Source organism: Glycine soja, chromosome 11 (assembly GCF_004193775.1).
Source record: "Glycine soja cultivar W05 chromosome 11, ASM419377v2, whole genome shotgun sequence".
NCBI classification, from domain to species: domain Eukaryota; kingdom Viridiplantae; phylum Streptophyta; class Magnoliopsida; order Fabales; family Fabaceae; genus Glycine; species Glycine soja.
In genome coordinates, this window is record NC_041012.1 from 35,934,899 (window position 1) to 36,004,277 (window position 69,379).

At 31.7% G+C, this 69,379-nt stretch overlaps 9 protein-coding genes and 2 long non-coding RNA genes across 18 annotated transcripts in view; 5 read left to right on the top strand and 6 right to left on the bottom strand.

Annotated features, from left to right (window-relative positions):
• Window positions 1-2,833: 2,833 nt before the first annotated feature.
• On the bottom strand, window positions 2,834-6,308 carry LOC114373671 (CASP-like protein N24). Its single transcript, XM_028331182.1, has 3 exons — window positions 5,549-6,308; window positions 4,537-4,672; window positions 2,834-3,258 (listed from the first exon to the last, which is right to left on the bottom strand). Exons 1-3 carry the CDS (start codon window positions 6,115-6,117, stop codon window positions 3,067-3,069), a joined length of 897 nt encoding a protein of 298 aa, XP_028186983.1. The 5' UTR covers window positions 6,118-6,308; the 3' UTR covers window positions 2,834-3,066.
• A 3,303-nt stretch (window positions 6,309-9,611) lies between these two features.
• Window positions 9,612-15,456, bottom strand: LOC114373502 (protein farnesyltransferase subunit beta-like). The gene is made up of 14 exons (XM_028330976.1): window positions 15,229-15,456; window positions 15,047-15,133; window positions 14,795-14,900; window positions 13,884-13,919; window positions 13,245-13,327; window positions 13,069-13,122; window positions 12,600-12,651; window positions 12,264-12,328; window positions 11,359-11,415; window positions 11,173-11,245; window positions 10,979-11,065; window positions 10,752-10,905; window positions 10,505-10,629; window positions 9,612-10,113 (listed from the first exon to the last, which is right to left on the bottom strand). Exons 1-14 carry the CDS (start codon window positions 15,375-15,377, stop codon window positions 9,874-9,876), a joined length of 1,368 nt encoding a protein of 455 aa, XP_028186777.1. The 5' UTR covers window positions 15,378-15,456; the 3' UTR covers window positions 9,612-9,873.
• A 1,002-nt stretch (window positions 15,457-16,458) lies between these two features.
• On the top strand, window positions 16,459-20,981 carry LOC114376174 (formate dehydrogenase 1, mitochondrial-like). 3 transcript variants are annotated; one of them, XM_028334140.1, is made up of 7 exons: window positions 16,459-16,591; window positions 16,728-16,835; window positions 18,604-18,775; window positions 19,246-19,786; window positions 19,976-20,100; window positions 20,467-20,579; window positions 20,676-20,981. In XM_028334140.1, exons 2-7 carry the CDS (start codon window positions 16,755-16,757, stop codon window positions 20,787-20,789), a joined length of 1,146 nt encoding a protein of 381 aa, XP_028189941.1. In that variant the 5' UTR covers window positions 16,459-16,591; window positions 16,728-16,754; the 3' UTR covers window positions 20,790-20,981. The 3 variants fall into 3 exon arrangements, with proteins under 3 accessions (XP_028189941.1, XP_028189940.1, XP_028189939.1); XM_028334139.1 differs by having other exon boundaries at window positions 16,486-16,607; XM_028334138.1 differs by lacking the exons at window positions 16,459-16,591; window positions 16,728-16,835 and adding an exon at window positions 18,278-18,485.
• On the bottom strand, window positions 20,867-25,774 carry LOC114376175. The gene is made up of 2 exons (XR_003658919.1): window positions 25,600-25,774; window positions 20,867-21,835 (listed from the first exon to the last, which is right to left on the bottom strand). It is a non-coding gene; the product is annotated as an uncharacterized LOC114376175 (long non-coding RNA).
• Window positions 25,775-28,264: 2,490 nt separating this feature from the next.
• Window positions 28,265-29,147, top strand: LOC114374467 (basic blue protein-like). Its single transcript, XM_028332107.1, has 2 exons — window positions 28,265-28,464; window positions 28,753-29,147. Exons 1-2 carry the CDS (start codon window positions 28,284-28,286, stop codon window positions 28,956-28,958), a joined length of 387 nt encoding a protein of 128 aa, XP_028187908.1. The 5' UTR covers window positions 28,265-28,283; the 3' UTR covers window positions 28,959-29,147.
• Window positions 29,148-34,757: 5,610 nt separating this feature from the next.
• Window positions 34,758-37,754, bottom strand: LOC114373424 (photosystem I assembly factor PSA3, chloroplastic-like). Its single transcript, XM_028330884.1, has 3 exons — window positions 37,294-37,754; window positions 36,343-36,507; window positions 34,758-35,361 (listed from the first exon to the last, which is right to left on the bottom strand). The coding sequence occupies exons 1-3, from the start codon at window positions 37,672-37,674 to the stop codon at window positions 35,041-35,043; spliced, it is 867 nt and encodes a 288-aa protein (XP_028186685.1). The 5' UTR covers window positions 37,675-37,754; the 3' UTR covers window positions 34,758-35,040.
• A 1,512-nt stretch (window positions 37,755-39,266) lies between these two features.
• LOC114374384 (pre-rRNA-processing protein TSR2 homolog) lies at window positions 39,267-41,879 on the top strand. Its single transcript, XM_028332028.1, has 5 exons — window positions 39,267-39,424; window positions 39,759-40,009; window positions 40,096-40,184; window positions 40,356-40,469; window positions 41,389-41,879. Exons 2-5 carry the CDS (start codon window positions 39,826-39,828, stop codon window positions 41,605-41,607), a joined length of 606 nt encoding a protein of 201 aa, XP_028187829.1. The 5' UTR covers window positions 39,267-39,424; window positions 39,759-39,825; the 3' UTR covers window positions 41,608-41,879.
• A 1,156-nt stretch (window positions 41,880-43,035) lies between these two features.
• LOC114373631 (deoxynucleoside triphosphate triphosphohydrolase SAMHD1 homolog) lies at window positions 43,036-50,858 on the top strand. 6 transcript variants are annotated; one of them, XM_028331135.1, is made up of 21 exons: window positions 43,036-43,152; window positions 44,665-44,850; window positions 44,980-45,017; window positions 45,110-45,132; window positions 45,402-45,506; window positions 46,695-46,801; window positions 46,886-46,937; window positions 47,074-47,158; window positions 47,374-47,464; window positions 47,982-48,020; window positions 48,175-48,242; window positions 48,379-48,441; window positions 48,572-48,627; window positions 48,730-48,803; window positions 48,958-49,050; window positions 49,146-49,247; window positions 49,479-49,559; window positions 49,661-49,752; window positions 49,870-49,885; window positions 50,213-50,323; window positions 50,419-50,858. In XM_028331135.1, the coding sequence occupies exons 2-21, from the start codon at window positions 44,728-44,730 to the stop codon at window positions 50,527-50,529; spliced, it is 1,530 nt and encodes a 509-aa protein (XP_028186936.1). In that variant the 5' UTR covers window positions 43,036-43,152; window positions 44,665-44,727; the 3' UTR covers window positions 50,530-50,858. The 6 variants fall into 6 exon arrangements, with proteins under 6 accessions (XP_028186936.1, XP_028186938.1, XP_028186939.1 ...); XM_028331137.1 differs by having other exon boundaries at window positions 49,664-49,752; XM_028331138.1 differs by having other exon boundaries at window positions 45,408-45,506.
• Window positions 50,859-54,358: 3,500 nt separating this feature from the next.
• Window positions 54,359-59,039, top strand: LOC114377050 (serine/threonine-protein kinase STY13-like). Its single transcript, XM_028335427.1, has 6 exons — window positions 54,359-55,213; window positions 56,303-56,424; window positions 57,196-57,392; window positions 57,483-57,657; window positions 58,115-58,249; window positions 58,409-59,039. Exons 1-6 carry the CDS (start codon window positions 54,949-54,951, stop codon window positions 58,613-58,615), a joined length of 1,101 nt encoding a protein of 366 aa, XP_028191228.1. The 5' UTR covers window positions 54,359-54,948; the 3' UTR covers window positions 58,616-59,039.
• Window positions 59,040-59,459: 420 nt separating this feature from the next.
• LOC114377051 lies at window positions 59,460-60,343 on the bottom strand. Its single transcript, XR_003659036.1, has 2 exons — window positions 59,911-60,343; window positions 59,460-59,834 (listed from the first exon to the last, which is right to left on the bottom strand). It is a non-coding gene; the product is annotated as an uncharacterized LOC114377051 (long non-coding RNA).
• Window positions 60,344-61,099: 756 nt separating this feature from the next.
• The window catches only part of LOC114376658 (peptidyl-prolyl cis-trans isomerase CYP38, chloroplastic-like), a 10,349-nt gene continuing 2,069 nt past the window's right edge, over window positions 61,100-69,379 (bottom strand). The window contains exons 4-7 of the mRNA XM_028334866.1: window positions 64,085-64,320; window positions 63,537-63,679; window positions 61,774-61,845; window positions 61,100-61,679 (exon numbers count right to left, since the gene is read on the bottom strand). Coding sequence (XP_028190667.1) covers window positions 61,452-61,679; window positions 61,774-61,845; window positions 63,537-63,679; window positions 64,085-64,320 — 679 coding nt within the window. The 3' untranslated portion in view covers window positions 61,100-61,451. The remainder of the gene's footprint in view (window positions 61,680-61,773; window positions 61,846-63,536; window positions 63,680-64,084; window positions 64,321-69,379) is intronic.

Here is a 69,379-nt window from a genome sequence, read left to right on the forward strand (position 1 = left end):
GTTATTTGAATTGTAATTTTGAAAAGATTATTGACAGTGTGACACGTCTAAAAAGTTGCCCTAACAATGAGCTCCAATATATAGATAATAGATGACTAAAATTATTTATAATAAATAAATATTTTTAAATGTATAAATTTTATTTGATTAATTCATAGTAAATATATATTTGAAAATATAAATTATATTTTATATTGGTGATAAATAATTTATGTTGTGACATATGTTATTTTTTTAACAATTTGAAAATTCATTTTAATGCTAAAATTCATTTAATTTATAAATAAAGATAAAATTCAAATGATAGATTGAAAGAAATAAACCATTAAAAATCAAACATATGGGACTGATGACATTTCCTAAAAATGATTTCAATATTAAAAATTTCTATATTTAAATTTTTTTACAAAAAATGATTTCAAAGTCAAAATATACTTAATCTAATTTTGAAATTTGTGAAGTAAAGATGAAGATAAAAATGAATAACAAAACTGGCAAAAGTTATTACTTAAATACTATTTCCTTAAGAATTTTGTTGTATTTTTAAAATAAAAATTTAAAACATATATAAATACAAATGGTTGTAAAACTCCAAATTCCTTACCAATTCATCACCAAAAAAATATTTTCATCAATAAAAATTTTATATTTTAGGAACTGCAGCAAAAAGAAAAAAGGATATAACTTTTTGTTTATTTTACAAAAACATTTGTACATCATAAATTTTGTTTGTTAGGAAATGTATATCGTTTGCTGATGAATTTTTTTTATAACAATTACACTTTTAATTGATTATAAATTTAAGTTAAAAACATAGAAAATAGACTATTGATTATAGCATTTTAATTTAAATATTAAAATAATCAAAATTATAACATATGTGTGAGTAAGTGTGTGCATCAATGGATCTAGAGGAAGACAGAGAGCCTTGTATATATATTTTGTTAATCTAAAATTATGTAAAACTAATTTATGTGTGTTAGTATTACAATAATGATTAAGGATAATTAATGTAAAATTGGGTAAAATTCATTGTGTTTGTTGTTATTATTATAATGTTAGGTACATTAAACTTAATTATTATCATTTAAAATAAAAATTAGATTGAATTTATGAGTTAAAATAGTAAATATTTTTTTAAATTACTATTTATCAAAAAATAGAAATTTAATTTTTTTAAAAAAGTCTCCAATAATACATTTCTGGATTCAGCCGTGAGTGTGGATTAAGATTGTCGGAAAATGACAATTTAAAAAGTTTTTGAAATTTTAGGAACTCCATTAAAAAATTTACACGATATATTAAAAACTCAATTAAAAATTATTAATTTAAAAACTTATTTAAACATAGAAGTTTAACCTTAATTGAATTTTCCGTCCTCGAACTAAACTGTTACTGGATTGAATAGATCAACTCCATGAATAGATATATAAATATATATTTCATCAAGAAAATTCTATCAAAACAATATTATTTTTAACTTTAAGGTTGAGTCTTTTATCGACGCCATACTTTTGCACGTCATGCATGATGTGTTTTCTTGATGCTGTGTCCTTTTTTTCATTCAACTTTTAATTATTTTTTTTCCCGAATTATTCATCCTCGTAATCCAGTCAACGAGGGATCTTGGTGGATTTTAATTTCTATAATAATTTTAATTGCTCGTATTTAGGTTTTTAGTTTTAAATGTTTAGAGTGTCTTATAATAATTTTTTTATAAAATGTAATTAGGGTGTAATGTATTATTAAATTATATAAATTAGAAAAAATTTATATAAAAAATAAAATGTAACAGGTTTTTTATTTTTATTCTTATTGAATTATTTTATATATATCTTTTCATATGTAAATCTTCACAAATAAATAACAAATGATACTTCTTATGTTTATGTTAATTATTAGATTAAATTTTAAAACGAGAGACTTAATTTGAACAATTAAAAAAATATGATGATTAAATGTTGGCAATTAAAACTACAGGAATCAAAATAACACATCAAATAAAATAGGGAGATATAGTGTCTTTTTCTTATTAGCCAATGTTTTGTTAGTTTGAGGAAGATTAAGAGTATAATCAAGTCATTTTGAGGATACTAGTTTAAACTTTTAAAATGTGAATAAAAATTAACATAGCTAGGAAGATTAAGAGCCCTTTTCCATTTTCTCAGACCATGGAGACATTTTCCTATCTCACGACTAATAGAGCCACTGGGAAAGTAGTCATATATCCCATTCCATAATATGCATGCCAATTTCTATGGCCTTAAGTTCTTCTTTAACAATTTACTATTTGAGTGTTTGTTGTAATGAATCTCCTAGCTAGAGATATGGTTGTTATTTGTTTTGTAAATTTATAATTACCTTCATATGGTTTGTGTGCTATCAACACTATGCAATAATAATATAGTATGTTGTTGAATAGCTTATGAGTAACTAGTGTATGTTCCAATTTGTATAATATATATAATTGAAATGTAGGTGTAAAATTTCGTTTTCTGCATAAGCTAGAATGTAGAACACTATCTCATGAAAAAACGAATCTTTTCTGAAGCTTTGGGCACTTGATAACTCGAAAATGCTAAAATTTCATCAATCCTCACACAATTTTTTTTTTATTAAGTACAAATATTATTAATACCCAACTCGGCATAAGATGTGCACAAATTATTAAAATGAAGCCTCTATGATAATACATATATATGAAAAGAAACTGCCCCAAAATTAAAGCATGCAGCCATAACAGAATGTTACATAAACTTACTTATTAATGTATCATCGCTACGCTAATTAGAATCACATACTAAGACAAATCTACCTTCAAAGGCAAACCATATCAGCAATGTCGAACTAAAATTCATTGTAAAATCCACACATGCAGTTTGTGTACTTGACACATACAATAATAGATAGCTAATTAGAATCACATACTAAGACAAATCTAACTTCAACTGCAAACCATATCAGCAACGTCCGACTAAAATTCATTGTAAAATCCACACATACAGTTTGTGTCCTTGACACATACAATAATAGATATAATGTTACTATATAGACCAATTGCAGACACTAGTTGACTCTACAAAAAATGAAAGCAGAAACAACAGAGGAAGAGGCAAAGGCCACAAATGCAACGAAGGATAAAGCAACACATGCGTTCGCCATTTGCACGTGCTTGTCTGCAGCCAAAACACTGTTTGTCCAACTACAGACTATGGTGGCAGCTGATGATGATGCTGACATTAGAAGATATGCTAAGGCCTGCAGTTTAATTGAAGCCATGAAACACACTACTTAGAGCTTAGTAAGCATATATAATCATATAACTAAATGAGAATTTATACAACAAATTATATATTTGAGTGTAGACTTTCAAGCTAAAAGATAAGGTGTATGCATATTGAAAATTAATTTTTTATCACTAAGGTTTAGATGATTTAAATGCAAAGTAAAAGATTATATTTTACAATATGAAACTTATTTGAATGAATGCATTTAAAGTTGTTTTTGATTCAATTTTCAAGAAAACTTATTTATTATAATTAGTGAAAATCTTTCCTATAAATAGAGAAGATAATTAATGAAAAAACAACACATCAAAAGAGAGTGTGTGAGAAGAGAGATTGTGAAATAAAGTCACTCTATTAAGAGAAAAATATCTTTATGTGAGAGTGTTATAATTTTTTATAATCATTGAGTGAAATACTTGAGTTTGTAAAATGATACATTATTTAGAGTGTATTACAATCTTATAATCATTTGTAATAATAAAATACTTTTTGAGAAAATTTCGTGAACGTAAGTAAAAGGTGTTAAATCACATTAAAATTCTTGTATATGTTATTTTTTCTATGGTGTAATTTTTATTGTGTTTTTATGATATTTTATGAATGTAAATAATTTTATTTGTGAAAAAGTTAATTATCCAACCTTTAGAGAGTGTGAAATATGACATGTAATAAATGATGTGACAAAAAGAGATAGAGATTGTGGCAAGCTGATCCATGGAACTAGGAATTAAACATGTGTAGAAATTTCCCGTTCGAGAGATATACATACAAAGAGATTAAATGGTAAATAAGAAAACTTTTACACACCCATCACCTCTTTGTGTGTATCTCTCCTACCAGAAAGGTCAATAGCAGTCGGTAACATCATGCATGCATTACCTCAATCAACATTAAAACTTCTATGACAACGACAACGATAGGGGATTTATTTAACAACTCAAGACATAAATAATTAATAACTAATCATTTTATGTTCTAAATTTATTTTTAATATTATCATAATAACAAAACATATATATATATATATATATATATATATATATATATATATATATATATTATTTGAAATATAGAATTGGTGGGATGGTTAAGAAAAGAAAAAGGAAATATTGCAAAATTAACCATCAACATTTGTCAATAAAAGAGACTAATTAATGTTACAAAATTCAGAGTAGCTTAAACCAAAAGCCAAGTAGTGCTACATTCAGTAGTGTCTAATATAATGAATATCCCTGAAGAGTGGCTTTACCTGATCCATAGCAAAGTCGAAGTAACCCCGCAGCTTGGGGTCCATTGTGTGTCTTTTAGTAATCATGTACTTCACTATATCATATATTTGCAATCCAGAATACACGAACCCAATTATATTTACTGATAGGAAGTACCTGCATAATCACATACCCAAATCAAAACCGCGCATATTGCAACGCCTTAACAAATTAAGCCCACTACAAATATTTTTGCAGTTGCACCATACAGAAGCAATAATAATAAAGTGATAAGGTAGAAATAAAGTGAGTTTGGTTTTGAGTTTTTTCTATTTTTATTGTTAATTATAAAAATGTTAATATGTTTTTACTTTATTTTTATTTTAAAAAGTGTATATATAAACAACAAATAAAGTGAAAAGGTTTCCTCTTTGCAGCACTTTTCTATGTGTGGCTTGAGTTAATTCTCTGAATCAGTTCTATTGCATAGAGTTAACTAATAATATAGATTCTTTTAGTCGGTTTTTACAGGTTTTTTGGGATCTATCCTCACATTCAAGAGTGAAGAGTGCTTTTTATTTTTTCGCTTTTCTCTTCATGGGTTTCGGCCATGCATACTTGTGTTTCTATGTTCATTTTAATATATTCCTGGTATGCTACATGTACCACATGTGTATGCCAGCTTCGCTTAAAAAAAGTGAAAATTAAAGGTAGACATGCAACAATAAAATTTTATTTCACTAAATAAAATCAGCTACACAAATCACATATTATTTTAATTCGATTAAAGACCAAAGTTTTAGCAATATTATTTACAATTACGAACAAAAAAACTGTTTTTTTCAAAAGGTTGTTAAGTAAGGAGATGATTCTAAACTTTTTTTATAACTCAAACAAAGTAAAGTTATGTATGAGGAGCAGGAAGATAGAGGAAGGAGAAAAATATCACATATTCAATCTCTCCTGTATGCTAACAAAAATTAATAAACTAATAATTAATATCTATGCATAAAAAATGAAAGAAAGGAGATATAGATTATAAGAGCAACTTACTTGAATGCCTCGTAGTCATACCAATGTGTTTGAGAATATTCAGACGACGATGATGAATCATAGTATGAAAGATACAAATTGTTTGTTGATGACCCTCGACGCAATTTCTTTCTTCTATCACCAGCCAGCACAGAGAAAGCTATTTGGCATAACACAAAAGCAGCAATCCTTAGTGCCAAAAGAACAACGTACCACTTACCCTCTTTCTTGTTCACTCCATCAGCATCTTCAGCATCTTCTTCAACATCCATCACTGCCACCACCAAACTCTTATCATTCTTTTCATCCTTAACAACCTTAATGGCGCCGTCGCTGAGCGAAGAAAGAGAGTAGCTAGCCGCCACCATCTGAAGGTCCCCTTCGCTGAAAGAGTGGTGGCTGTGAGAGATATTGAATGAGTCTTGTAGTGTTGGGGCTGAAGGTGGTTTTGAAACTGGATAATAGTGTTGTTCCTTCTTCTTTGAGGGTTTTAGTTCTACTTCTTCTTCTTTTTTGTTCTCTGCTGAGTTTTTCATTTTTTCACCTTTCTTTTCTTGATGAGCTGGGCTTTCACTTTTAGTGGTAGTCATGGAGAGTAGTGTGTTCAAGAGTTTTGGAACTAACTAGAAATATATCACTTCATGCATGCTATTGAGGGGTGATAAATATATCACTTCATGCTATTGAGGGGTATATAAATATATCACTTCATGCTATTGAGGGGTGATGCACTCACCGGCAGTTTTTCCACTAAAAATGCATGCTATTGAGGGGTGATTAGTATATCACTTCATGCATGCTAATTGATAACCATTTAACTAATCAATTTACATTTTACAATGATATATATCCTTGGGAGGAGGGCGAGCCTAAAGTTGTGCCTTGGTGACTTGTTGGTCATGGGTTCGAATCCGGAAACAGCCTCTTTGTTTTTTTTATATATCCTTGGGAGCTTGAGTTTAGTATATATTTTTTCGTATAAATTACATGTATCTTTCGATGAAAAAACGATGTGAGTTAGTGTTAGCTAGCTAGAGGTTTTTAACTGTTATTGTAATATTTATTTTAGTTTGATGACAATAATAATTAGTGAATAGAAAGAAATTAAAATTATATTGATAAAAAGAAGTGTTCCTATTTTAATTAATATCTAGTGCATCAACTTTTAAAAATTTAAAGATTTAATTAAAATATGAAAGAAAATGGGATGAAAGGTATTTTCCTTCGAACTCACATGACCGATTTTCTTTAAGAGGTTCCAATTATAAAAAACAAACAAACTAAGTTTGATTACTTTTTGGTCGGACATTAATATATAAATTAAATATTATGAATCAATCCTTTTATGGAAGTATTTAAATGTAACTCTTTGAGATATAACTAAGTGTAACTTATTTGTTAATTTTAGTTTTTTGATATTTTTTCTAGTGAAACTAAAAGAATAAAATGTATTATTATTGGTGGATAAATAATCATTTTAATCCTTAAATATGTAGATTGTTGTGACTACTTCATGAGTTGAATAAAATAAAAAAATTCTAAAAGTGCAAAATAGATAAATATATTAATCCAAAATTTCAAAAAATGAGTGAATAAAATAATAATATTAACATATATTTAAGCACTAAAATAATAATAAATAATAAAATTTAGAGACATATCTAATATTCTAATTACTTATTTGACATTACGTGATATTGTCTGTGTATCACTTAGAGGAACCAAAGTCATAATATATTGAAAATATAATGTATTCTTTTAAATGAATAGAAAAGATTTAAACTCTACGTGGGAGATGTTATAAACCTTTTATGCAATGGGTTACTTGGCAAATAAAGGCATGAATCAATAGCGGGTATTACTAATCACTAACAGCAATTAACAAGTCTTCTGACCTTTAGAATAAGTGAAATTATATAAAAGCAATGCATGACTTTTTTGTCTTTTTTTTCATAGAATAGATCCATTGAGCTTCATATGTAGCAAGCACCACCGAATTATCACTTATCGCACTGCTTATTATTGATTAAACTGAAGCCGCCGGCCATGATTAAATCGTTGATGCGCCTTTTTTTCTGAATTTGATGCGACCTTTTCTACCTATAAAACACGGATATTATCAGGGTAAAGATGTTATACTATTATTACTAAATTAGAAATCAAAGTTAAATAATTTTTACAAAATTTGTTACAAAAGCCAACTATATGTGACATAATTAATAGATAAAAAAATATGATGTGATATATGATTGATAAATAACTGTATCACTTAAATATGTGATCATAAATTTGATAATTAGTGAGTATAAAAAAATATATCTCGAAAGAAATCAATCATTTAAATGGATCTTATTAAATTGTCATAAGTCAAATAACAATATAGTTCAAACACAAATTAAAAAAAGTTAACTGTTTTTTTTAGAGAAAAAAACCAACTATCTTATTATACATTAATTCATGATTAAATGAGGACATAAAAAATCTATTATACTATCATTACATTTTAATCAAGTTGTTATTAGATTCTTGCTTAAATGAAAATGCTGACAGCTACTATTTTTATGCGTAACTGTATAATTCGAGAGATAAGTCTCTCACTTAATGCTGGGAATACTATAAAAAAAAATTAACGTATTTAATTGAACTTGTTTCACCTCTTGTCTGAACCTTTGCCGCCCGTTTGGTGTATTTTAAATTGTAGTCAAAAACACTTTTGTCTTTTGTTTTACTTAACAGAACAACAGAAGATGCCTTCTAAACATTTTGTTTTATGAAGAAGATACCTTTTATTTCAGCTGAAAAGAAATCAACACTCGACTATCACGAGGAGTGACTTGATACAAAAGATAAAAAAAATAACTTGCGAGATGAAAATGATGTTTACTCCCTATAATTTTTGCTTTGCAATATGTAAGTGTCTTTTGGATATATTCGTTTTTTCTTTCAGCTACAAATGTCTTTTGGATATTGACTGTTCTTTTACTTCAAATCTTAAAACTTTCAATTTAAAAAGGGGCATAAAATAATAAATAATCTCTTTTGGTTTGAGGAAATTGATTATTGTTTTACATCAAATTTTATATAAGTAAAAAAGAGGAGATTACTTTAACACTTCATAAAGGTGCATTCGGCACAGGAAATTATAATTATAGTTTAAAAATGATATTGGTTTAAAATAATAATTCTTATATTTAGATTGTACAAAGAATTAGAATATAGAGATGTGATTTTAAATTAAATTCTAATTCAATTTCAATATTTCTAATTAAGAATAATCATGGACGAGCTTATGTAAAAAGTTTGATTCATAAGTGATGATTTTAAATAATAATATCAGTGGTCTTGACAACAATGAAGGTAACAAGAATGGTGGTAGCAATAAATTTAGGATTTGTGATTTATAGAATAAAGGTTAGGACTTGAGATTTAAGAATAAGAGTTAGCTTTTTCTGTGTGTATGATAGTGACAATGACAATCCAACCTAAATTCTTATGTATCTATCTCACACTCACTATTAGGCCTACCTAGTGGGTACAATAATTAGAGTTAGTTTTTTTTTATTAAAAATAATAAGTATGGTTATATGAATTTGGGTCCTGAGGTTCTTAAAAAAAAGCCCTTCAAACATCATATTTGATTTTGATTTCCAATTTCAAGTCTTAATTTCATGTCCAATTCGTTGTGCTAAAGGTGCACTATTTTTTACAACAGTTTCTAGCATAACTATCGGTCACAGGGAAGGGCCCAAATCAGTTGTTTATGCCATGAAGTCTGTAAAATTAACTCAATTGGCTAACTACCTGTCTAAGACAACTGTATTATTTAGGTTAGAATTTTGGAAAATTTGCAAGTATAAACAATCTTTGATCTCATTGTAAGTCTTCATTGGCACTAAACTTTTTTTATTATCAAAGTTGTCTTTACCATGCTCTGCTGTAAGTTGCAAACTGAATTATTTAAGCCTCAAGAAATCTTGAATCCCCGTGATTCAAGGAACTTGGAATGTATTTGTTCATCCAAGTGAGCTCAATAAGGCAAGGCAGCAGAAGTTTATAATGATTTCTCTGAATGCAGACAACACAATAGACATAAACTTCTATTTTAAGAAACTACATATTCATATCAACAACAATAATAACAGCAAAGGCTTATCTCACTAGGTGAGGTCGGTTACATGATCTCACGTCAACCCTTCAACACAATACATATCCATATCAAGTTATCAATAATCATCAAAACCCAGAGACATAAAACCCGAGCAATCCAATGCTGTTTTACATTTATATGTTCCAATGAATTTATTTTACATTATACAAATAAAGTTGTTGGTAGCTAAAACCAGTGGTCACGACTCAGTAAAGAAGAATTCATGAGCTTCACGATATCGTCCCAAGACAACATTAAAGAGGGGGTGGATTGGTTCTAAGAGATTAGAGTAGGGGCCTAATACTAGATTAGGCAGTGGTGGAGAATCTGGGTGCTTTGACCAACTATACTGGCACAATGAGAGTCCACTTAAACAGTAACATGTGTGATAATGATCTCTACGTTTACCCGGTTTGTCTCTCAGTCCACCCTCTTGCTCCTGCATCAAGCAAATTAATAATGCAAATTTCAACAAATTGAAGCTAGCAATGGAAGTACATAGATAGAATTGGTTAAAAGAAATTAATTACCAAAAGGTTAAACTTTGTTTTTAATTTGTCTGAAAATGAAGTCAACTGATAATGCCTTTTTGTTTTAGCAAAGAGTCAAATGATTCAACTAACATTTTGATTATGTCAAAGTTCATACAGAAATTTAAAATTTCTAACTTGTCATCCATCTTTATGTTTACAAAACATGTCAGATGGATCGAGATGCAATCAATAAAGCTAAACTTTCCTTTCAAGCTTCCAAAGAATCAATAAGGCATCTTAAGAAATAAATTAGAAATACTAGGATCATGACATGAAACAAGTAGACAAAATGCAGACCTGTGCACATAAGAGAATATATTGCTGTAAAGCAATACTGTGAAAAAGTGGTTCTTGTGCTCTCCACTCATTAATAAATTTATAGGCAATATTTTTAAAATCAGATGAACTGGATTCACTGGTGCCTGCGAGAATTAGAATTTAAATAAGTATTAATATCATGATAAATGAAATTAGAAAGAAATATAGATTAAAGGGGAAACTTATTGTAGAAATTTTTAAAACATGTACTTCAAAGTTAACCTACCTTCATGCTCACCACGGCATGTTGCATGACTAGAGGTTCCATCCAAACTTTCTTTTGCTTCAGATACATAAGATACCGCAAAAATCTGTGATGTCTCTTCCATCTGTTTGTTGATAATAGAAGATAATCTTTGCAATAGAGCAACAGCACCTCCCTGATTACATTCAAGTTTCAATCAAACTATATCACAAAGAAGATTGAAGAAGAAAATACCAAATTTTAATCACCTGCCAAAAGGAATAGCATCCATCCACCAGTTTATTTGTTCTCCCCTGGAATCCACATTCCTTACCTTGTCGGAATACCACCCAGTCCTAATGCAACACCTCAGATAATTAAATCATTCATATAACTTCAAGTCGACAACTTAAAAATTCATCCGAATAACTGGAAGCCAGTGGGAAAGGAACAATTCTCTTACAACTAATCGAGGCAGATCCAAGTGATTAACCTCACCAATCAGAATCATTGTAGCTAATCCACAAAAGGTGTACCTGATAAACAAAGAGTCAAGAATAAGAACACTTCTTGTAACTTACGTTTTTAATTCCACTTTTCTAGTAAAGAGGTATAATAAGAGGGATGGCGATAGTATGATGATACATACCCACCATGAGCCTCAGAACCAGGCTCACCAGCAATGCCACCCTCATATGTTTGACAGCTGCAGAGAAAGCACAAGCAGCAGATAATAAAGCAAGTATTACATAACTACACAAAAAAAAAAAAAAATTATGGAGAATGTAAACCTTGAGAGTTAAGTCAAAGAATCGAAAGTAAAAAGATTTAGTGTATAGGTGTTATCCGTGTGCTACTATGATTCCAAATGCAACCCATCATGATTTTGAATTTAAAAAAATATTTTTTGATATTTTAACAGCACCTTAAGGCACTCATTAGCAGAACCCATTAATTATTTCATTTTTAGTCAACTATGAAAATGATGTTAATACCAAGGAATGCCAAGTTCTGAAGTGCAAAGCCATCAAATAGCTGAAACAATAATTAGCCATCTAAACCATGTCTAATATAAAAACTGCCCCAAAGGCATTTTGCAGCACCAACAAATGGAGAATTCACTTTCAAATAACATAAGTCCTAATCCCATTTAAGGCAAGTTAATGAAGGGATCATAAAATAGTTTTCCTTAATGCCAAAAAACCATTTAGAGCACCGAGAAAATGAAAATAAAAATAAAAATGTAGAAAATCAGTAATAGCATTGCAACTAATGCAGCTTTCAATTATTACCAGAGGCTATACTTAAAGGTCACATGTGAGGCCACACATGGTTAATTAAGAGATAACAAAACAGATTGATTTGATGTTGTGAGCATATTTTGAATGCTTGCAAATTGAGCTTAAGGAAAACCAATCAACAATCAAAGCAATAGAAACAAAAATAATGAGTTTAAGTTGTATGAAGTTTCTATTCTAAACAATGCTCTCTGAGCCAGAAAACATACAGTAAGATTTAGTGCCAAAATTAAAGTTATTCCTTATTGAAACTAACCTTATAATGTAGTCTCCAACATTCTGGATCAGCTCATCATCCAAAATGTTCAAAACACTTGCAACCTGGTTCCAACAAGATTCTCTATGTTAAGCAATAGATACTGTTTTATACCAGCCATAGCATTAAAAAGCCCCCCTCCGACAAACAATATATGTAAATGTCATGATGACAGCAAAACGGTCTCATTTAGTCCAAAGCTTTTTTTTTTTAAGCACCCTGTCATTTTAATAAGAATATGCATGATGCTGAATGCTGATACACAAAGTAAAACTGTCTGATCATTCACACACACACACATAAGCATGTGTGAAATAAAGACAGATAACAACTTACAGAAATGGCAGTGTAGCAAGCTCGAACATCAATTTCACCTTCATCATGCATCCTGAATAAAAGTAGTTGATGATGGAAAAAGAAAGAATGGATTAGAAAAAGATGGTTTCCCAAATCAATTCTACATGTGTCAACAACAATGAGAATAAATCACATTTAGAAATGCTTTTAACACAGCACTTGAAGTCACACCCTTCAGATTTGTGTATGGTGGTGGATTAATTTCTGTCCAACTGGCTCAACAAACACAAGCAAATCAAAACCCGTCATGCTTCATTGGTGTGATTGATGCATGCGCAACCAGTGTGCAAATAGATGGACTTGTAAGCATTACCACAACAAAGTTATCCATTATTTATAAAAAATTAATGAATATTTATATTTATCAAATACAAATAAAATGGATATGTGATATTGGTATAATTTCTTAATGTTAATTGAAGTCACAGAGATGTATAGGATATCAAACCTGAATCCACCATTTGGTTGCTTCATCCGCCGCAGAAACCCATACAGTTTATCTCTGAGAATAATATGTTCAAAGTACTAAACCAATCAATTCCACACAAATGAAGACTAACTCTACCAAATAAGTAATGCAACATAATATCAAAAAAACTTGATTTGGGTGCATAAACTGACCACCTATTAATTGATGCCAGGGATTTCTCACCACCCAAAGTAATAAGTGAATTAACAGCAGCATAAGTTGTGGCAATATGAGGCATCTGTAGAGAACATTTCAAGGACATTAATCATTAATTCATTATGCTTCTCCAACATGGAAAGACAAGCAACCTATATTTTGAGAAGTTTCATATTCCTTCCAAGATTACAGTTACATCAAAAAGAAAGTAGCCTTAAAAAATATAAAGCATATATATCACATGCGCGCACGCGCACACACATAAAAAGATTAAAACTATTAGAAAGAAATCAATCAACAACATAATAAATAAAATAAAAACTGAATAACAAATACAGCCTAAACTTATTCAACTGAATTTATTCCAACTAAAACAGTACAACATAATCTCCCTATGACATGTTCTTTAGTGTTTGTAAAAGCAACAGGTATATATAAAACATAATTATAGAAGCATATTTTACTCCATAAGTAACCACAGTATTGGCCAGTTTTCTATCCATATACGTTAGAGTTGGTAGCAAGAAATAATAAATGAAGTTTTAGAAATGGAGAAGGTAAGATTAAGAATCAAACTGAATTAAACCATAGCTCAGTAATCAAATAGAAATTGGCAAAAGATTATAATAGTTGCTTGCCTGGCCTGGTCCCCCGGCATATCCACCATTCGGATCCTGTTGACATACAAAGAACAAGAAATTTATGAGAGGATGGAAATGGGAAGAGAAAAAAAGAGGGCAGCCAAGAAATCTAGTCTTAAATCAAAAGATTATAAAATTTGATAAATAAAGGATCAGCTAGGCAATGTTTGGCGCACACAATCAGAAAAACTCAGTACATCGTAAATGTCCAAAATATTTCTGGGTTACCAAAGAAAAGGTCAACACTTAGTAATACACTACATGCATACGTAATTGTAACTTTTCATCCAGAAGTATACCATTATCCAACATAAGCATGCAATGAAATGGACAGACAATAGGAGAGGATGCATGGCATGACAAACAATATTAATTACATATTTCAAGCTCAATGCTCAACTATCTAATATCAAGGTTTTATTGTTCTAGGAATTGAATACTAAATTCCATCGTAAATTTGTAATTATTAGCAAAAACATAACAGAAAAATAAAAACAAAGAATAAACCAAACACCAGCTCAAATTTTATGTCACTGATCTACTCTGATAGTATAAGTTGGAGGGTGAGGTTCTCAACTCTCTATTAAACATTCTCTCTACTCTCCTTTGAAAGTGCATTTCACACACTATTCCCGCAACTAGAAGAAAATTACACTCTCAACCATCTGAAACTACTCTAAACTGCTTGCTGTCTATTTTTATATGTATACTTGATAGTTGATACTCTTAACTGCTTGTGCCTTTTAATCTATTATTTTCTATCTCTCTAGATTGAATTGAATTGCCACAATTATTTTGAAGAAATTTTCAATAATTAAAAAGATTCTTTCATCGCAATTTAAAATGTTAAATTCAAAATACAATTCATATCAACAAGGAGAAATAGAAATAGAGTTAGAGGCAGATACCTGGCAACGGTTAAGAAAATCGATAGCGTTATCTTCGAGTTCATCATCGACGGATTCTCCCAACAAAGCAATGGAGTGGAAGATCCAGTAGCAGAGCCAGGGTCGACTGTGTTAAACCACAACATTTCAATTCAATCCAAAAAAAAAAACAATAACAGAAAATTGCGATCGATTCAAACAACAGAAACACAGTGTGTGTGTGTGTGTGTGTGTGAGAGAGAGAGAGAGAGAGAGAGAGAGAGAGAGACTCACTTAGCGTCCAAAACGGAAAATGCGGAACTGAGATGGCGAAGGCCTTTGGAGACATACTGCATGTGATTATCGCGTTGAAGCTCCAACCTGAGAAGAGAAGAAGAAGAAGAAAAAAAAAACTTTGAGAAAACGAAATCATACGAAACGAAAAATGAAGAAGAAGAAATGTTACAATGCGATACATGAGGGTTTGGGCGTTGCGAGGAATGGTGGCGAAGAGTTGGTAAATCTGAAACACCTGCGACTCTACCATCCATTGCTCACGTTGACTCACCGTCGGACACGGCGGCGGCGGCGGCGGATTTGTCTCTCTCTCGCTCTCTTCACTCATGGTATCGCCAGAAACTGCGAGAAGCTAGGCTACGCAACGCAACGCTCCTTCGTTTTGCGTTTGGCAAATGATAATTATACCTCCCCTATTTAATACATATACCTCCCTTTTCCTTATTTTCCATAAATACCCTTGTGTAATAAGAACCTAAATTAAGACAATATGGACACCGAAGACTTTGAAGCCCTCTTGACTCTAGTGATACTCGACAGCAATAAAAATAAAAAATCACATTTCAAGTTTCCACACCCTTCCAAAGAGGATTGCTATTGCTACTATCCTAAATTGTTATTGGCACTGCCATTTTTGAAAATGGCAGTGAAAAGTCGAAACTCCCCCTAGGATAGTTTCTCCCTACCCCCCACCCCTTTTCCTTTCGTTTTTCCCCCTCACCATCCGTGAACCCTATTCCCCACCCCCCCATCCCCTACCCTTTCCCTCTTCAATCTTTCTATGTTGTAACTCGATATCTTCTACAACTCTTGTATATTTGACAGGTACCTCTAGTACCCGTGTGATTATTAATATATTTAGCCTTTGTTAATAAAAAAAGATTAATATCATAGTCAGATCCATTAGAAAGTTCCACAACTCTAATTACAATAGTTATAAGAAAAAATTGGCATATAGCAATTCGACTATATTTTTCGTTCATTTAGGACGTGTATGATTTAGATGAGAAAAATAACGTAGATAGAAATAAAAAATAAATAATTTTAAAAAGAGAAATAAAATAATATATTGTGTTAACGAACTTATGTTAATATGGTTTTGATTCCTCATATATTAATTATGTGATTTTAATTTTTCAAGTTCTAATTCTAATTATACTAATTGAATCCCTCAAATGCCAAATGTGTAAATTCAATCTCCCAAAATATTGTAATCGTTAACAGAAGGGCAATATACATGAGTTGTTTGTGGTAAACTTCCTTACTTGATAACAAAAAATATATAACCACAGACAAACTCAAAATATGAAATTCTACCGGAACCATAAATTAAACTTGAAATTAGGAAGCGGATAAGATCCTGGCAGATTGAATTGAACGCATAAAGCCAAATAAACAAAGAAAAGTCAAATAAGAGAGTGGCACGTAAGAATTGAAAGGCACATGAGTATAATACTAACAGTGGACAAATTGAAAAAGCAACACACACAGAACAGACACAACTGCGAATTAGTTCATCCTTTCCCAAGCCAGCCAAGCGAGGCATGCTCTCAATTTTGTACTCTTCCGTCTCCCAATATTTTCTTCTTCTTCTTCTTCTTATTATCATTTTTGTGTATAAACCTCACCTTAATTACTCTACTCTTCTCTCTAATTACAGTTTTCAATTTTGTTTCAGTGAAATTACTTGCATAGATAGAGCATCATGGCCATGATGAAACGTGCTGCTTCCTCTTCGGTTCGCTCGCTGCTTTCCTCATCCTCCACCTTCACCAGAAACCTTCATGTAAGCCCAATCAAATGTTACAAATTAATTGCATGTTTATCTTTTAAAAATGTGTTTCTTGAAACCAATATTAATTTTCTCAAATTCATGATTTTGTATCAATTAATGTTAATTTAATTTAGCATTTCTTCTGGGATGTTTTGTTTTTTCTTTTAATCATCGGTGGCGTGATTTGGTCCTGTGAAGATGTTGTTGTTGTTGTTCTTTCTCTCTCTTGCATGCGTGATCCATCACGATCACGGGATGCCAAAGTTTTTCTCTCTTTGCGTTGTGATGTGCGTTTCTGATTCGTTTTACTTTACATTGTCATCAAACTTGTCACTAAGTTGTGTTCCTATGGATTTTCCAGAGTAACTTTACTGCAGTTCTGTACATATGTTTTAAATTAAATTTAGGATAAATCGTGAAATTTGTCCATTTAAGGCGTGAGGAGTTGAAAAATTGATTTGTGAAAGCTGAAAATTTAAATTTAGTCTCTACATATCTTGAAAGTGACAAATTAATCTATAGATAATTTGATGATTAATTGGTTTCTAAATTTTTGTTGAAAAATATAATTTATTGTTAAATTGATTTTTAAATATTATAATTTAATGAGAAAATAATTTAACACATTTAACTGTATACTTTGTTCACATTTACCGATTAAATTTAAATTTTTCATATTTCAGTAATTAATTTATCATTGTAACACAATTTTGAGGACAAATTTATCCTTACTTTTATTAATGTGATATATTTTATTTTAATATTGACTTTTTATAATAATGATGGAAATTTAGAGGAATAAATAGTGGGCATCAATGTAACATTAGATATGGTCAACTTATATACCACCGCATGTCAAATGTTTAAGGTCTCACTTTTTAAAATGATCTTTGACTATCTTTATTTTAAATTTATAAAACTGTTACTTTGTTTTTAATTTCTTTTTTAATTTTAAGGATTTATACAGAGAGGAAGTAGTGAAAACATTCTCTCTCTCTGTCTATTTTTTGTGTACAAAGTGTTAAAAAAAAAAAAAAAACAGATTAGAAAGTATTTTATTTTCAATGCCTCAACGAGAACCATGCCGCCTAGGACCCCTATAATATCGAAAGGCACAAAAATGGACTCTATTATTCTCATTTGTTCAGGGAAGGCTGCAGGCACCAAACCAAGGGATTTAAAATTTATTAAATTATAAACAGGAAATTATTAAATAAAGAGTTGAATTCTCATAATTTTATACGTTTTATTAAATTTCACTCAGAAAAAATGTATTAAAAAATATATTATTCTCATTAGTCTGTCTTTATTTATGTCAGCTATTTTAGTTTTTCTGATGTATTTAACTGAGGCCAAACTGAAACATGTTGATCATGCAAAGGCCTACTCACCATTTCACATGTACGTGTCATCACTCAGCAACCTCACTTTTCTATATAACACACACTCCCTCTCTAACACTCACACTCCAATAACAAATCCTTCACTTGTTGCTCGTCTTAGTTTCTGTGTTGTGTCATTTTTATTGCTATATCCTAATTAAACTTCACCCTCAAAATGAGTGATCCCACACTAGCACAACCACACCTAGTCGAAGTCCACACAACAACACTCGAAACCGTTGTTACCACACACAACCATAACCATAGACCCTCAATAAATGTGTGTTACTGAATATTTAATTATTTGTACACCTGACCATGATTAATATTTAATTCTTCAACTTTGTTTATGCATGACCGTGACTAATTTTTATTTCTTTCCCTATGATTGAGAATAGGCCTCAGGTGAAAAGAAGAAAATTGTGGGGGTGTTCTACAAAGGGAATGAGTATGCTAAATTGAACCCCAATTTCGTGGGGTGTGTTGAAGGAGCATTGGGTATACGTGAGTGGCTGGAATCACAGGGTCATCAGTACATTGTCACTGATGACAAAGAAGGACCAGATTCTGGTTAGTATATTGCTTACTTAATTCAAGTTTGAGTAAACTATTATTTTGGTCTCTAAAAGTGTACAATGCAACAAGTTCTTGAAACTAGGAAAATTTCATTTGACATGTTATTAACTCTTTTTCGTACCGCAAATTGAAAAATGTGGTTACGTGTTATGTGGAATAGGAAAACTTCATTTGACATGTCATTGACTCTTTCTCGTACAGTAAATTGAAAAATGTGGTTATGTGTTACGTGGAATAGGAAAATTTCATTTGACATCTTATTAACTCTTTTTCATACCGTAAATTGAAAAATGTGGTTACATGTTATGTGAAAATTGGTTGAAACCTGGTCTTGGACCATGTAATAATTTCTCTCAAACAAGGTATCAGAGTAATCAACACCATAATATCATGGAAAGTAAATATGTTTGTCCCTTCAAGATTTTAATTGCCTGAACTTAAGAGAATTTGATGTTCTGCTGCAGAACTTGAGAAACACATTCCAGATGCCCATGTCATCATATCTACTCCATTTCACCCCGCCTATGTCACCGCGGAAAGAATAAAGAAAGCGCAAAAATTGGAGCTGCTTTTGACTGCTGGCATTGGTTCTGATCACGTTGATCTCAAAGCTGCAGCTGCTGCTGGTTTAACTGTGGCAGAGGTCACGGGAAGCAATGTCGTGTCGGTTGCGGAGGATGAACTCATGAGAATCCTCATTCTAATGAGGAATTTCTTGCCTGGGTACCATCAGGCTGTTAAGGGTGAATGGAATGTTGCTGGCATTGCACATAGAGCTTATGATCTTGAAGGCAAGACAGTAGGAACCGTTGGCGCGGGACGAATTGGGAAGCTTTTACTCCAGAGGTTGAAACCTTTTAACTGTAATCTTCTGTATTTTGATCGACTTAGGATCGATCCTGAATTGGAGAAAGAGATTGGAGCAAAATTTGAGGAGGACCTTGATGCAATGCTTCCAAAGTGTGATGTAATTGTTATCAACACCCCTCTCACTGAGCAGACAAGGTATACTTTTAAATTTAATATCTCAGTAGATCAAAAAAGTCACTATTTTACACTTGAAATCTCAAGCCACTTTAATTTTCAAAACTATTATTATGAGAAGTGCATTATCAGTGTTATTCATATCCGAAGGAATAAATTCTTTGATCATCTTCCAGAGATGAGTAGTAACCAAAGATTTCTGTGATTCAGGGGATTGTTTGACAAAAATAGAATTGCGAAGTGCAAGAAAGGTGTCTTGATTGTTAACAATGCTCGAGGGGCAATTGCGGACACCCAAGCAATTGCAGATGCTTGCTCCAGTGGCCACGTTGCAGGTAATTAACCAGCTGACAAATTGTTTCCAGTTTCAAAACATGAAACTACTATTGAACTAATGTAGTAATACCATAATTTTGTTAAGATATTAAAATCATTGATCTGCTTTCACCAAACTGCTTAATTTTTTTGGATTTGATCTCTCTAAAATGAATAGGAGTAAAATAAGTAATATAAATAGATGATGAGAAGATCAACCGTGAATATTCTAACACATTCATAATTTATGAAGCATGTGTACGTAATATCAAGTTGTTCTGTTATGTCCCTAAGTTCTGTTATGATCCTTTGTTGTTGTTACTATTCCTTTTTAAGTTGCAATTACTAATTTTGCCATCCTCTTTCCTCATCTCTTATTTCTATAGGTTATAGTGGTGATGTTTGGTTCCCACAGCCAGCTCCAAAGGATCATCCATGGCGTTACATGCCAAACCATGCCATGACTCCTCATATTTCTGGCACCACCATAGATGCACAGGTATTTTAAATTTCTATAGCACTAGCTTGCCCTTTTTTACCTAAGTTATTTCACTTGGTGGAACACTAACATTAAGAATAAACCAAACTTGTTCAGTTACGTTATGCTGCTGGGGTCAAAGACATGCTTGATAGGCACTTCAAGGGTGAAGACTTTCCAGAACAAAACTACATTGTCAAGGAGGGTCAACTTGCAAGCCAATACCGGTGAAGTAGTGTGTGTCAATGTGGCCTTTGAATCTTCCATTTTTAAGGCCAATCGATGAGCAAATAAAGATCTAGAAGGCACTTTAATTATGTAATGTTCTTGCTTTGTTGTGTCTGAACTCGTTTAATTGATCTCAGAAATAAAATTTTAAGGAACACTCTCCATGTTCCATGTATTGTTCTTGTGGTTTTTGAATTCGAATTTACCTCTACTTGTAGTGTAACATTGCAAGGAAATTAGTACGCATAGTTAACAAATAAGTGATTGAAAAGTTACCAACAAATTGTCTACCAAAAAATATATAATCAAGTAAAATTGACTATTTAATAACAAAAAGTATGATTTCTATTAAATATAATACGTAGATATGATAAAATTGAATGAAAAAGTATATGAATTTTTAATTTTCAGATTTTTTTTATTATTCTAACATTGGCACCCTAACTGACATACCTCCATCTGCCTCCTTTGTCATCTGAACTCTGGAGACTTTCACATGGTAACCTCCCAACTGATGATAAGCTTTGTGAAAAAATGCTGCTACATAGTTTCCATGTGCTCTCTCTGGGGTAAAAATTATGAAACTGCTGACCACCGTTTTTTGCAATACTCTTTTGCTTCTTGTTTGTGGATTTGGATAAGGGATGCCTTAGATTGCAGGATTGGCACTACTTCAATTCGTGCATTCATCTCTTCCAAGCATTCTTACTGGTCACCCCAATCTGGCATAGTAGAAACCAAAGGCGGTTCCACGATCGTTCTTTTTCAGTTCAGCAATATATTTATATGGTAGTGAGCAAAACTCACGTCACTGGCACCTTTATAACTTCACAAATCATAGGGGTCTTTTTTTGGTTGTTTTGCAACTCACTTGGGGATCCAAACTTCTTTGCATGCAGAAATTGTGGATGCTATCCTAGCTATTGAGCTTGCTGACAAGAAGGGGTGGAAAAACCTTTGGCTAGAATGTGTGATTCAATTTTTTTTGGAGTTCAAGCTTTTTCCAACAGTTCTTTGATCCCTTGGCCCCTCAAGAATAGATGATATAACTGTATAGATATAGCAAAAAATATGAATTTTATTGTTGATTATATTTATAAAGAGGACAATTCTTTTGTTTCAGCAGAATTGAATAAGAATTGGACAGGTCTTCCAAACTATTGATTCTTATAAATTTCTGCAGCATGATTTTTAGTTTTTTGTCTCCTCTTGCTTTCTTTGTACTGGCTTTTATCCTTTATTGTTCAATAAATTTTCAGGGTGCACCACAAGAAAATTTAGTTCTAGCTACTGACAAAATTTGTCACTATAAGTCAATAATCCATATATATAAAAGCACGATTGATTTTTTCTGTCAACTTTAAGGAACCGTATTGTGACGGTTATTTAGTTTATATGTTTAAGTTTTACCTATATACATAACAAAAAATACGTTTGAGCTGTCAACCCAGTGGAGATCTCTTACATTATTGTGAATCTTCATCATACCATTGTTTATAAAAAAAATTATTCCAAGATCGGTAAACATGGTATAATAAACGAAACCTTATTGTTCATTTGAATGAATTATTTATAATAATAATAATAATAATAATAATAATAATAGTTTTTTAAAAAATAAATTTTAATTTTCAAGTCATGAGCATTGTTAATTGAAATCATGATCAATTAAAAAATTAATATGCATCAATTGATTATCATAATTATATTGTAGTTATTTTAAATATGTATCTTAAAATAATTGAATTTTCATACATTAAATTATTCATTATAATAATGTGATATGGTGGCATGATTTAACGTACGTATGAAGGTAAAACACAAATAATCATAATTTTTAAGAAAATATGGACAACTACTAAAAATATTTATAACATTCTTCTTGATTGTCCATTATTTAAGAATGTATATGGTTAAAATCATATTAAAAAAAACCTTGTGATACGAAACCTAGTGAACGAAAGGATTAGCAATGAGGACCCAAAAAGTATAGTATCTAGGGGTGGGTATTCAGGTCAAGGGTACTTTGAGCGTTGAGATTTCCATTTTTGAACGAATATCTTCGCATTTGTCGAAATCGCAAATAAAGTCTATCGTCGACAAGCACTAGGTGTGCAATGCAACACCCTAATAAATGTTACATTTTAGCTTTTTATATTATTAAATTTTGTAAACTAAGGATATGAGAGTATAAGAGTTAATTATACGGAAACTAAAACTTAAACATGTATAAGTTAAGGAAGTTTAAAACAAAATTAGTGGCTCTTACATGCCTTACAAAACATAATCAAGGTAGATATAAGATGAACTAAGTTAACCTAAAGAGTTGATATAGGGGTATAAAGTCTCGATGCGTTCACCTGAGTGAAAATAATCTATTTAGCGGGAGAGTTCATGTTTAATTCTCATCGTATACAAAATTTTCTTGGGACGCACCGCTAACGGGATTAGTCTCTGACCCAGTGAGTTGGGAGACACTCATGACTTCTAACCTAGGACCAAAAAAAATCTCATACATTGGAAGTTACATAATGACACTAATATTCCTCCAAGCAAGTAGCTCCAAGCTTCTCTCATGAGATATCCATCTACTAATCTCTAAAAAAAAATGAAAACTAAAAGGGATGAGACATAACATCTCAATGAGTACTCTAAGGACTCTAGGTTGACTCTACATTGTAGAGATCCTTTTCTTAACTCTCATGGTTTTTCTTTTTCTTTTCTCAAACACTCTATTTCAAACCTATTATCACATCAATCATTATCACATCTATCTCATTGTATCATATTTTAAATTTCACTTAGGCACCTAAAGTTAATCAACCTTGGCTAACTCTAAGGCCACTAGTGTCTTATGGCACATCAACAACATTCTCTTATTTTTGACAACTAAGTAGAATCTCACTTCATTGTTTGATTGAATGAAAAATATGTACAACCTCTTCACCTCTTCGTTTTCTAACTACCCAATATGGGCTCACATTACCTCTCTATTAAGCATATTTTCTTTCTACAAGTCAATTGCATAATAACCCTAAGTTAGATTCATCCATATGCAAAACATAAGCAAATTCCAATCAAGAAAAAAAAAAGAAAAAAAGCTAAACTTTATATACTTCAAAAAACAAGGCATATAACTAACCAACATTTTGTAACTCAACTCATTTTATAAAAAGTTATCTTATACATATACATCAATATGTTTATAATTCAACTCATTTTATCAAAAGTTATCTTATACATATACATCAATATATACTAGCAGACCATAACATCATAGATCAATCACCAAACATCACCATGTGAATTCAAACATCAATTATCAAAAGTTCTCATCATCATCCAATCATTAGAATTCATCATAACATCTGACTAAAACATAATCACATATATAATAATCAATCCTCATAATTTCTCATCAAGCTCAATCATCATAACTGTCACACACTAAAAACCAACTAGGTCGTAAGCATCACAATTGACACACACTAATAGCTAACTAGGCCACTTCAACTCAAATATCAACACTGACTCTACTCCATGGAGTTTCAACATAATATGAGCAGTCCCCCACAAGTCTCATCCTTTAACATAGTCGGGAGTCTTTTGCGCCAACCCTATGAAGGAAGTGTGATTTTATCGAAAATAGACAAGTATGGGTATTGACTTACCTTTGTAGGTTTGCAAGACCATACATCTATAAGAATCACTAACTCGTATATTCTATAGGTTCATTCCCGTTAGCTACCACAAAAACTTCCAACACTAGGTTGAGAGCCCACCTAGCACCCTCAACTTACGTGCCTACTCATATGTCTATGCACCCACCATTTACCAACAACAACAATACATTTTTGTACACACATTGTGTATCATCAACAACAACTTCTTCACTATACACAAAAACTACCAACTAAACCTCTTGGGAAGTAGTTTTTATCACTCTGACATGTCATTCGAAGTCAAAACATAGGGGTACTCGGGAAGATACCCCACTAGGCATCAATGGGGTAGAGTCCTGGTGTGGAACTCATTATTTTCCACACATATAGAATGAGTTGCATACAAGATATCAATCATCATCAACATTTCATCAATAGTTCATTTCAATTTCTCAAAACATCACATTTTTCCTAATATTTCGTTCAACAAGTAACAAGTATGTTTCTTCATATACATATAAATACCTTAATTTAACATAAACATTTTATAATTAAACATATTACATTTTTATAAATATTTTTAGATCATATAAACCATCAAAGAAGGAAATATTTCAAGTGAATCTCATAATAACCAAATTCTAGTCTAGTTAGTTGTTATCGCGACCCAACCAAGACTCCCATGAAGCTAAATTACCTATTCTATCACATACTGGCCCATTCGAATGACTCTGTCATTGGGTCAAACACCTCTGTCACTTTTTTGGCGCAACCGAACAAACTTTAGCTGAGCTAAAAACCTTTGGAGTGAAAAATCAATTTCAGCACACTCTAGTCCAGCTGAAACAAACTTTGGCTGGGAAGGAACCCTCTAAAGCTAAAAGTTTCATACCGTCACACTTTGGCCAAACTGAAACAGAATGAAAGGAAGTTGCAAATTTGCAAGTTCCATGGCCATTAATGACTTTTTAATCAAACCCATCAAAACACTCCTAAACACTTGTATTATCTTTCTAACCAATTAATCTACTCAGTTAACTCCTCAATCAAACTAAATCATGAAAAATTCTCAAATCTCTTATCTTAGGGTTCAAGGGGGAAAATGGGAAAAACAAGCAAGACAAATGGATAAAGAAAGACAAGGGGCGTACTCGGGGAATCAACCTCTAGGTTTAAGAACCTCTAAAATCTCGACTCTTCTTTCTCTCTTCCTCTTATTCTCTTCTTCTTTCCATCTTCCGTCTCTCCACCTTTCTCTTTCTTTCTTTAATTCTCTCTCTAAGTCTCCCTTTCTTCCTCTACTCAATGCAAGTGTGTGTGGGCTTAGTGGGCCTTGGCTCCCCATTTGAATCTTGTTATCCTATTCTCATCAATTCCTAATATAGGATAACAATCATTAATAATGCTTAAGAGTCTCTTTTAACCATTAAATATAAAGGCTATTCCATAAAAAATATCTTTATATCATATATTATTAATGTCCATAAATTAGGGATGCTACATGCAAACGCAAGAGTGAAGTTCCCTTTGCACTTTGAGCTTGATATCAAGGACCCTTCGTAAATGCACACTCCTATTACACCATCTAGATCCTAATTTTCCCATAAATGCTTCTAGATCCTTGCAATCAAAAGCACATTGATTCAAATCAATATAAAAATCATTATTTTGAAAATTGGACCAAACTAGCCAATTCAAATGGTCGAATCGGTAATGGGTTCTAATACTCTAAAAACTCGAGACATTACATAATCAATCGAACCAGTCCAAAAATTTAATCTAAAATATTGTAAAGATAAATAAAAATATATATTTAAACATTTCACATAAACATCAATTATTCTATCAACTATTATTAATTAAATTAACTTATAATTTAGTCATTTATATTAATCTATAACTTTTTAGATTCTAATTTTTAATAATTTTATTAATTAAAATATTATATAATATTAAAAATATAAAACCTGTTCAAATATGGTTAAATCAATAAATCTTGAATTAATGTTTTCACCGGTTCAATCACTAATAACTAATAAAAATTGGATTTGTAGGAGGAAGAAGGAGGTGGGGGAAAGAAGATGGGAGAAAGGGACAAGGAGAAGAACCATGATATTTGAGAAAAGGAAGATAAAAAAAAGAAAATAATAGAATAAAATTAAATCTCAGTCATTGATTAAAAATATTTGAATATAGCTAGCTAGCATTATACAATGTATTTTGGCTGTGTTTGTACAGGATATAAAAATTGTACTCCCCCCTCATTTATTCCTCATTTCTTTTATGACATTTTAGGTTTTGGAACATGCGTATTAAGAAATATAATTAATATTTTAAATTTCATAAAATATATTATTTAATTTCTTAATATATCTTTTATCTCTCTTATTAATTAGAATTTTTATTCTCATTTATTACACATTAATAACTACTTGCACTATCCCATGAAAAAAAATCTTTAATATTACTATTTCATTGGTTTTGTAAAATGACAAGTAATTTAAAATATTTTTATTTTTATTTTTGTGAAAATGACATAAATGGAATGGGAGAAGGAAACAAAATAAACTAATTGTTATACTAATTAAGAAAATTAGTTAATATAATTTAATTCTATTAATCACATTTATAAATGAACTTGATTCCCTAAAATTCCTCCATTGAAACTTGATATTAAGAATGAAAAAAAGTCATTGAAAACAAAATCTCAATCAATTGAAAAATATGTTTGGAATGATATCGTGTTCAACAAAATATGAGTCAAAATATTTAAATTTGCTTATATTTGAAACTCATAAGATTGACTTAGTATTGCAGGGTCTCTTTACATTCACATGTGGAGAAACAACCTATTTAGTCAGAGAATCAAATTTGATTCTTATTGTGAGCAAAATTCTATTAAACCAATGACAATTACACACCATGAGCAGATTAGTCTCTGATTCGATGGGTTTAGGATTGGCAGGTAAGTCTAATCCTGCTCGTGGTATGTGACTATCATTGACCCAATAGAATTTTACACAGAGGAAAAATCAAGCACTAGTTTTCTCACATTGTGGATACTTTAATCACATGTTTAATATATAATAATTATAATCAAACTATATATAATATATTTTGTATAGTAAATTATATAATTTGAAGTTATAAATTTGGTTTGATGGTTAAGATAAGAAGAAAAGGAAGGGAGGGAGAGGATCTTGGTTAATTTTGAATTTCCCATTAAATAAAACTAAAAAAAAATTAACAATTAACATTGATCTTTTAAAAAATATATTATACCAATATTTAATTATATGTAATATCATTTAAGCAACTCAACAAAACAACTATGCATTATGGATACTCTTTCAATCCTACTCACCATACGTGATTACTATTAACCTAAGAAAAGTTTGTACAAAGAATCGAACACTAATTTTCTTGCATTGTGGATAATAACATATATGAAACATGTTTAATAAATAGTAGTTATAACATAATATATTTTGTAACTAAATTATATACTTAGATGATATATAATTAATATAATATATTATAATATTTAATTAAAAGTTTAATATATACTAATTGAATGATATATAATTAAATATATTATACAATTTAATGATATATAATATATTTTGTAACTATATAATGATGATTACATGTATTCAACCGATTTTAAAATAATAAAAAAATCAGTGTAGATATGAATTTAAAAATGAATTAATTGTGCTTTTAATTAATTATTCAATGACCGGGGTCTGGAACATTCCTGAATCGTATATAAAACCCTTCCTTGACTCTTTGTTTGAATCACAATACTCTGAATTGGTGTTTTGTGATACTATCGATGGTAAAAAAAATGGCTCAGGGAAGAAGCAGTGCTGCAACAATGCTATTGTTATGTATGTTAGTGCTTTACTCTGAGATGGTTCATGCAGCCACCTATGTGGTTGGTGATGCAACTGGTTGGGCGTATAATGTCAATAACTGGCCTAATGGAAAGAGTTTTAAGGCTGGTGATATACTCGGTTAGTATCATCCTAGTTTTGTTATTCTGTTTTTCCAAACATATATATATTTTGTTGGAAATTCAAACCTTAATTAATTTACCACGGTTCGAGAGATTAATTCGTTCGTTAATAAGTGTTGATAAAAAAATGAAGACTTTATTGATGTAGGTAGTTTCGTTTATTGATTATAGACACACTTACACTAGATTAATTTAGTCTTTAATCACATATATTTTCTTACACGGACTTAATTATTTTCTTAGACATGCCTCCTTTTTATTCATTATTATTGTTTTGTACGTGCAGAATTCAAATATAGTCCTTTCGCTCACAACGTGATACAAGTGGACGAGTTTGGATACAATACATGCATTCCTACATTCAACTCAAGATTGTTCTTTTCAGGAGATGATCACATCCAGCTTGCCAAGGGTCTAAACTACTTCATCTGCGGTTTTCCTGGTCACTGCCAGCTGCATGGGATGAGAATAGCAGTCAATGCTACTGCATGATATGTATAGTCAGTCTTGTAGTTCGTTAATAACATACCTATGTGTTTTGCTAAGCATTTGCACACCTTTCTTTTGCATATTATATCTACCTTTTTGTTTGCCATATTATACTCAAGAATGTAGAAATGGGTGTGAACACAGGTGTGTCAATTAATGTATGTTTATTAATAAATGAGAAGTATTCATATACTCCTTATTTGTTTTTGACTTAATTATCTACTTTTGTTCTTTATTTTTAATCTTGTAATTTTGGTCTTCAAATTTTAATTGGACAAGTCTAATCCCTGTGTTTTTTTAACGCGTAAATTGGGTCTTTTTGTTAGTATATCATCAATTTTGTAACATATTTTGCCACCATGGCATGTTAGAGAGGATGTGATACCACACACTAACGTGGTGTTAGAATCGTACTTTAACGGCCGAAGTTCTACACTTAATTTTGTCTTGTTTTTTATGTTATGTTATTTAATTATTTTACCCATTTTGTATTAATTTAATTTTTAAAAAATATTAAATTAAAAAATTAAGAGTAAAATGATGTTAATAAATAAAGAAAGATAAAAAGTGAGGAAGAAAACCAAAATTGAACAAAAAATGAAATATAAGAAGCGTTAATAAAATATAAAAACAAATGAAAAAAGAAATTAAAAAAGAGACCGCATTTTTTTACTAAGACAGAGAGACAACATATTCTATGGAAAAAGTTCAAATTGATGGCTTTAATACTGGGTGTAATTTTTCTCCGAATTTATTAATTGTGGTGGCTTTTGTAATTATTATTCATTTTAGGATTGTAATAGGTGTTAAGACTTTCGAAAGTCCCAACATCCATTGTCACTTTTTTTTTAACTAAAGTTGTAAACTTTGTTACGCCTTTAGTTTTTTTTTTTAATTTATGATTTCATAAGTTTTTTTTTATATTTATGGCATAGTAATTGTTTTTTTTATATTCATGAATTTGAAGTCATAAATGTTTTTTTATACTTTTTACGTTAATTTTTTTAAAAAAATTGTAAGTATTTTTTAAAGTTAATTTTCTTTAAAAAAATTGCAAAAAAAAATTTAATTAATTAATTAATAAATAATTTTTTTTACTTTTTTAGTTTTATTTAATATTTTGTATATATTTTTTGAATATTATTTTCTTTCATATATTTTTAATATTTTATATTTTATATTTATATTTTTTTTACTAATGTTAGGGAATTTGATTTATTTTGTAAATGAAAAAATACTTAAATCAAATAATGGAAAACAATATAATACATTAATATAAAATAAACAATACAACTTAAACAGAAACATAAAAAGTAAAAATAATATTAGTCCTTACTAAATTAATGTATTATATTTCTTTTTAATTTGTATTTCCATTTTATATTAATATATCATGTTATTTTTATTTTAACAACAACTTTTATTATTAAATTATTATCTATTGCTAATATTAAATTCATTTATACAATAAAATTAATATTATTTAATAAATTATAAGTTAATATTAGTAACAAAACATTTTAATATTTTCATTCAAATTTTAATCAACTTATATCAATGTATTATATTATCTTTTTTTATGTTTCTCTTTAGTCTTTTAAAATTTAATTATTTTATATTATTTTTTTCATTTACAAAACAAATAAAATTCCTTAATATTAGTAAAAAAAATATTAAATAAAACAATATTCAAAAACTATATAAAATATTAAATATAATCACATAAAAAATATATACAAAATATTAAATAAAACTAAAAAATAAAAAAATTCATTTATTAAATAATTAAATCAAAAAATTATTTACAATTTTTAAAAAGTTTATCTTAAAAAAATAAATTTACAATTTTATAAAAAAATAAAGATAAAAGACATTTACAACTTCAAAATCGTAAATGTAAAAAAAAAACTTTATGACTTTAAAATCATAAATTATAAAAAAAATAATTACAATTGTAAAAAAGGTTAGGATTTCACTTAAAAATTAAAATAAAAAAAATTATAACAAATGATACGACTTCTAACACATAAATCATAATCGTTATAACTTATCTCAAAATGGTTAATTATTCAAAAACTCCCAATTGATAAATTTGAAAAAAAAATTACAAAGGGTATTAAAGCCTCAAATTGATTTCTAGATGACTTGTTCTTTTTCCTCTTCCACTGTCATAAATCTCTTAGTTACTCTTCTACCAAAATACTTACATGATTAACCTTCACTTTAAATATATATGGTAACATAGGCGGACATCATCTTGAGAGGATACTCAGGTTGGAATTCAAGGCTGGCTTTGGAGATTTTTGATGAAATTTTCTTCAAGATATAGACAAATTAAAACGACATGTTGAATATCATTTCTTGTTTCCCTATATAAATGTTATATCATAGTAGGCGTAGCTCATGCATGATGAGTATCATAGATTGGATTTGATGTTTTATGGTACCTATATTTCAAGTGATTTTACTTTCTAAGAACTCTTTAAAACTAGTAATTTATAATTGAGATAAATTATAATCTAATTTGTTCGCTTGCCTTTTTTGTATTTGTAAAGTATTTATTTTTTATTTTTTTTTAAAATAAAACGTTTCTTAACGTATCCTTTTAAAATAGTTCTTAGTTTCTTAGCTAAAAATCATGTACCATTTTTAAGAAAATTTTTTATGGAACCATCATCGAAAGTTTTAATTTCCAACGATGTTAGTTTCAAAAGACGGTTCAAAATCATCTTTAAAAGTGGTTTAAAATCGTCATTACAGGATCTTTTTGTAGTAGTACAAATTCATGATCTTTTATCATTTTTTATTGTCAATTAAATAGTTATGGAGTTCGAAATATGTGTTGTATCTCTATAGTGAAAAAGCTAAACTATGATGATACTAACCAAGTACGTCACCAGGGGAAAAGACCTTATCGTTAGGGCAATCAGACACAGTAAAGGTTCCATGTTAACATATTTTGTTTTCCCCGCATGAACCATGCTTTCCCAACCACATAGGTTACCGGTGGTACATCTGCATGAAGCATCTCGGAGGAATACGCCAACATTATTGCAAAAAGTATCGTTATTGCAACATTGCCTCCTCCGTGAGCCATTTTTTAGTTGCTTTAACAGTACTATAATGTAAAAGATATATGCATGATCGAAACATAGAACCAGGGAAGGGTTTTATAGTTGAGGAAGCTCCCAACCTTACGAGAAATTATTGCATGCACCGATTATCACATCAGCTCAACAATCGTGGTTTGACACGCTACAAATTTGCATGCTTCTGATTAACGGAATTGTTGACCACTTAACGGAGTTAATAAAAATTTAAAAAGAATAACAAGTTTTTAAAAGAGCAAATGTTTGGTAAAAGAAAAAAAGAGTAAGTGTTGTGATATTGATATTACACTATAAGTTGTGAAACTTATGAACTAATTTTGAAAACATTGTTCATGACTTTATAATATTTTTAGTAATTGAATAAATATTTTTAATTTTTTATAATAAGGAACTATCATAAAATTATAAATAAAAAAGTAAAAAATTTAAATAATATGAAATGGTCATATTATATATTTTTTAAGATTAAAAAAGCACTATTAAATTTAATATAATATAATTTATTTAGTTGAATTAAAAATTTAATTCAGACCAGTTTTCACCAATTTTTATTTGGAATCCTAAATGTTAATGGTAGGCAGATAATTTTCAAATTTCTAAATCCTAAATCGATAAAGGTTTTTAAATTTTTAGAATCCGCAACCAAATACATAATCCATAAGAAAAAAATAATTTATCCTGAATTTAAATATAAACGAATCTCCATGTATTTTATTTTATTTAATGAGTTATTTCTAATATATCCTTCATTTACTAAGAGTTTTAATTCTAATTACTTTAACTTTTTTAATATCATAATCCAATGAATGGCAGTTTGGAAAAATAACTTATTTATTTATTAAGATTGGTTCAATTAAACATTATTAACCAACTTTCTTAATTAACTGAAATAAATTTTTTTACTTATTTATAATTCTGGAAGGAATACCTTTTTTTTCAACAACAAAACATGTTTTCTTTTTTGGTATTAACAAGAAAACACGTTTGGATTATAATATCTCTATCTTTATTATAATTTATCTATTAATTTGTAATGTAATATGGAGTAGTTATTTTTAAGGTGTATGAAGTTTTGATGTACACATTTCTATCCCATTTTATTTATTGTCGTCGTAAATCTTTTTTTTATCTTCTAACTATTCTTTTCAAACAACTTATACCAACAGTTAGATCTTACAAATCATCGGCACTTACTACTATTATTTTCTTTAAAAAAAAATCTTAACTAGTATCCTTACAATGCTGGTTAAAGAACTAATAATATAATTTTTTTTTTTATTGAAATGCCTAAAGTTGTACTTTCTATCATTTTGTTTTTGCATTCCCCTATGTTTTTCTTATTATAAATTTTCTCTTTTAGATTTTTTAATCAATACTCTTAGAACACTTATTAGCATCACTAACAAATTAAAGAGAGTCACAAAATGCCTCTTTTCTACTAGTGCAATTGCTCTTTTTAAAACATGTTTGAACTGTTCCTCTAAAAAAACATGTTTGAACTATCCCTTAAAACAAGAGAATTTACTCTTTCTAAATTTTTATTAACTCCTTCGAGTCGTCAACTATTCTGTTAATTGCAAGCTAGCAAATTTGCTGTCATGTGTCAGACTGGTTGGGACCATAACTAAGATGGTAGTCCAAGATTATATAATTGTTTGAAGGATATTGCTAACCAGTGTATTTAAAACATTCATTAAAGAACTACAAGAATAAAATATTTATTTTATAAAACATAAGAGAGCGTGAAAAAAGTTAAAGAAAAATTCAATTTTAATGAAAGTAAGATTAATTTTGTAAAAGTGTTATTATCACTTATCTATTTATTAGTTTTTCATATTAATTAGGTTCTCTCTCTTTTACTTCCTTTATTTTTTGCACAAAATACTTGTTAATAATTTGAAAAAAAAACTAGTTTAAAGTGATTATTTTGAAAGAACCGAGAAACTAACATATATCAAAATTAAATATTACAGTATTAAATAGTATTAACGATAGAGCTATTAATTAAATATTAGTACTTAATAAAAATATTTTAAAAATTGATACAAAAGTATTAAATGATTTAAAGACATTATTAGGGATCACAATTGAGTGAGGCAGACATAGTTAGCATGCCTCCTCACCCATCCCGTTGGATAAAATTTCGTTGTGTGCCCACCCTATTAATATGGTGGAGCATTAACAACTGCAATCATGGACACCCAAATTTCAATATTTCTATAAAACAATAATTAAATCTAACGAATTTATTTAATTTGTATCCATATGAGGTAATAATAAAAGGGGGAGGAGAGCTTAAAAAAACAAGATAAAAAATAAAGTAGAAGTAAGGGGGTCAAATTGGATGTATATAATCAGATCATTATAAGACAACTCTTGTGTTTGGTAAGGTTTTTGATGAGTTTATAAACTCCTTTAACTAAGTTATAAGCTACTTCAAAGTAACACCTAAATTTTATTAGATATTAAAATCATTCATGTGCGTTCATGATTCATTCAATAGCTAGCTTAAACTTTGGGATAGTTGGTTCATGTCTAAACTTTATCTGATCAGCGAACGATTCAGATTGATGTTTTCCATTTTAACTTGTTTAGAGGTGAAAGAGCTGCATACTTAGCACAATACATTGATACAATAAGGCTCTTTTTCCCTGGGGTGAAACAATTGGGCTATTCATTTCAACAGTGAAGGTGAAGGAAAGAACTAGATCACTTCAAGAGTTTAAATAATAAAATGGCATTGGAGACATGCTTTACTTGTCCATTTATAATGCTAACATAAGTTACATGAAATTTCTGCATTTTCAGAAAAGTCATGACCCCACATTTCAACATGTATCTGAAAAATAATAGTGTGATCTATGATGACTGTCTTTTTTCTTTGAGTAGCCCCCAAAGGCTAAATCGGCTTAGTTCACAAAATATAATTTCATTCAATGCATCACTGTGTAGTGGAAATCACAGGCTTCACCTAGTTAAGTCTCACTATTTTGTTGAAGGAACTGAAGGTCTTTCATTTGTAGTTCCACAGCTTCTTTTGATAGAGGCTTGAGTTCTGAAACATATTCATCATCAACTCCTGCTGCTACTTTCTCTGCCTTGTCTTTGACAAGGCGCCGGATCTCTTCGCGTTGAACTGATGCGAAAACAGCGCCAAGCATTGCAGTCAACAGTCTCTTGTCTTCTTCCTCTATGGAGTCCTTTCCAAAGCAACACACATAGATAGCATCAAGAGCCTTCCCAGCTCGAATCTCCATTGGGACAGCAGGAGGATCAGCGTTTTGCCTTGCCCGTCTCTACAGTGTTGAATATAATTTTTTGAGTTGTTAGGGTAGTGGCATATAGATTTAGTTTCAGTATAAGCAAAGCACCAAGCATACAAGGTGGAGCATTAGTGACACACTGCAAGAATATCATTCATATATCTTGGAATTGTTTTTCCTATTCTATTCACTTGATAACAAATAGCACTTCTCACAACACAAAATGAATGAAAATTTATCCAGGAGAATGACACATGAGGGTATTAGCAAAGTTTTTTGACATTGTAGTAAGCTGTTATGTTAGGAATCCTTTATTAGTGTATAGGAGGAGGAACAAAACTCAGTAAGGATCTAACACAATTCTGTTAGATCAGTTAATACTGTTAGAGGCAGTTAATTCGGTTAGGGAAGTTAGTTAGAAGAAGGATAAATAGATCCTCGAGAAGGTAGTTAGATTCAGCATTGAGCTTGTTTGTTAAACAAGTGTCCTTGTGAGAGAGAAGAGGGCTTCTCTGTTTTACCTTTGTATTTCTGCAGATTGATGAACAAGAGGAACATTCCTTCTGTTCTTCTATCCAAACACTCTCTCAATCTCTTTCTTACTACCCAGTTAATACTTTCACTAGTAGAGGATTCCTAACATGTAATAGAAAATTGTCTTTATCAGAGAACGGATGATTTAATTTAGGCAAGAGAAAACATTATCTTTGGTAATGTAACACACGTTAATGATTCCCCAAACAAGAGAACAATGATAGATAAGCCTTACAGAAACATTTGAATAACTAATTATTTAAAGTAATTTCCTTAAAGTCAATAAGTACATGAACAATAGTGTTTGATGTTTATAGAGTTTAGATTTTAGACAACATATTTTAGAATGAATCAGTCACTTAATGCAAACTGACAAGAGTTCCCCTTCAAATGCAACATAATAATAAAACTGAATAGCCTTCAAAGATGGATAAACTCAAAATTAGTCTAAGTGATAGATAGAGATAGAGAGCAACCAACCTCCTTTGACTCATTCATCGAAGCCATGAAACTCTGCTCCTCAAATTCAATGTCATTGGAGATCCGGAGCCGAGCCACCCCTTCCAGAATATCCTCGGTTTTGAGAAGACCTGCACCAATGGCTGCTAGCCAACAGCATAACAGAACATAGAGAGGATCCCCTGCCTATCCACAACACACCAACACCAAGTCAAACACCCATTCCCCATTAGCACAACAAAACCAAAACCAATTGTTGCCACAAAACAATATGAATAATAACAAAAGACAAAAACACACATAAATCAACATCATTAACATTCAAATTCGATTATGGGGTAGGAATTAAACATTTCATCACCAATCTCCATCAGTTTTAAACTCGTGGAGATTGAGTTTTTTGAGCATGAAATCAACCTTGTTAAGTTTAGCCACCAAACCCAAGATTAATTAATTAGAGAAAAAAAATAAACACAGTTGTTTAAGTAATTTTGGTGTTATTCTCTAAACGAAATTGAAGTTTCTGCTCTACAATCGACATAATAAAGGTTTGCATTAAACATCTTCATAGGTCACCAAGGTGAAACTTGAATTCTGATCGGTAAACAACACTCAAAACATCTAAAACTGCATATAAGTTTGAGTAAATAGTAGATGCCATATATGGTAATTTTATTGACTTTTACAATAACAGCCTTAAAAGTTATTCCTAGGATGATTTCTGATTGATTAATAATGTAAAAACTGTTTACACTATTTTAAACTCGGGTTTTGTTTATTTGTTATTACTACTATTAAGTAATGAGTTACTGATTGATTGAGAATTTACTGTACATAAAACTCAAACTCTTAATTAATTTCCCAACCTTAATCAATTTTAGATTACAAAGATAGAATTTTGACATGACCATGCAATGAAGCTCATAAATTTGATTAAAGGGTGTTAGGCAAAAGAATGAATGATTTACTCACCTTTCCTCGTCGGTCTTGGAACTCATAAAAGGCAGTGGAATCAGTTTCGGAGCACTTCTTTCCAACGCGCCTTCTGAACTCAGCAAAATCCACGAGGTCATCTCCAACGCCACCTTCATCACTCAGGATCCTGGCAATGAGTCCCACCACGGGGAGTGCACCAATGACCCTGTTGGCGAAACTGCCTAATGTGTTGGGGTTCTCCATGTAGGCTCTGATAGTGAATTGCGCAACTCTTGAAGTGGAGTGGACATGGTGGAAGTGGCGGCGGCGGAGAGAGTGTGGGGAGGTGAATTTGGAGGAGGAGGAGGAGGAGGAAGAAAGGTTAAAGAAGTGGGAAGTGAGAGATGAGAGTGGTGAAGTGGACTTTAAAACCACCATGTTTTGCGAGTGAAGGTGGTTGAGTTTGTGGTTCTTGGCCTCTCCTTTATATATGTTATCCACTTGCTGCTTGCTTCTTCTCACTTCATCATCATGATAGATTGTCATATAATTAGGGGTATTCACAATCAAATCAAACCGGACCAAAAACCACAAATGCCTCAAAACCAAAATTGTTTTTGTTTTTTTATTTTTTCAAACCGCCTGATATACTTCATTCGCAGTTTAAGATTAAAAAAATAATCAAACCAAACCATTTAAGTACTCTGAGTGTCTCTATTTTTTTTATGCACAATAGCTATATTATACACACGACAGCATTTTGTTTGAGGCACACCTACACACACTTTCTATTGTTTAAACTTTTATCCATTTATATCATTCAACGGGTTATTATTCAATTTTGTTTAATTAATAACAAACTTTTTTATTTTTTAATATTTATTAGCAGAATTTTAAAACTGTGAAAATCATACAAAATTGTAAAGATTAATTTAATTTGGTTCAAATTTTATAATTAATTTAAATTGAATCAAATAGTGTCGCACTTAATTTTTTTATTTGATTTGGATTGTTTTTAAACTAAAATAACACCAAATTACATCGTGAACTGCCCGGCATATAATCATGATTAATTATCTCATGTCACAACTCCAGTTTAATCTTTAAAACATTTTAATTAAGACAGAAAGATGGTAGACACATTATTAGTGATAAAAATAAAATTGGCCTAAACTGACCTGGCTCACAGACTAATAAAATAAAATAAAAATGTAGCATAGCCTTTAAAACAAAAGGGGCACAAGGGTAGTGTAGTCTTAGGCAATTGCTTTATGCACTACATTGTTTGCTTGGTGCAACCCATAGGAAATAATAATGACCCTGAATGGACTAATATGCCCTTTCATTAGTCTTACTCGAACACCCCATAATCTGTCTTCGTTCCTCTTATGCCGCACCCCAATCTCTTCCTCTTGTGCTGCTCCTTGTTCATAATAGCAACTCATAGCACCTCCGCCATTCGTTGCTCCACGACGATAGCCACCCTGCAACCTCTTGTGTAGGCACCACAACTGTCATTGTTGATGCGACTTCATAGTTAAAGGTAAGGGATTATGTGCAATGCTTTTGGTGTCTGGTGTTTCCTAGAATTGTCGGTCCATAACATACAAGTATTCTTCTAGAAATGTAATTTAGAATGCTTATTCCGTAATATATATTGGTATATTAAGGAACATGCCAGAATACATTTCCAAAATACATGTATATTATGGATGCATTGATCCTGAATATTACATGTATATTGGAACTCTATTTGAGAATATATGTTCCATAATATATTATGAAATAGGCACTTCAAAATACATATATATTACGAATGAACGATTTTGCAATGTATCATTCTGGATCTCCAATTCTGTATTATGCTAGTGGGTCTGCACCGATGAGCTTCACTTCAATGACCTTGTTGCTGACAGAGAGGTTGAGGGAGCTATTGTGGGCCCAATAGACGGAGAGGCGACGAATCAAAGGGGTAAGCCCGTGGTGGAAAAGGGTGATGTGGGAATATAAAAATTATGGTGTGCATAAAACAATTGCAACACATACACTCCAGGCCCAAACCAAGACGCTGCTTCTTCTCAGTTCTCTCGAATCCGGAATCTTAAATCCTAAATCCCTAATCAATCGCATGTTCGAACCCCTAATTTCAACCCGTTCTTCCTCAACGTGCGTCGTCAGCGACTTAAGGGTAAGGCCTATTTTCTCTTTTGCTGTTAAATGATTTGGCCCGTGACAGCTCTACTGTCTGCTCGCATTTGCTGTTACAATGATTCTCTAGTTTTTTGGTTAATTTTTAAATTAAACAACTTGATGAAGAAGACACACACACACACACACACACATATATATATACATTCTTTAGACGTTATTTCTCTTTAAATGATTTTTCTGTATCGAACACTTTTAATTTTATCTGCAAAAAATAGTACTGTGCAATGTGCAGATACACACACTACTACTTTCACATATATGTGGGTTTTTCGTATAAGTATGGCTTCACCAATAGGGCATGCTTGATGCAGGTTCCTTTGGAAATAAAAGGGTTTTATTGTGTTCTGGTGACACATTGAAGCAGAGATAGACAAAGCGATGGAGGGTTCACGACGGCTACATGGACAGTCTGTAGGGGTTTTCAATGAAGGGATTTGTTTAGTTTTATCTCGCTGGTCTGCTCTTCGATCGGCCGTCGAGAACGAATGGGGTGGCCGTGAGTCCCGCCTTAAAGCCGATCAACTTGCCAGTGGCATTCTTAACTGGTTCACTCAATCAAAAGGTATATCAATTAACACAACAAGTCACTTTCGTTTATGTTTCTCCACTGTTTTTATTTTTTTTATTCTTTTGATTGTTGCTGCCCAGAGCCACTTTATATTGATGACTTAGAAGACATACTGGATCAAGGTATGCTTTCTCTCAATGTAGAGGTCGAGGATGGCAGCGTTGAGGAGGTATAAATTTTATTTTGAATTTGTTGGCCTCAAATTGTTGCATTAGTGTATACATGAGTAAAAGGTTTGAGTTACTATATTGCATTGTTAGTGACTTGCTTTTTATATATGTATCCTTTGCAATGCTCACTTGTTCTTATTTTTTTCATATCCTTGTTCATGATTATGCAGGTAGCTGAAAAACTAATGGTTATGCATGAAGAATTCTTAGAAGGTAATTTTAGTTCTTTTGAAGATCTCAGGAAAGCCAATCTTGAGCAAGCTACTCTTCCTCATGTAACACAGGTAAATTATATCCACGATATGCTCAGAATGGAACTTTACTGTTTTATATAATCAGATTAGATTCATAATATCTATATCAAATTTAGAGGTCATTTACTTGCACTTTTTTTTTCTGTTTTCAAAGATTTGTATAGGAAATGAAAAAAGTGCAAGTAAAGGCTCCCCTTAGGTTTTTCAATTTCATATAATGGGGTATTTTAAAAGGGATGAACATTAAGTTATTATTTGATGTGACCCATGATTTTGGTATCTCCTATTCTATAACTATCTGCAACAAGATCTTGTGGAGTGATGTAATGTTTATAGTATTATATGGCCTTTACACCTTTATGATACTTAAGTTACTATGACAAGGTTGTGTTATATGGAGTAACTATTGTGCACCTCAATGCAAAATGTCATCTATTGCCTCTCTTCTTGACTATCAACCTACCCGTCAATTTTAAGCCTTTAAAACTTGCTATTGTTACTTAAAACACAACCTATAATTTTTGCATTAATTTGGGTACTTCTAGTATTTCTGTTTCATTCCTTGTTGCATGGCATAGAAGTTGGAATTATGGAATATATTCACAAAATACAAATAAATCCAGAGTCATTACATTTCTCTATGTTCAAAATAAGGCAAAAATTATGGCGCATCATGTGAGTAGTGATGTAGATAAATTGGACGAAAGTTATGGTTTTTTTTTTTAAACATGATAGCCCCACCCCCACCCTCGAAATGTGATTAACTTTTCTGTTGATCTCGTTGATCTCCTAACATGATGGTATTTATCAATTGTCAATTTGGGACATGTTTACTGAGCATATTTAGTTGTATATGCATTTTCCCTTTTTTACACATGACCCAAGTAACAATTGGATGATCTTCCACTTGAATTTGAATCTAGTAATAATGTTAGACATTTTGTCTTAGATTGCAAATGAAGACGATACAGATGAAGATGGTGATGATGATGAAAAAATGATTGTGGATGATAATTCTTCAAAAATGAATCTGGAGATTTCAACATCCGATTCAAACATGAATTCAGTGAACAGGCCAGTTAATGAGCCTCTACCAAAGGTTTCAGGTGAAGCAGATGATGGATGGGTTGTAGTTTCAAACAGAAGAAATAAGGGAAGAAAAAATTAGATAAAAAATATTTAATTTTTGAAAGGATGTGTATTCGTCCGTCATTTTTTTTTTGTGCTTTTTGAGGTATTGCAAACCTTCTTGAGGTGTGTAACTATGTATCCGGATTTTTTTGTTTTACTTATTTTAATGTCTCCTCCGTGTGAGGTCTTCAGAAAAAAAATGGATGAGCATATATTCTAGGAAATCCTACATTATTTTTGTCTGTCTATGAAACATTTAATGTTTGTAGTTTATGCTACTGAAAGTTGTGCCATATCTTTTCCAGTAAAGTTGGGTCACCTTGCTTGTTCTCCTGCAAGCACACTTTTCCACTTAAAATTATGACTCACCATTATCAATAACAGATAATCTTCCATGCATACAGATTTTTCATTCTAGAGCACTGACAAGTTGATCTTTGATTCATATTCACAAACACATCCTAAATACTTGTTAATAATTTGAAAAAGAACCTAGTTTAAAATGATTTTGAAAGTACCGAGAAACTGTCATATCAAAATGAGGTACTATTGATTTGTATGAATGATAGAGCTATTAATTAAATATAGTTAGTATAAATATTTTTAAAAATTGGTACAAAAATATCAAAAGATTTAATGACATTATTAGGGATGGCAATGGGAGCCTGTAGACACAGTATAAAAATTCGTCATGAGCTTGCGCCACACCTGTATGTTATCCGTGGTTTTTGTCAATATATACGGGTATCCAACAAAAAGAAGGCAAAAAAAATCCAAAATAGGCCAGCTGAGTCCAATACAAAAAAAAGGAAATTGCTTCCTGCACTACCTGTTTTTGCTTCCTGCTGAGGACAATAATACCCTTCTTGTTACTCTAATGCGCACCCCATTGCAGCAGTGACAACCCCTTTCCCCATTGCAGCAGCACCACTGCACCCTTTAAATCCATTGCGGCGGTGACAACCAGATCAAAACACAAGGGAACCGGAATATGATTTTTTATTTTATTACAGAATGACTATTCTGGAAGTGTATATGTATTATGGAATAACTATTTTGGAATAGGAACATAAAAAAACCCTATTCTAGAATAACTATTCTGGAAGTGTATATCTATTTTGAAATAACCATTCTGGAATATAAAACATGAGTAGTTGTGTCCATTCGAGTCTTTTGGGAGTGTAGGAAGTAAAAGCAAAAAAAAACAAATTTTCAAAAACTGTAGTGGGTCAATGACCCAAATTCACATTATTAAGAAAATAATTATACAATAAGATCATACAAAAAAAAAAATGGAAAAGGCAATACTGTCTGCTCATTTTTAAATGATTAGACCAGAGTTGCTGGCACGGCACCTAACCCTATACGTGGAAGCAACCCATCACTGTCAATAAGCAATTGTCATTTGAGAAGTTTTGAAGACAAGCAACCCAATACTGAGCCCATTCAATTTCCTACCCTATAAATAGAGGAGAACACAATGCTTCACAAGTTTTTTGCATAGATAAAAATAGAGGAGGTGCCAAAATTGTGCATTGTAGCTGAATGAGCAAGTAGTGGAAAAGCTAAAAAGCACATTCTGGTATGTCCCAATTACTAGACCTCAATTATATGCTATCGCTTCTTTCTCATACTTGTAGTGTTAGCCTACGGTAGGAAGGAAACAAAATTTTGAAATTTAAATTAGAAGAAAAGAGAAAGGAAATAAAATTTTAAATTTTTATCTCACCAAATCAATTATTATTATTATTTTTAATGACACCTTTAATTCTATTTATACTAAGCAATAAATGAGTAATTAATAGAAAATTTAATCAGTTAAAAAATGAAAGAGAAATCGGATGGTTTACTATTGACTAGTTTTTGCTGCAAAATAAAATATTAAACTCATGAAAAACGTGATTTCAAGAATAATAATGTTCGTTATAGATGTGTTAAATTTTAATAAAAATAAAAATTGTGTAACAAGCAAGTGTTGTTATATATGTAAACAGTAAAAACGCACACGGCAAAAATGATTCCAATTATTAAAGTAGTATAGTTTCAGCAAATCCTAGTTAGTGGTCTTCCTTCTTCTATTGGGAGTTTCAGAAAAAGTTGACTTAACCTGCAAGCATAGCATATTCACATTGACTTGGAATAACTTAACGAGTTCAGAAACAATTAGCTCATTAGTCAACTCGACTATATTTTTCAAAAGAATTACTCTAAAATCTTACTAATTGCTAATACTTTCCTTCGTCACTTTTCCACTGTGTAAAAATTTACCCAAACTTAATTATTTATTAATGCATCCAATATAAAATTCATTAAAAAAAGTCTATGCACTATCTACCTATTATGTACCAATAACATAATAATAAAAAAAATATATACAATAATATTTATGTTAACTTTATTAACGTTTCTAATAATATATCTACCTTATTGATTGATCATGTATAAAAATTAAATCCATTCCTAAGCATTAGGAGAAAAAAAATTACAGTAATTTTTATTGAGTTTAATTTAGATGCATTATGGATGTGAAAATTACGTTATTAACTATTAAAAAAAATTATTTTTGAAATAATTTTTAAAATCATTATTATAAATGTTAGTAATAAAATTTTCATATAATTTTTTTTACGCAATTTTCATACAGATAATTTGTGATTCAAACATAAATGCCCCTAAATATATTATTTACTTATTTATTAAAATATTATTTTTTTAATGTTTTTTTCCTAAATAATCAAATTTGTATAAGAAAGTGTGATGTACTGATAGATTTATTTCTAAAAATAAAATTCAAATTTAGTTAATAAAGATATAAAAAAATATGATAAATTAGTTTTATAAATCATTTAATAATAAAGTAATTTTATAAATAATTTAATAAAAAATTAATTTATAAATTTTATAATTTAATGTGAAATTAATTTTTAAATAATATAGTTTATTGTCAAAATAATTTTTTTTAATGACAAAAACATTTTTTTACGTATTCATATATTAAATTTATATTTTTCATCAGCAACAATTTATCACCCATCATCTTTGACGAATTTGGTATTTACATTTTTTATTTTAAATTTTTGAATTCTTCTGGTAGAGTTGAGAGTTGAGAAGAACCTGAAGCGTGTATGTGTATTGTTGATAGCAGAGAAAGAAAGATATGGGTGCATATTGCAACGGCAACGTTTCGTTGTCACCATCCTACGACGTCGCTTCAGCCGAAGATCCCAGGTTCTGCAAGCACGTTCACGACAACGTCCATGGCAATATTTATCTCGATTCCGTAATTTTCATCAATCATTCAATTTTTTCATTTTTTTTTCGAATTTTACTCTCTTTTAGCTACAAAGAAAGTGAATATGCTGATTCTTTATTATTATTATTATTATTTTGTAATTGTTCGGTTTTGCAGCTTAGTTTGAAGTTCATTGACACTGAGCAGTTTCAGAGGCACGTTTGAAACTTTTTGTTTTTCTTTTGTTCCGTTTGGTTATTTGTTAATTGTGTGGTTTTGTCTTTTTTTTTTTTTGTTTATATTGCAGGCTTCGCGAGTTGAAACAACTAGGTGAGTTAATCCACGTTTCTTGAATCCAATTAATAAGATAAAGTGGTTTAGAAACTACTTTGAAATTAAATACTCTTGCATTGTATAATTACTTGTTCTAGGTTATGTTTTGTGGCATTTTGAAGTTTTATTTTCCGTATGAACTTTAAAATAATTTGTTTGCTTTTAGATGATTGAATTGTTTTTGTAATGATGGAGATACTGCTTGGAATTTGTGTACCTTATGAAGGAACTTAAGTTAGAGAGTGGACCGAGATTTTCAATTGTAGTTGCAGGTGCAGTTTTGTTGCCATCCTTGACACTACGGGACATTATAGGCAAATGTGGTTCATGTGGCTGCAAATGTGGTTCATGTGGCTGCAATTGCGGTTGTGGTGAGTCAAAAGACCTTGAGGTTGAGGCCAAAATTTCAGATGTGGACCATTTTTTAAAACCACTAGTGGAACATTTTTTGAACATTTCCCTGGCATGACTGTTTGTTTTGAAGTGATTGGAATCAGGTTAATACATAAAATGGAGTAAATAAACTATCAATTACTAGGTTGGACTGTTGTAGTATTTATGTTATTTTGTTTTAAATGCTAGGTATTTAGGCTTCTCTTTTTGGCAAGAGTATTTTGAATGTATTCTGTCAGCTGAAGAATTTTTTGGGAAAGTTGATTTTGCTGCTTTGGGGTTTCAAATATATTCTACAAAGTATGTCAAGATCTTGACATCTTGTCATAAGTTCAATTTTAAATATACCAAAAGAAGATGCTTTTATTGGTCATCATTACTCATTTTTCATGTGTGTCATGAAAAGTCTTGTGTACTTTTAATGAGTTTTACTTGCAGGACATGAGTACCATTCATGTGTATAGTAAAACAGGTTTTAGAGTTTTGGAAGTTCATCCATACTTGCATTATATTTTAGTTTTGATATTGAAATGACACTATGTTCAAGAGTATAGCTTCACAATTTGGTAAGAGTGAAACTGTTTTTGCTTTTCGACAAGATTATTGTTCCACAAATTTTGCTTCATGATGTGAAATTGTTAGTGTATGTGTGTGTGTGTGTATTGTTTATAATTATTATATGCTATTTTATAGTACATTGGTAGTGCCATGAAAGAAGAGAAGATATTTCTTAATTTTCACTATTGTTACTAAGAGGAAAACACATGTTGAGTTTTATGGAAACTTTTAAAATAATTTTTTATGCATTTATGCTATGACATAACTAACACAAGGAGGTCCACTGTTTGATTCCCTGCTAACTACTGGCACTAATAAATCTATCAATATCAATAAAAAATTCTCCTCTGTGATGCATTGGAATATGACAAGGATCATGTGAAATATCCGCTAGGTCTCTCGGAAGATACTAAGTTTATTTTTTTGGTTACAAAGTAGTTTCTGTTATTTTCATGTAATCTGTATGAGGAAGACTGTTGGTGTAAAAGGTGATATTCAAAACTGCTTCAAACACTGTTATGTCATTGATGCAAACATGACTTGATATCCCCTTTCGAATATTCAGTATGTATGATCTCTCCAATAAATCAATTTGTTTTATGTTTCAGGTTTTACAAACATGGTTTATCCAGGTGCTGTGCATTCCAGATTTGAGCATTCTCTTGGCGTGTATTGGCTTGCCAGTCAATGTGTGGAAAAGCTTAAAACTTATCAAGTATAAAATTTTATTAAATATTTTACCCTTCTAAAGGTAAAAGTCTTCTTGACAGGATGCTAACTTATGCTTGTGATCTTGCAGGGCTTGGAGCTTGGTATTGATAGATTTGATATTCAAACAGTGAAACTTGCAGGTCTCTTATGTTTCTTAGAACTTCTGATGATTTTAATCCTATATATATATATATATATATATATATATATATATATATATATATATATATATATATATATATCTAATCTTTGCCATGGATGCCATCATTTCTATAGGACTTCTGCATGATGTGGGACATGGCCCGTTCAGTCACTTGTTTGAACGCGAGTTTCTTCCCCAAGTTATTAGTGGTTCTGATTGGTAATCTTATTTTTATCTTTTTTATGTATTCTTGCATTTAATGATCTAATTTATTTCATTTTTCTCTGTATTTTTTCCCTCATAATGTTTAGAGAAAAGTTGTTATTCTGTTTGCATTTGTAAAATCCTCAATAAGATATTTAAGTTTTATCTGATGTCTTAAATTTATATTCTCATCATAATTAATTTAATATGTCATATTTTGTATGTTGTAGGTCACATGAACAAATGTCAGTCGATATGGTTGATTATATTGTTGATGAACACCATATTGATGTTTACCCCCAAATGATAAGAAGAGTCAAGGTAAAGCTACTATTTACCATTATCTTTTTCCTGCATTAGATTAAGTGTCTTCTGATTCTGAGCATCACTTCTTGATCATTATCTTCATGAAGTCTTAGATAAATTAATTGACAAAGTTGTCAGCATAATAGATTAGGTGCTTAGTTGATGTGGAAACAACTTTGTTTCTAGCTTAGAAGTGCTGAACTTCTTTGAAACATAATAAGCAATAAATGTGCATATAGCAAATAGTAGTTCTTTTGTTCAATGGTAGTCTTCAGTAGGAAATGTGTGTTCAAGGTTTGCCCTGGGCATCTTCAAAACAGGTTTAGAAGGTTGTCTAGCTTCCATTTTCCCATCTTCTTTTCCTGTGTGAGGATATCCTAACTAAGTTCAAGGAGCAATTAAGCGGGTTTATGTTCACATAGAGATATAGTTGTTCACTTATTCTGCATAAGAAGCATACTGCATCTCTCAGATAAATGGAAAGTAGAAAGAGGTTTGCATCTTCATCCTAATGGGTGGTTAATGTTGGCAGGAGATGATACTGGCAAGCTCTGAATATGCTCCTTCAATGGTAATGTTATTAATTTATTCTATTTTATATTTTCTATTCCCATGGTGTATTTATTATTAGTTTTGATGGATGATTTTGTTTATTCTTACCAAAGATATTTGTTACCAATGTCTCCTCTTTCTTCTTTTATTTTTTTCCCTATTTGTCGGTTTAGAGCTCAAGTGAGAAAAGTTTCTTGTATGATATTGTTGCAAATGGCCGAAATGGAATTGATGTTGACAAGTAAGTATGGTAAAATTTGACAGTCAAATCTCATTTATAATTATTTTGTATATACTCTGTTTCTTGTATTCTTTGGGTATCTGAGCATTTGACTTATGCTATATTGTAACATTTTGTGGAAACTATTGATTTACAGGTTTGATTATCTTCTTCGTGACTGTCGAGCTTGTGGTCTAGGATGCAACTTTGAATTTCAAAGGTTTCACGAATTTCTTTAAAATAACTTGTTTCTTATCAGTGGTTTGATAATTTTTATTAGCTAGAAAGTAAACTTAAATAAAGGTTATATATCACTCCTAGCATCTTAAATTGTTATTTACCTACAACAGGTTATTGGAGACAATGCGGGTTTTGGATGACGAGATTTGTTATCGTGCTAAGGACTGTTAGTGTCATATCTCAAACATTTTTTTCATAATACCTTTCTGTTTTTCTAATTCAATAGTGTTTCTAATTGTCCCTTGCTTTCGGCTGTGCAATTTGCTAGACCTTACCATCCACAAAATGTTTGCCACTCGTGCTGATCTTTATAGAACAGTTTATACACATCCAAAAGTGAAGGTATGAAGTAGTTATTTTATTAGGAGGGTTATTTTATTTGTTCATTTAGGTAGATCCCTGTCCTTTCTTTTATTTCCTTTTCCCATGTATCTGATATCCATAAACTTACCCTTCTTGGCTTTTACAGTTTCTAATCCCATCTTGATGTTTCCAGGCAATAGAGCTTATGGTGGTTGATGCACTTGTTCACGCTAATAGTTATTTGGGGATTTCGTCTAATATACATGATCCTTCTGAGTACTGGAAGGTTATGAGAGGGCTTCTTTCAAATAAACTTTTATTAAAAGCATTTTTACAATGTTCATTTGAGTCATGAAAAACATAATTTACTTAAAAATGCAGCTGGATGACACAATAATTAAAACTATTGAGACAACTCCAAATCAAGAACTAAAGGAGGCCAGGGAGTTGATCCTGCGCATTCGAAGGAGGAATCTGTATCAGGCATGTTTTTAACCTGTTGATTTTCTGTGATTATTGGTTGTATGCTGCAACTACCTATTATCTAGTGATATTTTCTCAAGCTGTTCGCCACGATTTCCACACAAACTATTGTGTGGCTGTATTTAAATTTACATTACCCTAAAATGCTTGTGTGATTAACATTTTTGTATCTATTCAAATATAATTGTCTAGTCTTGCTGAAGTTCAGGAAGTTTCTCTTTTGTTTTGCAGTTTTGTAATGAGTATCCCGTACCAAAGGATATGCTGGACAATTATAAGAAGGTCACTGCTCAAGATATTGTTTGTTCTCAGGTCTTCAATCTTGTTAAACCTTCTCATTTGCATGTATACTCTTGATTCTTGCTCTTCAATGAGGAATTCCATTTTGTTTTATATGTAAAATCATTTGACAGAAGAGTGGTGGAGTTACACTGAAAGAGGAGGATGTAGCTGTTTGTAATGTCAAAATTGATTTGACTCGTGGAAAGCATAATCCTCTGGAAAGGTATTCAGCAAAGAATAATCACGCATGCTGAATATAGACCTTCTGTTTGTTTTAACTTCCTAATATCATATCCTAATGTATTATTTTTCTATCTTCTGGTGCATATTTCTGTGGCAGCATCCACTTTTTCAAGGTACATCGATGAACCTTCCTAAGTATCTTTTATCAAGATATTTCATCAATAATCTTCTATTTTAATTGGTTTTGCTGGTGTCTATATTTTATTTATGGATTATGCTTTCTTTTTGGACTAGTAAACCCTCTCAGCTCGTGCAGTTTGATGGTTTCCAAGCTAATTATTTCTAATTGAAACCGTGTTTTATTACTTATTTTGGGATACTTTGCTGCATTTGTTGAAAATTATGGGAATTAAAGTGTGCTGGGCACCTTATGATTGGTGTTTTGGAATTAAACTATGCTGCTAGCTGTATTACATTTACTGGTTCAATCATGTATTCAGGATTATGAAAGTGATGAGAAATTTACAATACCTGATGACCGTGTAAGCCACTTACTACCTACATCTTACCAAGATATGATAGTTAAGGTGTATGCCAAAAAGCCAGAACTGGTTAGTTGAATTGATTATTGAATCCTATGCAAGTTTGAACTTCATTGCGTTACACATTCAGGTTGGATTCACTTTTGCTTTGTGCAATCCTATAGGTGGAGGCAATTTCAGAGGCTTTTGAAAATTTTCAGTTGAAAACTTATGGGATCAAAACACAGGCACATTCAACACCACAGAAGAAGCGTCGATACAATTCATTTATATAAGGCTCATTCAACACCCTTCTTTTCCTTCTTTGTCCCACCCTTTTTTGGTATACTTACATTTTCCACAGTTGAAATGTAGTATAAGTCAACAGAAACCAATGCTACTCGCTAAAGGTTGTATTTGAGTTACCATACCAAAGAATCAATTACATGTATAGCAATGTTAAGTGTAACAGCTTCATTTAGCTGTAATTAGCAGTGAGAGCAATCATTTTTTGTCACTGCTAGTTGGCAGTTTCAACTTGCAAATGTTTACCAAATATCTTGTTCAAATTGTACCAGTTTCATGGATGAGAATGCATCTCCAGTGTACCCTTCTATACTACTAACTACTAAGCATTCATTACGTTAATTACAACATAATTGTGTCTAGTTGGAAAAAAAAAAGCCAGCTAATTAATTAACTTGATTTCAATGTACAACATAAACTTATTGGATAAAACTCAGAGTGGGATTTGACCCCCAAGGCAAGGAAATAATGTTGGATTGCCAAGTTGACTCCTTATGGCAGAATATCCAACAGCATATGCGTCTCGTGACCAAGAAAAATTTGTGGTGTTGAATCCACTTAAGTCATAGGCCACGGTGCTTATCTTAAAATCTTAACATATTTCATGCCTACATCATGATGATATTTGGTGAATTTTTCCGTTTTCAATGATATGAACTATTAATATAAACTTTAATCTTTAATTTGTTTAGCTTTTTCTACCACTTTTTTTGGGCCCATTATGTGTATTGGTAAGGGCCGTCTTAGTTTTTTTTGCTTTGGATGGTCTCTAAGATCACGGGCGGTACCACTTACAAGTGATAGCTCTTAATAAAAATCTCAAGCATTTTGCGATTCAGTTGAAACTTGGCCTCGTGATTCATGAGTATTTTGAGACTTGAGAGACATCTTTTTTGGTCACATTAAAGTCCAAAGTAGGCTTTCACGGGTAAGCATTAAGCATATCAACATAGAGACAGCAGTGTTACTTACCCTTCTAATTCAAACCTGTTCCTCTTATCTTCTCAAGGTGTTCAATATATGTGACAAACAATTTTATAGGGTTAATTTATTTAACTGTTTGAAATTATGCCAAAGTTAACATTTGAATGGGAATAACTATTGCCATTTGACAGCAACCAAAGAATCGTTTTCTTTTCTTCCTAATTTGGAATATATATCATAGAAATGAATAAGATTATTGTCTATTTTTATTTATTGGTGAAGATAAATAAAGTCCAGGCTGTATTCTAAATTATGATATGTTACTTTTTTATACTCATGATTCCAAAGCGTTAACACCGACTAAAACATCGTGATCATTGAAAATTTCTGAGCACCTTAAAGGGAAACCAAATCAAAAGAAATCCTTGGTTTTGGTTCATCCATCTATGTTTGATATTTCAGTTTTCAATCAAATAATCGTGATGATCCTAGGTTGTGTAGGTGATCATGGCCTATAAAAATTAGTTTGATTCTTAAATTGACACCTTGCTTGATCTATGCTATTTTATAAGAAGGAATCATTTTTATTTTTTAACTTTCCTCTTTTTCAAACAAGCAGTATGGGGTAACATAGAATATCACATTTGGTGGCCAAAACTCTCAGTTTGCTTTTTTTTTTTTGCCCTCCTATTTTTGTTTTTTTTGTTTTTAATTTCTCATGCTTTATTTAGAACAAAGTAGTACTTCAAAATTCAAATGCAACCTTCCCCAGATGACATGTTCAAGCTTGTCATTGAAATTCTCTTTCAGCAAAAGGAAATCTTTTCCCTTTACTAGAAGAAGTCTTAAACAAGCCAATACTAGAGAGACAGTTGGTATTGTACTAAGCCACTCGGGGTCAAATTGGCATTGATGGTAAAGGACGGTAAGAAAATAGACCAGGGAAAACGAATTGTGAGAATCCATTTCAATGATGAGTACAAGAAGAAGCAAATAAACAAATTTGCTTCTTGTCACCTGGATGCATGCATTGATGTCTCCGAAGACTTTTCAGTTTTTACACTGACCAGATAATGAGCTTTTGCCAAATGAACTACTATGTTCTCTTTCTCTCATAATAAAGAAAAAAAAATTATTTCAATATAATTATTATTTTAATTTTTAATATAACATTAATTATTTTGTTAGTTATATCCCTTATAATATTAATGATTAAGCTGGAAAAAATTAAAAATGAATTAATGATCAAGGATAATTTTGTAACACTACTATTAATTTTCATTCATTTTTTAGTTTTTTTTTATATATGTACAACAACCTAAGAGGACAATTATAATAGGACCAATGAAGTTATATTTTACTCTTTGTTTTCTCCTTTTGAATTATTACTATTTTTTTAAATAAAATTTCATTGTTTATTTTCTCTTTGATGATATACTTGTTAGTCTTGCCTCAATAATTATTCTACATATTTATTTTAGGATAAATAGTATATTTACTGTTAGTATAAATAATTGTTATATTATTATTTAATTATAAATTATCATGTATATTAAATTTATTAACTTTAATAATAACTACTTAAAATTATATTTATCATATTTTTTATTGGTTGACAAAGTAAATATTTTACACTTGTAATTCATAAAAATTAAACTCTTTATTTTATCTTCAAAATAAATTTATCCCAAAAAATAATTTATCATTTATTTTAAATGGGATGCATGCACACACACATGTACAATGAAGCAAAGAAATTGAATCACTTTTTCTTTAACATATGAAGCTTCTGTAAAAAGGAAGTTAGTAACATAATTCATTCGCAGTCACTCGTCTAAAAATTGCAAGAAATTTGTGATGGTTTTGTCTGACGTAACTTGTATTATCTTTAGTATAATAATTTCCATTTCACAATACATTACTTATTTTTACTTATGGAAAGTATTATTTGTTTTTGTTTGACTATTTTGGCTCCCATCATTTTCAGTTTAAACATGTTATTTTTCACGTAACTTTGAGTATATCAAGTAGCCTGTTGACAAATTGGAGTTTTACCATTCAATCCTATAATAAATTGAAAAACAATAATATACGAACACTTAACATTGTAAAATGTCAATATTTTATTGATACCAGTACTTATTATTTTTCTTTATCTCTTTTTCTTTTATCATATCACATTATTTATGATAATTACCTTTTTCTTTTACCATCTACTAATATGATATGTCAATGAATCATTTTCCTAAATTAAATTACTTTGTTTAAATTATGAAACATAGTATAGTTCCTTTTCACTTGTCTTTAGGGTTCCATCAAACAATATGAAATGTAAGGAGAGAAATCACTTCAAGTTTTCAATCCAGTCCTTAAAGATTTTTTAATAATTAAATGATCTTCATCTCTTTATCATTAACCTAATCCATTGGTTTCCCTGAAAGTTTGCTGCTACTATATATCTTAATGTTTTATTGCATTATTATATGTTGATTCGACCTGTCACAACCACAAATAGGAAGAAAAAAAAAACAACTTTATTCTGTCAGTATATGATGGTCAGAGTGTTAATTAATGCCTCTTTGAACTTCACCAAATAATAAAAAAAAACTGTGATTCTATGAAGTGTAGAAATCATCTGAATGAGGCTATTTGTCCAATTCATCGATCATGATTACAACTATAATGACATGATATAGTAGGGAGATAGCTATATTCTTTCTAATTATGTGATTAAAAAGTTTAATTTCAAGATCTATGTATATAATGAAAAAAAATTAATATTTTAAATAAATTATAATATTTTAAAATATTTGTCTCTGATTATGGATCAACATATATCAAATATACCAAAAATCAATGATGGTTATTACAAGTTACACACATTTGCCTTTGTGACAAGTGACTCCCCTTAACCGTTTTCATGATCATCCATTGATGAAGCCAAACAACTTGTTTGAAAGGGATGGCGAGATGTAAAGGTAGTACAATAACCGTGAATGCCATGAATGAAAATTATAGAAAAAGAAAAAGACAAAAAACAAAAACACACCAAACAAACAAACAACTAAACAAGGCAGAGTCACAGACACACACAGAAAGAGAGATCTTTGGTTTCAATAAATTAGAAGTTGAAGGGCTTGTTAATTAGAAGGAGACTAAAGTGGGTCAGAAAACACACGTCGTGTTCAGGCAAAATCCATGTGCCCACATGGATGATTGAGAGAGAGAGAGTATTATATTTATGACCTCAACATCACCACAAGCAGCAGCAGCAGCAGCAGCAGCACCTGCAGTGGCAGCAAAAACATAGTAGTAGTAGAAGAAGAGAGACACAAGAGACCCACCAAGGAAAATTTGCTCAAAACCAGAACTTGCTACAAAAGTTAGCGTCTTTTGATGATTCCAAGTGACTTGAGCTTTCAAAGTCCATAGTGGGGTGTGGTGAATTTTTTGTGTTTTGAAGAGAAGAGGTGAGAGAGAGAGAGATGAAGAAGAGTGAGAGTGGGGGGTATGTGAGAGCGGATCAGATAGATCTGAAGAGCTTGGATGAGCAGCTTCAGAGGCATCTGAGTAGAGCATGGACTATGGAGAAGAACAAGGAGAAGGAGGAAGAAGAGGTTGAAGGAAGGTCCACAAGAAGCAGACAAGAATGGGAGATTGACCCCTCCAAGCTTGTCATCAAGACTGTCATTGCTCGTGGCACTTTTGGCACTGTCCATCGTGGAATTTATGATGGCCAAGATGTTGCAGGTATACTCCACTACACTACACTCTCTTGCTTTGCTCTCACAGTTGAAAAGTTGAGTTTTCATTTGATGTGTGTCTGTTTGTTCTCATATATGCAACTATTTGTTTCAAGAAAACAAAAAAAAACATGCATAGTTTGTTTTTCCCTCCATTTATTACACCTGTTTGTTTGACACCACATACATGTGCAAGGGGGGAAGATTTGTTTACTTGGAGAAGTTCATGTAGTTGGTCCTTTCAACTTAGAATGTTGCATAATGTGCACATGCTTCCAAAACTGTAGGTTGATGGGTTGTTCGGCCTTCTTTTATGTGAATGCCAAGGTTTCATTTCATAGCTAAAGAGTTGGATGTAAATGATGTCTTATTTGGTCAGCAGATCCACTGCTTAAGTTTTGTTTTGCCTGTTTCTGCATGTGATTTCGTTGTGCTTGTACCTTTACAATCAAGCAACAATTTCTGCTTGGACATGAGTCCTTGTTTCCCTGAGTTCTTTGAGAAGGCATCTAAGTTGATGTTGTTTGGTTAGCCGCAACTGCCATGCATTGGAACTTTGTAAATCAAGATTTGCAGAATCCGTGATTCACAAGATTGAGTACCCTTGCTTCTTTTCTTTTTAGTTCCTTTTTTGTTTTCTCTAGAATTCACAAGATTCAGTTGACTTGACAGTTATGTGCATGAACTTTAATGTTCTTTTCTTTTTTGAACTTTAATGTGTTCTTGGTTATTACTGTTGTGCCCCTGATTTTACTACCATGGGATGGGTATAAGAATTAAAAAAATAATAATAAATGAAATTGTTGGCTGGTAATGAGTGGTTTATGTTGCCACATACATTTCTCACTCATCAAATATTCTACTGGGAATTAGCCACAGGAACTCTTCTCTTGAGAGTTCCTTTTTTAGGTGTTATGATTTTCATGATGTTATATGCAGACCTTTATTACCTTAACAATTCCTGGATGCTAAACTTGTTAACCCTGCAGCTTTATACTGAAATTTAATGAATGAACAGTTTAAAGTTACTTGTGAATGCCATGCTCTCCTTTTGCTTTCATAACATGTAATTAATCTTTGATTTTGTTTTTCTCAGTTAAGCTCCTTGACTGGGGGGAAGAAGGCCATCGGTCAGATGCTGAAATAGCTTCTTTGAGAGCGGCTTTTACACAGGAAGTTGCTGTTTGGCACAAGCTTGAACATCCTAATGTAACCAAGGTAATATTTGGGCCTTCATTAGTTTCTTTGTGTTATCCATGTTTTTCCTTTGAGGGCAAGCCCTGGTGCAATGGTAAAGTTGCGCCTTGGTGACCAGTTGGTCATGGGCTCGAATTCGAAAACAACCTCTTTGCGAAGGGGAAGGCTTCATACAATTACCCTCCCCCGTACCTTCGTGAAGCAATGAGCTTCTGGCATTGGGGTATGTGTATGATCATTCCATGTTTCTCCTTTTTCTTGTGTTGTGGAACAATCTGATAGCTTACTACAACAGGTTTCTAACGTGCTATCATTTTCCACTATTAATCAAATCATATAAGAATGGAAAGTAAATAAACAAAAATAAGGAAAGGGGAAAGATAGATGACAAAGAAGATTGTGAGATTTAATGCATTCCTTTAGGCAAATTTTGGAATGCATTCCAGGTGGAAATATTGCCCGAACCTCAGATTGTTTTCTTTTCATAGTATGATTGTGATGGCTTGATTCTGGTCTCATTTATGTCAAATGAATTTTTGTTAAAGTTTATTTTCTATTGTGCTGTTTTCTCTGTTATTTTTGGGGATGAGAAGAGGATTGAGTGGCAGTTGGGTGGGTGTGAGCCACATTAAGAGTCACACTGGGGGGAAATACCTTTGCAAGTGTGCAAATCAGGAGTATGGTCCGGTCTTAAGGATCCCCCATAAGTAATACATTAAATTTGCATCATAGTTTTCAATCATTTATGTGAGAATTTTCTTATTCACTCTTACTGTCAAATCCGTTTTGCAGTTTATTGGGGCAACAATGGGAACATCAGAGCTACAGATACAAACGGAAAATGGTCATATAGGCATGCCGAGTAACGTTTGTTGTGTTGTTGTTGAATATTGTCCTGGGGGTGCGCTGAAGTCTTATCTCATTAAAAATCGAAGAAGGAAGCTGGCTTTTAAAGTGGTTGTTCAACTGGCTCTTGACCTTGCAAGAGGGTCCAATCTTTATGCCTAATCTGTCTCATATAAGTTTAAGTAGTAATCTTTCTTTCTAAGCCTGAGTACTTTTTATTATTTACTTTATAGGTTGAGCTATCTTCACACAAAGAAGATTGTCCACAGAGATGTTAAAACAGAAAATATGCTTCTGGACAAGACACGAACCTTGAAAATAGCTGATTTTGGAGTAGCTCGTATTGAGGCCTCCAATCCTCATGACATGACAGGTGAAACTGGAACCCTTGGTTACATGGCTCCTGAGGTATATGCTTCAATTCCTTTGAAAAATTCTCTCTCCTGTGCATTGTTCGTTTGGGGTTTGTTTCAAACGCCCTTAATGTCTGGTCCTTGCCTCATAAAATTTTGAAACTGCTGGGCTAGGATTTGTTACTTGTGACCGGCTCTATTGTCTAACTAATTGTGAAAGAATTGGGATGAATATTTTGGTCTTAAACAGGAAGAAATCTTGATTAAAATATTAACCATGTTGGAAAGATAAGGACATTGAATTGTTCCATCATTGTCCTTACTTTTATCAGGAATTCCTTTTGTTTTATAGTTCACCCAACAATTATGTATATATCCATGTTGGTTTTGGTACATAATTACTGGAAGAAATCTTTACCTCAGTCCCATTTACAATTACTGAGATCTAGAACTTCAGCATGTCACTACTCACTAATATTGGTAAATGAAACTTACCTGGTGAAATTGGGCAGGTTCTAAATGGCAATCCATACAATAGAAAGTGTGATGTGTACAGTTTCGGAATATGCTTATGGGAGATATACTGCTGTGACATGCCATATCCTGACCTTAGCTTCTCAGAAGTGACATCAGCTGTCGTACGACAGGTATGTAAAATGTATTAAGTGGCTTTGCGAGGATAAACTAACTATTTATTGGGAAACATCAACCTGTACAATTGTTAGTTTATTTGCAAATGGTATCTACTGTTTATACATCTCTACTCGTTGCTTTTTATTGTAACTAGATTCTTTATGGAACTGCAGAATTTGAGGCCAGAGATTCCGCGATGTTGTCCTAGCGCTCTGGCCAATGTGATGAAAAGATGTTGGGATGCGAATCCTGACAAGAGGCCAGAGATGGATGAAGTGGTGACCATGTTGGAAGCTATTGACACTTCAAAGGGTGGAGGTATGATCCCTCATGATCAGCCTCAGGGTTGTTTATGTTTTCGCAGTTATCGAGGACCTTGAAAGATTTTTCACTGTCAAGGAAATTGATTATGGAGGGATGATATACAGGTTCTGGAAATCAGTTTGTATTTTATTTGATTGAAGGAATAGGGAAGGAAGACTCCAGGATGAAATGCATACACAAAAAGTGTGAAAGCAACAGTTAATGAAGAGCTCTGCAATTACTTGATACTTTGTTGGGCTATAATTTTTTGTAAAGCTAATTGTGCTCTCTCCTCATTGCACCCATTTTTATGATATTTCTATGTAAGTTGTACACTTGACAGTAGTAGCATGGATTGTTCGGACACTAATATCAAAGTCCTGATGGGTCATTTGATGTCCTATGAAGCCTACAAGTGATCAGTTTTGGGAAGATTTGCTCGTGTGCAGAAAGACATGACCTATATAATATGTGGAATAAATATACAATTTGGCCATTAAATGATGTTATATGTTGTAGATTGAGGAAAGCTTTTGTTTATACATTTGACACTTAAAATAGTAAACTTGATGACAAGTATATTGAAGTTATCTACTTGTTATCAAGTTTATTTCTACGGTCAAAAACTTTAATGGTGTGGTTGGTAGAGTGGAATGGAATTGAGAATAAATATTTGAACTAAAGTAGTGTGATAAAAGTATGAGACTCACTAATTTTTTAATTTTTTTTCTTCATTTTCACTTTATTTCTTCTCTATCAAACACACTATAAAGGATCAGAACAAGACAAGTAACATTTTGAGACTATGTTGCTGTATATCCTCATAATATATGATTTTGTGGTTAATTATGTCCTTTTGAACCAATAGAATTATGTTGAAAGGAACCTATTAAGGACAAGAGTTCATAACATCACTAGAAACAAAAAGATTAATGCTAACCCATGTAATTAATTGTTAAATGGTTCAATCTTGCATGATATTTTAAATGTGAAAATCTTTGTGAGAATATCAAATTCCCTTCAAAAAAAAAAAAAAAAGTTCCAGATGTTTGCAAATACTAACCATCAAAGCTCAGATTGAAAAGGTTTCTTCTATGAAATTAACCAGTTGACCCAATGTTCATTCCAAACATCATCCAAAACAAGCCATGTTCTCAAATCAAATCTCTGCTTCAAATTATCCATCACTTTTGTCATCTAAAAGGTTCATTATTAGGGGCCACTTTGCTTTTAACTCTGCTATGTATAAACGATCTTCTGTTAGAGATTCTTTGGTGTTCTCCGACTGTTTCTGATCTGTAAATGATATCTTCCATTTTACTTTATTAACTTGCAAATAAAGATAACTTTAGATTAGAGAAGTTCCCTATACCTTCTTTTGGGTTACAACTTCAGAAGAAACTTCATATGATAAGATACCAGCTACATAAACAGAATTAGATCATGGAACCATTTTTGAATCAGTTCTGCATCACACTAGGCCGTGCTTCAGCTGCATATATGGTTGACTTCAACTTTTGGAAGCAACTTCTGGTCAAAAGATTCTTTCCCTGGTCGAAGCTCACAACCACAGGTGTGGAAAATGACATAATTACATAAATATAAGCAGAGAGAATCTCCACCAAACTTCCTCAGCCACATATGATGTTGGAGACGAGGAAGGTAATTGCAGACATGCTATAAGATTGGTATACTATAGGGAAATCAATGACTTTCACATGCTCACATGGTGTGAAACTCGGAATATTTGGATGATGCAATATCCACCACCAAAGAAAGATGCTTTGTTCTCTTTAGATATTTTTTTCTTGTTAGAAATTGTGAAAGAGAATCTTTAATATGCATGCATATAAATACCAGTTAAAGATGAGAGCTGAATCTTTATTATCGTATATAAAAATTTAGACGCGGGCTATTAAAAGGTCACCTAAACTTTTCCAACTTTTACCATTTTACCATTTAGTTATGTAAGCAAATTTACTCTTTGGTTGAGCAACTTTTTAATGATTCTTAATCTTATATGCTCAACTGCAGCTATTTTATCACAAACTAGTGTAATTACACCCCTCTGGAATTCCATTAAACATAAAAGAGTGATGGTCTCTGTGTCTTTACCCCTCCAATTAGCAATGCTGAAACTAAAATAACTTCACACAAATTCCCTTATAAATTTCTGAGATAATCAAAGCTCTTTTTTAACTGCTGGATCGTTTATTTGTTTTAGGTATAAGTACAATAATGTAATCCCACGATGTTATCTTCAATCCTTCAGGCAATTTCCCATTAAAAGTGTGGAAGAATATTTTTCACTTTTTTTTTTTGCATAGAAAAAATGGTTTATTAATATTTCAGAGGTGATTAGAGAAAGAAAATACTACATAAAAACTCGGACAAAGAACCATTCCGGAAAACCATTGAATTGCATATGCTAGTGCCCAAAGAATTAGGTGAATTTCTATATATGTATATTTGTGTCACATTACTAGCTAAAATAACCGTCACAAGGCTTTTGGTCTTGTGCTAACTTGAGTGTTGTTCCTTTAATGTTGGAGTTTGTGCTCTAAGGCAAAATTAAAATAATTCTCTCTTCAGATAAGAATAACTCCAGTACATGAATGTCAGAAACTGTATGAGTATGACCTACAATTTCCTCACTGAACAATCATAATTTTATTCATGAATTGGTAGAATGAAAGTTACAAGCCGGGGTGGTGAATAGTCTTAAAACAGAATAAAATCTCAAGCTGTTTAACTGAATGCTAGGTTCTAGTAAAATGAATAATGGCTTTTCCAATAGCAATGGAAACAAACTAGGGGGAGTGAACTTTGCAATGTAATAGCCAGCATTCCTGAATAGCCTTGAAGCAAGTGCCAATAAACACTCATGCGGTATTTGATAGCAAAAACACAGAACTAGCCAGCAATTTTGTAGGTTGGATTTACCAAATTATCCAGCCCAGAAACTACTTTAATGGATTCTATGACATCACCAACTTTGAGGTCTGCCAAGTAATCCTCATTTTCTGTTACATAGCCAAAGACTGCATATCGACCATCCAATATATTGGCATTACTGGGAGTTAGCTCACTTTCTTTCAATAGCCAAAATATCTGGCTGGAGGCAGAGTTGTCCTCAAATTCCTATTCAAACAACATAAAAGGAGTAAATAGAAGCAAGAAAAAAAAGATTAGCATGCTTAAAGAACAGCAATGTCAAAGAATAGATTCTCCTCACATCTCTTGCCATTGCCATTGTACCGAAAGCATTAAAGGGAAGCTTTGTTTGAGCCTTGTATAGACCAAGCTCCTGTCCAACAGATTATTGCCAACAAATGAGAAAGTTTTTCCACCTTGAGAAGATAAGAGGAACAGGTTTGAAAACATAAAATACATCAAAGTGAAACTTCATGCCAGAAACTAATACTAGTAAAAGAACATTAGTTTCTTCTGAACATAAAATGAGGTTTGCGGTACAGGCCTCAATAGGTGTGAAAAGGATTGCATAAAACTGAACTTACTTTGAACAGACAAGAATGTCACTTGATTTTCCCACATCAGTTCTAGGAAAAAACTCTTCTTATTTATGTTTTCTGTTTTTCCTCACATTAAGTAATTAGATAAACCATACACCATCACTTTTTTTTTTTTTATCTTTCTCTTTCACCGAGGGCGAGCCCTGGAGCAGCGGTAAAGTTGTGCCTTGGTGACTTGTTGGTCATGGGTTCGAATCCGGAAACAGTCTCTTTGCATATGCAAGGGTAAGGCTGCGTACAATATCCCTCCCCCATACCTTCGCATAGCGAAGAGCCTCTGGGCAATGGGGTACGAAGTTTTTATCTTTCTCTTTCACCCTTGATAAAGTCAAGGCTCTATGCCAGCCTAAACTCAACAAATAGTGGATCATAAACTCCTCCTTGATATACCATTTGGAACTTGGAAGTCCTATAACTTAGCTTTAGTCATCAATATTTATGTTTTCTGTTTTTCCTCACATTAAGTAATTAGATAAACCATACACCATCACTTTTTTTTTTTTATCTTTCTCTTTCACCCTTGATAAAGTCAAGGCTCTATGCCAGCCTAAACTCAACAAATAGTGGATCATAAACTCCTCCTTGATATACCATTTGGAACTTGGAAGTCCTATAACTTAGCTTTAGTCATCAATATTTATGTTTTCTGTTTTTCCTCACATTAAGTAATTAGATAAACCATACACCATCACTTTTTTTTTTTTATCTTTCTCTTTCACCCTTGATAAAGTCAAGGCTCTATGCCAGCCTAAACTCAACAAATAGTGGATCATAAACTCCTCCTTGATATACCATTTGGAACTTGGAAGTCCTATAACTTAGCTTTAGTCATCAATATGAATGGTAGTACCAAAAAGAAATAAAGAAAGAACAATAATACGCTGTAGATTCATGGACCCCTATAAAGATTTCTCTAATGATATGTGCAGCACGTGTGATTCATGCTCCGAAATAGATGCTAAGCTATTCTTACATTGTACAGCAGCCAATTACATTTGGAATAGGTTGTTTGGAATTTTTTGTGACACTAGGTGTGTCCTCTTGGCTTGAGACAGTTTCTATCGACCAGTTTCTTGGTCTTTGAAAGGACTATGGGGAGAGAGGCTTTAGGGCAATGTGCTTTTCATGATATATTTTTTCAATCAAATGCTCATATTTCCAAGACTCACTCATTGTATTGATATTTTCTTTTCCAGTTGCATAGCCTTATTATGTTGCATTTGTTAAGGATGGTATCTTAGCTGTCTCTTTTTTCTGTACTTGTATTTTCTTTTGTAATGCAATTTCCTGTTAATGCATAAAGTTGATACATTCTTTTTTCTTAATTCAAATGTCGCTTCTTTGTTACAATTTTCTGACTCACACAAGCTTAGCTCACTCCAGCATCGACTTGCTAACACATTATACAAATGCAAATGTGCAAATATATAACATGCCCCAAGAGTAATAAGCAGATGAAGATTACCTCTAAAGTTGATCCATAAACAGGTGCCTTTTCTCCATTCACCGTAATTTCTAATGGTATTGTCCTGATTTTCTCTGTACTTGGATCAATAAAACCCTCAGCAGGTCCTTCAGGATCACCAGTTTGGACAACAAACCCATCCGCTGCACAAAATATAAAAAATTCAAAAAATAAAATTTAAAACTATCTTGGTGAAAGTGTTACTAAAGAGGAAAGCAGTACAGAGAAGCCCATTTTGGATATCCACATAAAAAACTACAGATGTCAATAATGGTAAAGGATCGTTCAGCTTCCATTGAATAAGATAAAATACTGTTAACTCATCCTCATTAAGGGTTAATAATATAAATGTATACATCCTTGATCCTTCCCTGTCATTTCCTGCATTTTTGGCTAAGTGCAATGAGTGAAACTAGCATACCTAGTATCTATGTTAAAAAAAATTGCTAGAGAAGGTCTAAACTCTAAACATTATTTACCAAACCAGCTATAGCTAAAAGGGAAATCAAAAGCAAAAATGCATGTCCTATAAAGACCAGATTTATTACCTCTTTGGATTTCCATGCCATCATAGAAGTGCCTTTCTACCAAATCAACAAAATTTCCAGCAGTTACAGGGGCATTATAACCATCAAGAACGATGTGGAAAACACATTCATCCAGGTTTGGATTGTCTTTAACCTTGACCTTCATATCCACTGCTGCTCTCCCCTTCAATAAAGGCATATTTTGGTATTCCTCAGGTACTTCAAATGGGAAGCCATCAACCATGTCTTCTTCAACACTGCAGAAATGCAATGCCCCAGGAACATCTCAGCTGCAGTCAATGAAAGGTTCTATATGAGAAAAGTCTTTCTCAAGAAGATTAATTTTCTAAGTCCTCCTCAATTTTCTATTGTTAGAAGGAGGATCAGTGTTTGCCAACATCTGATAGAACCAGTTTACCAGAGGCCGAGGAAAGTCTGTTCATTAACTGAACTGAGTTTGGATTCAGCTCAGTCAAATCAGACCAAACATGGCAGGTTTTACAACCAAATCAGTCTAGAGGGATCTACTGGTTGCAAATCTCTTATGCAATATCTGTGAAGCACCAACACGGCCCCAAACAACGGTGTCCCGTTTCTGACACGCCCGACGACACGGACACGTGCCGGACACGCATTCGCTGTGTCCAGCTTTTTTTTATTGTAACCTTTGACACAATTCTGAACACGGGAAGCCAAGAGACATGACACAGCTTTTGTTATTTTTTTTTTTTTCAAAATCATATTTTTTTAAATCTTAAAAGATAAAAGATTATATTTTAAATTATAATAATAGATTAGACATTTTATTATTTCCTCTTCACACTTCCTCTTCACATCATTTATGCTTCCTTTTTTTTTTTTTAATCTTAAAGATAAAATATTATATTTTAAATTATAATAACAAATTAGAATTTAGATTAAATCAAATTAGAATAACAACATTTCCTCTTCATGTCAGTCGTGCCACTCCTTCATTCATGTACGTCTTCACTAGTTCCCTCGTTCAAGTCTATTCATTACTGGTTTGAGTTTGTTGTTGCCGCTGTTTGTTTAGCTTATGACCTTCGTAGCGTTTACTCTGACTCGCTGTTTGTGGTTGTTGACCTCTGACGTACTGTTTTGGTTCTGACTGGATGCATTGTAACTTTGTAAGATTTGCACCTTTGAAACCTTTTCTTTACTTTCCAATTTTTATAAATTTTTCTTCATCTTTCGTAGGCTCATAAGAATTTTTAGTTTAATATTTTTTTCTTTACTTTCTTACCTACTAATACATTTAATACTTTCTGATTTTTAATTTTATATCCTATTTTGATAATAGTTTTTAAATATAATAGTTAACCATTCATAGTTTTTTTTAAAAAAATTGGTCATTGTGTTCTTATTTTTTATTTTTATTATATTGATTAATTGTAGAGATGAGTACTTCTAATCAAGTTAAATAATATGTTTCAAAGATTAAAAGTCTAAGTGGAGGTGGTGGAAATTTTGAAGTTAGATGCAATTTTTGTGACCGTTTTTAATGGGTCTTACACTAGAGTAAGAGTATACTTTTCAAAAATTATAGGAAAAGGAATTAGAAGTTGTTAGAAGATAACTCCTTCAAGGCTTGGGAAACTTACAAAGATGGATAATGAGGCTACGTTAAGAATAGAGATTAAGAATAGAGAGGTCAAAGAAAAAATTTGTCTCTTTACCTCCGATGTCTAACCAAGAGACAACCAATGCTAATCCAAAAACGAGAAAGACTCTTGAAGGTTCTTTTAATATGCAAGCTAGAGAGACCCTTGATTATGAAATTGTCAGAATGTTTTATTCTTCAGGACTACCATTTCATTTACCAAGGAATCCTCACTATAGGAAGACGTTCTCTTTTGCTGCCAACGATAATTGTATATCTGGGTATCAACCTCCAGGTTACAATAAGTTGAGAACCTTACTTGCAAATGAAAGAAGACATGTAGAGAACCTATTACAACCAATAAAAAATACATGGAAAGAAAAATGTGTAAGCATTGTAAGTGATGGGTGGAGTGATCCTCAGAGAAGACTTCTTATCAATTTCACGGTTGTGATAGAGAATGGACCAATGTTTTTAAAGGCGTTAGATTGTTCTGATGAGGCAAAAGATAGGGATTAGATTGTTCTGATGAGGCAAAAGATAGGGATTTCATAGCTGAACAAAAGAGGGATGTAATTATGGAGGTTGGTCACTTGAATGTAGTACAAATTGTAACTGATGATGCACATGTAGGTAAGGCAGCAAGTTTGATCATAGAGGCTGAGTTTCCTTCCATTTATTGGACTCCTTGTGTTGTGCACACCTTAAATCTTGCATTAAAAAATATATGTGCAGCCAAGAACACAAAAAAAATAATGAGGTTTATGAAGAATGTTGTTGGATCACACAGATTGTTGACGACGCCATGTATGTTAGAAATTTTATCTTGGATCATTCTATGAGATTATCAATGTTCAATTCATTCAACACATTGAAGTTGCTAGCTCTTGCTCCCACAAGATTTGCTTCCACCATAGTGATGCTAAAGAGGTTTAAACATTTGAAAAAAGGACTTCAAGAGATGGTTATTAGTGAGCAGTGGTCTTCTTATAAGGCAGATGATATTAACAAGGCAAAATTTGTGAAAGAGACATTGTTGGATGACATTTGGTGGGACAAGGTTGATTATATATTTTCTTTCACTACTCCTATCTAAGATGTTCTTAGAAAAATAGATACGGATGCAGCTTGTCTTCATTTGGTGTATGAAATGTGGGACTCAATGATTGAAAATGTGAAGAAGGTCATATATTGACATGAAAGAAAGGGAGAAGGTGAAGAATCTACCTTTTATAAGGTAGTACATGAAATATTAATGGACTGTTGGACTAAGAGTAACTCACTTCTTCATTGTTTAGCTCATTCTTTAAACCCAAGGTGATACATTATATTCTTTCATTTATAAAGTCTATTTTTTCCATATGTTTCTATATGTTATAAACATTTTTATATTATAGATATTATAGTCATGATGACTAAGTGAAGATTCAAATAGAATTCCTCCACACTAAGATGGAGAATTAGTCATGAAAGATTGAAATGCTTTAAAAGGTATTTTGATGATCATAATGAAAGAAGCAAGTGAATGTAGAGTTTGCAAACTTTTCTGGTGAAAGAGAAGACTTTGATGATATTGACCCTTTAAGGGTTAGAGGTCTAATGGAGGCAAAGTCTTGGTGGCTAGTTCATGGTGCTCATGCACCAACACTTCAAAAGATTGCTCTTACGTTACGAGGACAACCTAGTTCATCATTGATTGAACATTTGTAGTTTAATATTTTTCTATTCTTCTTAACTCAATTGACATCTCCTTGACTCTTATATTTCTCACCTTAACTCAGTTTTGGTCTTAGGCAAATGAATGAGCTTAATTGAGAATTGTAGTTAAATTTCAGATTTTGTGCTTACTTGACCTATCTGCCTTGTGCAGGGCCTAGAGGACACTACAGAACTCCAAATGGAACCTATAAGTAGTCCCTGGAAAGATAAGAAAAAGCTTTTCAATTTTGTTACAACTAAGCTTTGGCCAATTCTGTCACCTCGAGGGTCAAATTAAGCTTGGAAGTCAGAACCTCTACACTTGAATAATTGGACAGCGAGTTTGGACTTTTGGTTTGTGTAATTAGTTTTGTTAGGTAGTTAGTTAGTTAGGTAGTTAGTTACTAACACTATATATTGGTGTTAGTTAGTTAGTGACTGAACTTCATTGGGAGAAAAACTTCACTAGAACTTCGTTTTGTACAAAACTTGTTGTGCAAGCTTTCTCTTATCTCTTTTTCTCTCAATTGTTCTTTATTCTTCTTCATATTTTCACTTCTATTCCACCATTTTCTTACACAAATTTCGTGGTTTCTCCATTGGTGATGATCATGGAGGGCTAAACAATTAATCAATTCAAGGATCCACTGCAAGCAAAATTGAATTTGAGTCCTGGTTTGGTTTTCCTACTTTGTGAATGTTCTTCATTCTCTTCAATCCTATTTTTGTTTTTCATGATTGTGATTATGTTTAAGGTTGAAAATGGATTAGGTTATGGATTCATTTCCTAATTTGAAAATTAATCACAGACTGTTTGGATGATTGTCCATTCTAATTTGCGATTTCAAACAATTTAGAGATTTGATTCGATTAAACTTTCTATAATGCATTTGAGTGAACTTTCACACCAAACATCATTCGTAGTAACTATGATAATTTTATTTACATTGGTTTGGTGAATTGGATTGATGCTTTTAAACTTGAAATATGTTCTATTCTTGTTCAGTGTTGTTTCTTCAACTCTGTTCCTGTATTTTTGTATTCTTTTATAACCGCTCACAAACTATTCGATAAAACTCTCCCTTTCTATTTATAAGTGAATGAATGTAGGAATCATATTGAATCATATTTCTGAATTCGACCTAAGTTAATCTTGTGCTACAGAATTTCCTAATTTTATTTGTTTTTGAACGATTTGACAATCGTTATCAATCATCATGTTGTGAAAGAAACTGGAGTACTTACTCTTTCATTCATTCAATAAAAAGAAACAAGATGACATCTCATCGGGCAGAGGATCTAGTATTTGTTTATAGTAATCTTCGTCTTCTTTCAAAAAATTTCCCACAATATCATCAAGAAGAAACTAAAATGTGGGAAATTGCAGGAGATGAGTTTGGATCACTTGATAAGAATGAAATTCTTGAAGTTGCTAATTTATCCCTTGATGAACTAGAATTAGAAATTATATTTTTCAATGATGATGATCAAGAAGGAAGAGGAAGAACTTAGATCGATTAGGATTAACAATTTTTTATTTATCTTTTCAATTATGATGATTTATCTTGATACTTTTTTAGGTGAGACTCTTTATTAAATATATTAACAAGTTTATTTTTAGATTATTTTTTAAGTTTTTGTCTTGTGAAATTTTCTTTTGAATGATAATGGTGCTACTTAATATAATTTTTTGATGCTTATATATATATATATATATATATATATATATATATATGCCATGTCCCTGTGTCTTACATTTTAGAATTTAGCAGTGCTGCGATGTCGGTGTCGGTGTCGGAGTTCATGCTTCATAGTGCAATATCAGGTTGTCCAAATGAATGCTTTTCAATGACTACCTGACTAACTAAACATGACCCCTTGCAGCACAATTAGTCAGACATTTGAATTTGAGGCACTGTTTGGTTAAACTAACCTGGACAAGTGGTGATCTACTGGTTGTACCAATAGTGCAGTGCTCTGACTACATTGATGTATGG

Bases quoted from the DNA above. Each gene is read 5' to 3' on its own strand.
- LOC114377050 (XM_028335427.1), top strand. From the start codon at position 54,949: ATGAAGAAGAGTGAGAGTGGGGGGTATGTGAGAGCGGATCAGATAGAT. The intron at 55,214-56,302 runs GTATACTCCACT...TGTTTTTCTCAG, and splicing joins TGATGGCCAAGATGTTGCAG to TTAAGCTCCTTGACTGGGGG. The intron at 57,393-57,482 runs GTCCAATCTTTA...TTTACTTTATAG, and splicing joins GCTCTTGACCTTGCAAGAGG to GTTGAGCTATCTTCACACAA.
- LOC114376174 (XM_028334138.1), top strand. From the start codon at position 18,381: ATGAGTGATCCCACACTAGCACAACCACACCTAGTCGAAGTCCACACA. The intron at 18,486-18,603 runs GTGTGTTACTGA...GATTGAGAATAG, and splicing joins ACCATAGACCCTCAATAAAT to GCCTCAGGTGAAAAGAAGAA. The intron at 18,776-19,245 runs GTTAGTATATTG...GTTCTGCTGCAG, and splicing joins CAAAGAAGGACCAGATTCTG to AACTTGAGAAACACATTCCA.
- LOC114373631 (XM_028331135.1), top strand. From the start codon at position 44,728: ATGGGTGCATATTGCAACGGCAACGTTTCGTTGTCACCATCCTACGAC. The intron at 45,018-45,109 runs GCACGTTTGAAA...TTTATATTGCAG, and splicing joins GACACTGAGCAGTTTCAGAG to GCTTCGCGAGTTGAAACAAC. The intron at 45,507-46,694 runs GTGAGTCAAAAG...TTTATGTTTCAG, and splicing joins TGGCTGCAATTGCGGTTGTG to GTTTTACAAACATGGTTTAT.
- LOC114373502 (XM_028330976.1), bottom strand. From the start codon at position 15,377: ATGAGTGAAGAGAGCGAGAGAGAGACAAATCCGCCGCCGCCGCCGCCG. The intron at 12,652-13,068 runs GTTTGATATCCT...ACTTTTATTCAG, and splicing joins CAACCAAATGGTGGATTCAG to GATGCATGATGAAGGTGAAA. The intron at 11,066-11,172 runs GTAAGAGAATTG...GTGTTGCATTAG, and splicing joins TGGATCTGCCTCGATTAGTT to GACTGGGTGGTATTCCGACA.
- LOC114373671 (XM_028331182.1), bottom strand. From the start codon at position 6,117: ATGACTACCACTAAAAGTGAAAGCCCAGCTCATCAAGAAAAGAAAGGT. The intron at 4,673-5,548 runs GTAAGTTGCTCT...GTGATTATGCAG, and splicing joins TATGACTACGAGGCATTCAA to GTACTTCCTATCAGTAAATA. The intron at 3,259-4,536 runs GTAAAGCCACTC...ATTAAACTGCAG, and splicing joins TCGACTTTGCTATGGATCAG to GCCTTAGCATATCTTCTAAT.
- LOC114374384 (XM_028332028.1), top strand. From the start codon at position 39,826: ATGGAGGGTTCACGACGGCTACATGGACAGTCTGTAGGGGTTTTCAAT. The intron at 40,010-40,095 runs GTATATCAATTA...GTTGCTGCCCAG, and splicing joins CTGGTTCACTCAATCAAAAG to AGCCACTTTATATTGATGAC. The intron at 40,470-41,388 runs GTAAATTATATC...ATTTTGTCTTAG, and splicing joins CTCTTCCTCATGTAACACAG to ATTGCAAATGAAGACGATAC.
- LOC114374467 (XM_028332107.1), top strand. From the start codon at position 28,284: ATGGTAAAAAAAATGGCTCAGGGAAGAAGCAGTGCTGCAACAATGCTA. The intron at 28,465-28,752 runs GTTAGTATCATC...TTGTACGTGCAG, and splicing joins TAAGGCTGGTGATATACTCG to AATTCAAATATAGTCCTTTC.
- LOC114373424 (XM_028330884.1), bottom strand. From the start codon at position 37,674: ATGGTGGTTTTAAAGTCCACTTCACCACTCTCATCTCTCACTTCCCAC. The intron at 36,508-37,293 runs GTGAGTAAATCA...TGTTGTGGATAG, and splicing joins TCCAAGACCGACGAGGAAAG to GCAGGGGATCCTCTCTATGT. The intron at 35,362-36,342 runs GTTGGTTGCTCT...TCAACACTGTAG, and splicing joins CGATGAATGAGTCAAAGGAG to AGACGGGCAAGGCAAAACGC.